The sequence below is a fragment of the Mauremys reevesii genome, unplaced genomic scaffold (assembly GCF_016161935.1).
Source record: "Mauremys reevesii isolate NIE-2019 unplaced genomic scaffold, ASM1616193v1 Contig65, whole genome shotgun sequence".
In the NCBI taxonomy this organism is placed as follows: Eukaryota; Metazoa; Chordata; order Testudines; family Geoemydidae; genus Mauremys; species Mauremys reevesii.
The window spans coordinates 150296-220990 of record NW_024100879.1 but is presented as its reverse complement, the minus strand read 5'-3'; the positions used below and the strand labels follow the sequence as shown (position 1 = coordinate 220990).

Below are 70695 nucleotides of genomic sequence, written 5' to 3'. Positions count from 1 at the left end.
AGCTTTAGGTTTTATTGAATTGCAATATGTATCAGAGTCTAAATGCAGAACAGCAGAGAGCAAATCTCTTTATGTCAAGGCCAGTTCTTTGTTCACAGTATTTCATAGAATCATAGAATCATAGAATTCAAGATCAGAAGGGACCATTATGATCATCTAGTCTGACCTCCTGCAAGATGCAGGCCACATAAGCCGATCCACCCACTCCTTAGCAAGTGAACCCTGCCCCATGCTTCGGAGGAAGGCGAAAAACCTCCAGGGCCATAGCCAATCTTCCCTGGAGGAAAATTCCTTCCCAACCCCAAATATGGCGGTCAGCTGAACCCCGAGCATGCGGGCAAGACTCTCCAGCCAAACCCTCTGGAAAAGGTTACATCATACCAGGCACATAATTGACCTATTGACTAAGCCCATTATCCTATCATACCATCCCCTCCATAAACTTATCTAGCTTAATCTTAAAGTCGTGGAGGTCCTTCGCCCCCACTGTTTCCCTCGGTAGACTGTTCCAGTATTGCACTCCCCTGATGGTTAGAAACCTTCGTCTAATTTCAAGCCTGAATTTCCTGACTGACAGTTTATATCCGTTTGTCCTCGTGTCCACATTAGCACTGAGCTGAAATAATTCTTCTCCTTCCCTGGTATTTATCCCTCTGATATATTTAAAGAGTGTAATCATATCTCCTCTCATCCTTCTTTTGGTTAAGGAAAACAAACCGAGCTCCTCAAGTCTCCTTTCATATGAAAGGCCTTCCATTCCTCGGATCATTCTAGTGGCCCTTCTTTGTACCTGTTCTAGTTTGAATTCATCCTTCTTAAACATGGGAGACCAAAACTGCACACAATACTCCAAATGAGGTCTCACCAGCGCCTTATATAACGGGACTAGCACCTCCTTATCCCTACTAGAAATACCTCGCCTAATGCAACCCAAGACCGCATTAGCTTTTTAACGCCACATCACATTGCCTACTCATAGTCATCTTGCGATCAACCAGGACTCCTAGGTCCTTCTCCTCCTCCGTTACTTCCAACTGGTGCGTCCCAGCTTATAACTAAAGTTCTTGTTAGACATCCCTAAATGCATAACCTTACACTTCTCACTATTGAATTTCATCCTGTTACTAATACTCCAGTTTACAAGGTCATCTAAATCTCCTGGAGAATATCCCGATCCTCTTCCGAATTGACAATACCCCAACTTGGTGTCATCCGCAAACTTTATCAGCCCACTCCTACTCTTGGTTCCCAGGTCAGCAATAAATAGATTGAATAAAATCGGACCCAAAACCGAGCCTTGAGGAACTCCACTGGTAACCCTCCAACCGGACAGTTCCCCTTCAATACTACCCTCTGCAGTCTCCTTTAACCAGCTCCTTATCCACCTCTGGATTTTCACTGATCCCCATCTTTTCCAATTTAACCAGTAATTCTTCATGCGGTACCGTATCAAACGCCTTACTGAAATCCAGATATATGAGATCCACCGCATTTCCCTTGTCTAAAAATCTGTTACTCTCTCAAAGAAGGAGATCAAGTTGGTTTGGCACGATCTACCTTCGTAAATCCATGCTGTAATCTATCCCAGTTGCCATCGGCCTCATGCTCCGGAACCACTCTCTCTTTTAAGATTTTTCCATGACTTTGCATACTACAGATGTTAGACTAACAGGCCTATAATTCCCGGGTCACTTTTTTCCCCTTCTTGAATATAGGAACTACATTAGCTAATCTCCAGTCAGTCGGTACAATCCCGAATTTAGGGATTTATTAAAGATTATCGCTAACGGGCTAGCAATATCCTCGCCAATTCCTTAATATTCTAGGATGAAGATTATCCGGGCCCCCGATTTACTTCCGTTAAGCTGTTCCAGTTTGGCTTCTACCTCAGCTACCGTAATGTCTACCCCATATCTTCATTCCCATCGGTCCTCTATCACTATTCCTTAGCCCTTCATTAGCCTCATTAAAGACCGAGGCAAAGTATTCGTTCAGATATTGTGCCATTCCAAGATTATCCCTAATCTCCACTCCATTTAAAGTTTTAAGCGGTCCCACTTCTTCTTTCTTGGTTTTCTTCCTATTTATATGGCTAAAAACCGTTTGCTATTGGTTTTAATCCCTTCGCTAGATCCATCTCCACTCGTCGCTTTGCCTTTCTCACAGCTTCCTGCACCCTCTGACCTCAATAAGGTAGGTTTCCTTGCTGATCCCTCCCATTTTCCACTCCTGGTACGCTTTCTGCTTTTTCTTAATGACCCCTCTAAGACGCTTGCTCATCCAGCTCGGTCTAAAACTGCTACCTACGAGCCGTTTCCCCTTCTCGGGATACATGCCTCTGACAACTCCTGCAACTTCAACTTGAAGTAACCCCAGGCGTCATCTGCCCTTAGATCCCTAAATATGTTAGCCCAGTCCACTTCCTAACTAGTCGCCTTAATTTAGTAAAATTAGCCCTTTTGAAATCATACACCCTAGTCTCAGATGCACTATTGATTATCCTCCCATTTATTTGGAAACGAATTAGCTCATGATCACTCGAGCCAAGGTTGTCCCCTACAACAATGTCCTCAACAAGGTCCTCGTTACTCACCAAAATCAAATCTAAAATGGCATCCCCCCTCGTCGGTTCAGCAACCACTTGATGAAGGAATTCATTAGCTATCACGTCTAGGAAAAGCTGAGCCCTATTATTATTACTAGCATTTGTTTCCCAATCTATATCCAGGAAGTTAAAGTCCCCCATGATCAAGCAGTTCCTATTAGTGTTTACCTCCTTAAAAACATTAAAGAGCTCCCTATCCATCTCTAAGCTAGATCCCGGCGGTCTATAGCACACCCCAATCACTATCCTGGATGAGGCTCTGGTAGTTTTCTTCCCCAATGTGACCATTGCCCAAACAGACTCTGTATTGTCCATTGCAGCGCTAGTTATCTCATTACATTTTACCTCATTATTGATATACAGTGCTACTCCCCCACCTTTACCTTTGCATCGGTCTTTCCTAAACAGCACATACCCTTCCATACCTGTACTCCAGTCATGGCTACTGTTCCACCATGTTTCTGTTATTCCTACGATATCCGGTTTCAATTCCCGGACCAGGAGCTCCAGTTCCTCCATTTTGTTACCTAAGCTTCTCGCATTGGTGAACAAACATCCTAATTTTTCCTGTTGGGCTCCTCTCACTCTTTTTACCCAACTCGGTAGGGACACAGTACTTCCAGTATGACTTGTAGATCTAGAATCTGTCCCCCCACTCTTCCTTACACGTAACTGCCCCCCTCTGGCTATATCTGTTATCTTGTTGTCCTCACTCCCAATGTGAAAATTTGGCGTGGAGCACTAGGACCTCTCCCGACCGTCTCCCCCCAGTGTCTAGTTTAAAGCTCTTTTAATCAGATGAGCCAGCCTCCCTCCTAGAAGTCTACTTCCTTCCCTACTTAGGTGGAGCCCATCCCTTGAGAACAGTTGTCTGTCCCCAAAAGCCTCCCAGTGCCCATACATCCCAAAGCCCTCCTTGTAACACCACTCCCTCAGCCAACTATTAACCATCACGATCCTCTCACCCCTTTGGCGCCCTTCCCTAGGGACAGGTAGAATCCCACTGAAGATCACCTGAGCCTCAATTTCCTTGAGCGTCTTACCCAACCTGGCATAGTCGCCTTGATCCTCTCTAGCGAGAATCTAGCCGTGTCATTCGTTCCCACATGAAGGATGATCAAAGGGTTCTTACCGCTCCTCTTAGGATCCTTTTCAACCTCAGGTCCACATCCCGTATTTTAGCACCCGGTAGACAGCACACCCTTCTGTTCTCCGGATCGGCCCTGGTCACAGGCCTGTCCAACCTTCGCAGTATGGAATCCCCAATCACGTAGATCTGCCTTCGCCTGGGGACAGCACGGTCCTCTAACCTATCCCCGTTCCCCTGGTCGCAAGCTCCTTCCATTCCTATCATCCCTTGTGGTTCCCCTTAAGCCATCCTGTATCTTCCTGGGCCCAAACTTGGTGCTACTTCCATCGACTCCTCCCTTTATCTATGGGACTGGCCGCCGCCTCTTTTTCTTTGGCCTCTCACTGTCAGTTACCACTTGCTGTACCCTTCCTCATTCTCCAAACCTTCAAACCTGTTCCTTAGCTCAATTTCCCCCTCACTGGCTCTCCTTTTCCTTGGCCTGCTTCTCATGGTCACATGCTTCCACCGCCCATCTTCCTCCTCTGGTGGTCCCCCTTCCTTGGCCTCAGCCCCTGCTCCCCCCTGTGCCCCTGGGCGTTCCCCCTCAGTTACTGCTTGCCATTGCTCCATCAGCCTCTCAAACCCCCTTCTATTCTCTATCAGGGTTTCCACCTGCAGCTCTAGGCCCTGGATCTTTTCCTCCAGCAGCTCTATTAGGCGACACTTCATGCATATATAGTACTGGTCAGGGTCCCCTGCTAGGACCAGGTACATACCGCAGCTGCTGCATGCTCTCATCCTCGGTGTGTCCTCTGCTGCTTGGCTCATGGCTGCTGGCTGCTGCTGTCTTGGCTCCGCTTGGTGTTCTTCCCTGGGGGGCGCGGGACCTCCCCTTCCACCTCCCCCTGCCAACTCCCACGCTAACTCCCCTGTTGGCAGCCCTGTTTGCTGCCTCCTGTGCCGCTGCTCTTGAGGTGTGATGCATTTGGAAGGTCAAATCAAGGTCAGAAACCAGCCAGGATACCCAATTTCACATGTGTTAGGCTGGCAATTGCAAAACAAATGCATGATTAGCTGTGTTAAACTGGCAATTTTTTTAAAGCTCTACCAATATTTGTTTCCTTGTCCTCCACTGTCAGCATCCATCTGTTCTCTTGTCCCTAGATTGGAAGCTTTTTAGGGCAGGGACTGTCTTTCTGTTCTGGCTTTGTACAGGGGCTAGCACAGTGGGGTCCTGCTGTGACGAAGTGGGACGGTTCTGAATACCGTGGGGGTGCCTCAGTTTCCCCTATGCATTTCTTAAGTCTCCAGCATGCATAAATGACTGACACTCTGTCTCCCGGCAACAAATAGCCTGGGCCCTTCCTCTCTGCAAGGGGATGCTAAAGGTTTGGGAGAACAAAGAGGTCAGGTGACCTTCTGGCCCCGGGAAAGGAACTCAGCAGAGAAGGAGGAACTGGAGGGTGTTTCAGTTTGGAGCTGGCTGGGGACGGGAAGTGAGGGCAGATGGGGTTGTCTGGCTCGCTGGGCCCCAGAATGGACCTAGCCGAGGGGTCCCGTTCTCTGTACCTACAAGCTCTGTTTTAGACCATGTTCCTGTCATCTAATAAACCTCTGTTTTACTGGCTGGCTGAGAGTCACGTCTGACTGTGAAGTGGGTGTGTGTGCAGGACCCTCTGGCTTCCTCAGGATCCCGCCTGGGTAGACTCGCTGTGGAAAGCGCATGGAGGGGCATATGCTGAATGCTCCAAGGAGAGACCCAGGAGGTGAAGCCATGTGAGCTTCTTGCCCTGAAGAGAGTCTACTCCAAGGGAGAGGAGGCTCCCCAAAGTCCTGCCTGGCTTTGTGGGGAGCAGTTCCAGAGCATCGCCCGGGGACTCCGTGATACCTGCTTCAAGTCTAACACTCCTGGGCACTAGTGCAATAGACCTAAATACTAATATGATTGATTGTATTGCTGTAGTGCTTAGGAGCTCTCGTCTTGGATCAGGAGCCCATAGTGCTAGGCACTGTACAAACACAGAAAAAATGATGGCCCCTGCCCCAGAGAGCTTCCAGTCTGGGAAGTTGGCAGTTCTAGGTCCTAAGCATTTTGGCAGGTGTTAATGGCCACTATGTGGACTAATTCACCTGGCTCCTGAGTATATGAGGCGCCTTATGGATAGGGTTCACCTGGCAGCTGTCTAGTATAAGCAAATACAAGTAGTAGGAAGGCTTATTATTTGTACTGTGGTAGCAAGGAGGAGTCTCAGTCATAGATTTTAAGGTCCAAGGGACCATTGTGACCATTTGGTCTGACCTCCTAGCACAGGTCAGAGAGAACCTCGCCCAGTGATTCCTGCATCACACCCATCACTTTTAGATCTTTTAGAAAGATACTTTCTTGATTTAAAGGCTTCAGGGGATGAAGAATCCACTATGACCCTAGGTGAGTTGTTCCAGTAGTTAATTACTCTCACTGTTAAGAAATTGCACCTTATTTCTAGTCTGAATCTCTCTAATTTCAGCTTCCAACCATTGGCTCTCATTCTGCCTTTGTCATAGAATCATAGAATCTCAGGGTTGGAAGGGGCCTCAGGAGGTCATCTAGTCCAACCCCCTGCTCAAAGCAGGACCAAACCCAACTAAATCATCCCAGCCAGGGCTTTGTCAAGCCTGACCTTAAAAACCTCTAAGGAAGGAGATTCCACCACCTCCCTAGGTAACCCATTCCAGTGCTTCACCACCCTACTAGTGAAAAAGTTTTTCCTAATGTCCAACCTAAACCTCCCCCTCTGCAACTTGAGACCATTACTCCTTGTTCTGTCATCTTCTACCACTGAAAACAGTCTAGATCCATCCTCTTTGGAACCCCCTTTCAGGTAGTTGAAAGCAGCTATCAAATCCTCCCTCATTCTTATCTTCTGCAGGATAAACAATCTCAGTTCCCTCAGCCTCTCCTCATAAGTCATGTGCTCCAGCCCCCTAATCATTTTTGTTGCCCTCTGCTGGACTCTCTCCAATTTATTCACATCCTTCTTGTAGTGTGGGGCCCAAAACTAGACACAGTACTCCAAATGAGGCCTCACCAGTGCTGAATAGAGGGGAATGATCACATCCCTCGATCTGCTGGAAATGCCCCCACTTATACAACCCAAAATGCCATTAGCCTTCTTGGCAACAAGGGCACACTGTTGACTCATATTCAGCTTTTCGTCCACCGTAACCCCTAGGTCCTTTTCTGCAGAAGTGCTGCCCAGCCATTCGGTCCCTAATCTGTAGCAGTGCATGGGATTCTTCCATCCTAAATGCAGGACTCTGCACTTGTCCTTGTTGAACCTCATCATATTTCTTTTGGCCCAATCCTCTAATTTGTCTAGGTCCCTCTGTATCCTATCCCTACCCTCCAGCGTATCAACCACTCCTCCCAGTTTAGTGTCAGCTCCATTGAAGAACATTCTGCAATTGGAAATCTCCTCCCTGTGTAGGTACTTGAGTTCAAGTCACCTTTTAACCTTCCCTTCAATGGTGGCCACTTCCTCTCAGCCAGGAGCCCATTGGTTCTCAACCAGGGAGACGCGAACCCCTAGGGGCACACAGAGGTCTTCCAGGAGATACATTAACTCATCTAGATATTTGCCCAGTTTTACAACAGGCTACATAAAAAGCACTAGAAAAGTTAGTACAAACTAAAATTTCCTACAGGCAATGACGTGTTTATACTGCTCTATAGACTGTACACTGAAATGTAAGTACAATAGTTATATTCCAATTGATTTATGTTGTAGAATGTCCTCCAAGAACTCATCCATAAAGCTACTTTCCTTCAAATCCTTCCTCCAGGCCCCCCCCCCCCGACAAGGAATTAGCCCTGGCCAAGTAGGGGCCCCAAGGGGAAGAGCTGAGACACATTTGACTCTCTATTTTATCCCTCTCACTCCACCCTTGGTCTTTTCCATAGACTGTAAACTCTTTGGGGCAGGGACCCTCGTCTCTATACGTGCAGGCAGTGCTCAGCTCAGCAAGGGGGCTAACAGAGGGCAAATCACACACCACGCAGCAACACTGAACCACTTTTCCAGGGCTTTTGTCCTTTGTCCTTTGCTGCCAGTCCAATGGGTCTGTGGCCACTTCATCCATTGTGATCCCCAGCTTGTTCCATGCTAAGAGGGAATCCTGCCCCAACTACCTGCGCTTCGTGTTGGGAGCCATCCAGCTGCCTGTACTGTACATGCAATTTGGTGCTCTCAACCCAAAGCCCCAGTGGACATATAAGAAAGGGGGCTGAACATGGCAGACCCACTAGCCAAAATCCAGCATTGGGGTGAAAAACTATGGCCAAAGCTTTCAAAGCATCTAACATCCAGTATCTAAAGCCAGACCTAGGCACCTTGAGAAGCAGCTTGATTATTTGGAGACACTGGACTCCTGCTGATTTCAGCAACTCTGAAAAATCAGCCCACTTATTTAGGTGCCTAAATAGGGATGTAGGTACCAAACTTGAAAGCACCCAAATGGGAACAGATTGGTCCAAATACCCATCCCTTGGTCAAATTCTAATGAAGGGCCAATGACCTTCAAAATGCTGGACCTCCCTGGCTTCAGTTGGGGCTGATGCAGATGCTCAGCAACCCCTTTGCAATTTGGGTGCTGTGATTACAGCTGTGGAAGATTCCCAAGACATGATCCTGGCTGAGCCAATGCTTCATAGGGGCTAGGCCTTGGCTTTTCTTTATCTTAAAGGTAACTAGAAAATAATTTAATTTAAAATTAATTAGGTCCATTAGGTCCATCAATGGCTATTAGGATGGGCAGGGATGGTGTCCCTAGCCTCTGTTTGCCAGAAGCTGGGAATGGGTGACAGGGGATGGATCACTTGGTGATTACCTGTTCTGTTCATTCCCTCTGGGGCACCTGGCATTGGCCACTGTCCGAAGACAGGATACTGGGCTAGGTGGACCTGTGGTCTGACCCAGTATGGCTGTTCTTATGTTAAAAATTAAGTGGGGAACTCAGTGAAAATGAGACACTGCATCTAACTCAAAGGTGCTAAACTTGATCATGCCAGTACAAGTGTGATCAGAATCAGGTCCAATATTTTAACCTCTACTGAAAGTCAAAGCTAACGTCACTCATTTCTGGGCTGTTGAACACTCATCAGGCTTGTTTGCCGAGTGCACAACGGAGCAGATTTGTCAGGCACCACCGCTTTGAGACAGCCGTTACTGAATGTAATGAAGCCTGACATTGGTGTGTTTGTTTAGGAGGCCTTATACCTCCTTCTATAGAAATTCCAATCTGTTTGGGATCTAAACAAATAACATTTATGGGTCAGCAAAGATCAGTATGAACAATTTCACTGTGATTATCGCAGCTTACAGACTGAAGATGGAACGTCGTATTTAGATGCGTCTGATGGAGACATGGGGAAGATGCTCCATGCACAGCCTGCATGGAAGTGGTTGTAATAAGCCAGCAGACAGTAGTTTGGGAACTTTACATTTTCCACGGCAACTTTAAACAAAGCTACAGCAGACACAAGCAGAGCCAGCAGAAAGCAACTAATTTGCATGAAATGAACCATACTGCAGGAACTATTGTCTTCAAAATGCTTTTGACTCTGAAAAGAGAGACTGTCTAAATTTCATCAAGGGGGCCCATGTCCATCATCTCTCTGAGATGCCATAGTAAATGCGCTCACCGTGCAAGCAAGCAGAGGTTTTCTTCTACTCACCCTGCAAACTAATGCCAGGATCAAAGAGTTAAGCTGGGCTTTTCTCCTCATGCATCATTGCCTGTAATAACTGTTCTGTGGGTCAATTTCAATGACACATGCGCTTAGTTGGCACAGTAGTAACTGATTAAGATTATGAGCAATCAGAACAATTAAATGGCCATCCTGGGTCAGACCAATGGTCCATCTAGCCCTGTATCCTGTCTTCTGACAGGGGCTAATACCAGCGCTTCAGAGGGACTGAACAGAACAGGTAATCATCAAGTGATCCATCCCCTGTCGCCCATTCCCAGCTTTTGGCAAACAGAGGCTAGGGACACTTCAGAGCATGGTTTTGCATCCCTGCTCATCCTAATATAATATAATTCATGAATGTATCCAGTTCTTTTTTAAACCCTGTTATAGTCTTGGCCTTCACAACATCCTCTGGCAAGAAGTTCCACAGGTTGACTGCATTGTGTGAAGAAATAATTCCTTTTGTTGCTTTAAACCTGCTGTCCATTAATTTCATTTGGTGACCCCTAGTTCTTGTGTTATGAAAAGGTGTAGCAGAGTGATTCCCGCTCCTACCCTGTGGGCTTGAAACAGCCCAGGAGAGGGCTGTGACTGGGGCAAGAAGCCTGGGCTGATTTGAGGAAAGTAGGCTCAGCTGGGGCCATGCCCCAATCAGGCCCAGCTGGCCCCTATAAAAGACTGTGAGCCAGCAGCCTAGGCAGTCTTCCTCTGCCTGTAGAGGGAGAAGGGCATGTCTGCAAGGTGTCAAGAAGGGAACCTAGAGTGGAGCAGGGCTGGGGAAAGGCCTGGGAGCTCCAGCCTAGGAAAACCTGAGGCTGAAGCCTGGTAAGGCCCATCAGGTATTGGGTTGCAGGGGCAGCCCATGGGTAGGCAGAGGCAGCAGGTCTGAACCCCTTTGCCTATGATGAGTGGCTTACACTGCAGTCTGCCCCAGTGAGCGGGGGCTAGATGGGGACTGGCAGTAGCCAAATACTGAGGTGAAGTGGGAATAGTGGGTGGGGTTCCCCTGGGAGGGGAGACTCTCAGGCTGTGAGGGGTTACTGCCAGGGGGCATCACCCCTGGTAAAAGGGGCACTGGGGTCCTGGGAGGGCCACAGGTAAGGTGGATCACTGGCCTGCAGAGGGCACTCCGGAGCTGGAATGAGCTAATTCCCAGAAGTCACCAGCAGGAGGTGCTGTGGTGGTGAGTCCAGGGGCTTACAGAAGGATTAAATAACACTTCCTTATTTACTTTCTTCACATCAGTCATGATTTTATAGATCTCTATCATATCCCCCCTGAGTCACCTCTTTTCCAAGCTGAAAAGTCCCAGTCTTATTACTTTCCTTATATGGAAGTCGTTCCATACCCCTAATCATTTTTGTTGCCCTTTTTTGTACCATTTCCAATGTATCTCTTGAGATGGGGCGAATCCAGCTGCATACAGTATTCAAGATATGGATGTACTATGGATTTATATAGAGGCAATATGATATTAATTCTGTTAATGTTGCATTTGATTAGTCACTATACAGTGCCTAGCACAACAGATCCTTGTCCATGACTAAGGCTCCTGGGCACTATGCTAAGACAAATAAATAGTAACAATGATGATGCAGAATAGACCCAAGCTCTCCCTCCTGTACCTGGGCTGGCTCTGCAGAGTTAAGAGGATCAAAATGCAACAACTTCTCCCCATTCTCATTTTTGTCACAGCTCTGATTCCAATACACACACACACAGCAGGCCAGCTAAGGCAAGGCCATTTTTAGACAGTCATGTTTCAGAGCAAAAGCACGTCATAGTACTGAAGTGACATCTTCCAGAGCCCCAGCATGTGCTGGGCAGCTTAGTCTAAGCAGGGCAGCCCATAGCTCGTGAGGATGCAGCCCTCCCTACTTGACCACGCTCCCAGCATACATAGGGTTGCCAAACATCAGGTTTTTTACCGGAACACCCGGTCAAAAAAGGACCCTGGCAGCTACAGTCAGCACCACCAACCAGGCTGTTAAAAGTCCAGTCGGCAGTGCTGCAGGTCTAAAGCAGGCTAGTCTCTACATGTCCTGGCCCTGTGCTATGCCCCAGAAGTGACCAGCAGGTCTCGCTTCTAGGCAGGGGCCATGGGGCTCTGTGCATTGCCCCACCCCAAGTACCAGCTCCACACTCCCATTGGTCGGGAACCATGGCCAATGGAGCTGGTGGGGCACTGCCTGCATGCAGTGAGTCCTCGGCACCAGCCTAAGAGCTGGACCTTCTGCTGGCTACTTCCCGGGGGCAGCCTTAGCCCTGCTGTGCCACTGACTGGGAGCCACCCGAGGTAAACCTGTGCCTCAACCCCAGCCCTGAGAACTGCCCACAAACCCAGAGCCCCATCCTGCACCCCAACCTCCTCATCCCTGGCCCCACACCAGAGCCTGCACTGCCAGCTGGAGCCCTCGTGCTCTCTGCACCCCAACCCTTTGCCTCAAGATGCAGCCCCCTCCCGCATACTGAATCCCTTGCCCCCAGCCTGGAGCCCCCTCACATGCCCTAAACTCATCATTTCTGGCCCCACCCTGGAGCCTGCACCCCCAGTTAAAGCCCTCACCCTCTCCTGCACCCCAACCCCCTGCCATAGCTCAGTGAAAGTGAGTGAGGGTGGGAAAGAGCGAGACACCAAGGGAGGGGGAATGTAGTGATTGGGGGGCAGGGTCTCAGGGAAAGGGCAGGGCTAGGGTGATTCGTTTCGTGAGATTAGAAAATTGGCAACCCTAAGCATATACAGCTCCCCAGCCCTCAAACTGCAGTCCCAGCGTGCACTGCTTCCCCCTCAGCTGCAGTCCCAGCATACACTGCTCCATCTTGAGCCATGTTCCCAGCATGCCCTGCCCCCATTCAGGGTGCAGTCCCATCATGCACTGCTCTCCCATGCAGGCTGCATTGACTTCCCCCCACCACCGTCCCAGCATGCACCATGCCCCTTAGCCACACTCCCACCATGCCCTGCGCCCTCCCAACACGCCCTGCACCATTCCAACCCCAACCCCAGGGGGCGCTGCCGCTAACTAAGCCCAGCGCAGGATGATCAGTCACCTCCCTCACAGCCCGCCCCTCCCTGCGCTGCCCGGCTAGCCCCGCCCCTTCAACTGGGAGGGGTGACTTGAGCAGCCTCGTTATGGTGCCCAAAATGGGGGTGCGGGGTTAGAGGTCTCACAGCGGCGGGGGGAGGGGTTTCACAGTGGCTGCTCCGGAGCCGAAGGAGCCGCCTTCGCACTGAGGCCACGCGCTGGTCCGCGCAAAGCCTGGTGGGTAACGGCTGGCGCGCGATTCCTCTCAGCACGGCCGGACCGGGAGCTTCCTCCCCCTTTCCTCAGGTGCCCCCGGCCGGGTCGTTGGGGGAGGGGCGGGGGCTCTTCTCGCCTCTCTCGCGCTAGGTGTGGATGGCTGGGGGGGGGCACCCTGCTTGCCGCGTAGGGGGGCCTGGGCTCGGGCTCTGCTGCGGGCCCCGGGGCTGACACCGGCTGCCGGGCCCCGCCTGCTCCCGGCTGTGCGGGGCGCTGCGAGCCTGCGCGGGGCCGGGGGGATCGTGTTGCCCGGCGCCCCGGCTCGCGGTGTGGCGGGAGCGGCCCGCGCCACTGGGGATGCCGGAGAGCCCGGGTCCTTGGCTGCCCGCGCCTCAGCCTCGCTCTGCGCCGCCCCCCAGGCTGTGGTCCGTGCCCCCCGCAGTGTCCTGTGGCTGATGGCTGCCCCCCCCCAGTGCCCCGGGGGCAGGTGGGGTAGGACACACCAGTGCCCTTGCGGGGGTGCCCTAGGCCAGACCAACCAGTTTGTCAAAGGCACCTCGGACATTTTGGTGCTGGTCAGATCTGCAGCTCACACTTTAGAGAGGGATACGCAGCTGACACACGCGACCCATGTGTGCCAGTTTTATTAGGCATCTCCTTTTTGGCTTTTTTTAAAAAGCAGCAACCATCTAACTCTCTGACCCCTTTTTTTTCCGCCTTCATACAGATCATGAGCCACAAGGTAGGTGTAAAAGTGTTGACCTGTCAGGCAGGTGGAGTGGCTCAGGATGGAGCACTAAAGTGTGTATGAGAAGAGATAACTGAGCTGCCAAAATACATGGCTTAATTTTTCTTGGGAACTGGTTCTTTTAACCCTTTTAAATGTATTGGGCAAAGAGGATGTTTCAGACAAAAATCTTTGGATTTTAGCATCTTGGAGGAAACCTTTCTCTGTGGAGCAGAAGAATATGAGGTTCCCGGTGCCCTACATTATATGTGGGCCACCAAGAATAAGCTTGTGTCCTGAGCATACATAGCATAGATATAAAGTCTACTGGTTGCTGTCATGCAGTTGATCTTTGACCCTTAGTAGCTGTGATGTATAAATTGAAATAACTTTCAAGTTATTTCCAGTGCCTGGAAGTTGAAGCTAGAAAAATTCAGAATGAAAATAAGGTTTATTTTTAACAGTAATTTTTCCAATGGTTAATTACCCTCACTAACTGTTGTGGTAGATTCTCCATCAAATTTTTGAAATCAAGATTGGATGCCTTTCTAAAGGATCTGCACTAGGTCAAATGGGAATTAAGTCAGGGCAGTCCTATGCCTTGTGTTATGCAGGTCAGCCTAAATCAGTAGTTTTCAACTTTTTTCATTTGTGGACTCTTAAAAAATTTCGAATGGAGGTGCAGGAGCCCTTTGGAAATCCTAGATATAGTCTGTGGACCCCCATGGGTCTGCGGATCACAGATTGAAACCTCCTAGATGATCATAATTGTCTCTTCTGGCCTTAGCAATCTGTGAATCTCCTCATTTTTGGTCTATAGGGTAGATATTTTAAGGAGGAGAGTGACACTCAGAGACTGGCTCAAAGGGTCCTCCAGCGAAACTTAAGTCAGCGTTCTTTCAGCATCAGTAAAATGGATTTAGAAGACAACTATGGTAAGTATTTCTTTGCTGGCTTGTAACATTCATGCAGGGGCCTGGACTAGATGACCTCTGGAGGTCCCTTCCAGTCCTATCATTCTGATTCTATTCATGGTTCCTGCAGATACAGTGAGAGACAGCTTAGATCTTTGAAAGTATTAAAGTATCTTAAACTTGGTTAAAGGCGGGAGTGGCTTCTAGGGAAGTAACTTTCCCCTCTAGGCATTAAGTTTGGTGGATATATGCATCTGTGTATTAGAGCAGCGGTTCACTGCACCTGATTTTGGGTCCCAGAATGAAAGAATTTGTGGTCTTCTTGCAGTTCAAAACCACACAAACTTTAGAGGCAATAAAGAATGATGTGGGTCAATATCACAGCAAGAAACCATACCTAGGTTTTGCAAGGTGGGTGTGAGACTGCTTGGGTAATATGTAGTTGCTGGGTGGGTGACTGGGTGTACTGAGACAAACTCTTCTAGGCAGCATATTGGGTGCAGACACGCAACACCATGCCCCAACCTTTGTGAGCCAGGAAGGCTGGAGTGGTGGCGTAACTCAGCTGTGTGTGGTTCATTTTATTTATTTAGCATATGCAATCTGGCTAAGCCACAGCGTTCTTATCAGTAATGTTCAAGGCATGAAGGCCTCCAGGAAGTTGTCATTTTACAGTCCTCCACTGTGTTTGTGGGTTCCCACACTGACCTAGTGGACTATGTCCGCCAGCTGCAGCATGTCAGTGGTCTGGAGAAATGGCCGATCCAATTAGCAGATTTGCTGTGTGGGGTACAAACTGGTTACAAAACTACAGTCATGTCTGGTGCAGACAGGGCCTAAATCAGTTTCCTGGGGAGCATCCCAGTAAAGTGACTTCTTATTAAGGCCCTATCCATGCCACAATTCATAATTTACTTTATTACCAGTGGCTGGCTCCAAAATGTGTTTGGCTGCAGACACAACATGGTTAATATCCTGTTAGTGCTAGGGCTGTCAAACGATTAAATAGGTTAATCACACGATTAAACAGTAAGAGAATACTATTTATTTAAATATTTGTGGATGTTTTCTACATTTTCAAATACATTGGTTTCAATTACAACACAGAATACGAAGTGTACAGTGCTCACTTATATTTTTTTTTATTACAAGTGTTTGTACTGTAAAAAAAAAGATAGTATTTTTCAATTCATGTAATATAAATAATATAGTGCAATCTCTTTATCATGAAAGTTGAACTTACAAATGTAGAATTATGTACCAAAGAAATTGCATCCTAAAACAAAACAATGTAAAACTTTAGAGCCTACACGTACAGTCAGTCTAACTTCTTGTTCAGCCAATTGCTAAGATAAACAAGTTTGTTTACATTTGCAGGAGATAATGCTGCCCACTTCTTGTTTACAGTGTCACCTGCAATGAGAACAGGTGTTCACATGGCACTATTGTAGCCAGCGTTGCAAGATACTTACGTGCTACACTGACGTACTTACATATGCGCTAAAGCAGGGATAGGCAACCTATGGTAGGTGTACCGAAGGTGGCACGTGAGCTGATTTTCAGTGGCAGTCACACTGCCTGGGTCTTGGCCACTGGTCTGGGAGGCTCTGCATTTTAATTTAATTTTAAATGAAGCTTCTTAAGCATTTTAAAAACATTATTTACTTTACATACAACAATAGTTTATTTATATATTATAGACTTATAGAAAGAGACCTTCTAAAAACATTAAAATGTATTACTGGCACGCAAAACCTTAAATTAGAGTGAATAAATGAAGATTCGGCACACCACTTCTGAAAGGTTGCTGACCCCTGCGCTAAAGATTCATATGTCCTTTCAACCACCATTCCAGAGGACATGTGTCCATGTTGACGACAAGTTCTGCTCAATGACGATCCAAGGCAGTGTGGCCCAATGCATGTTACTTTCATAATCTAAGTCAGATGCCACCAGCAGAAGGTTGAATTTCTTTTTTGGTGGTTTGGGTTCTGTAGTTTACACATTGGAGTATTGTTCTTTTAAGACTTCTGAAAACATGCTCCACACCTCATCCCTCTCAGATTTTCGAAGGTACTTCAGATTCTTAAATCTTGAGTCCAGTGCTGTAGCTATCTTTAGAAAACTCACATTTGTACATTCTTTGCGTTTTGTCAAATCTGCAGTTAAAAATTGTCCTTAAAATGAACAACGTGTTGGGTCATCATCCGAGACTGCTAGAACATGAAATATATGGCAAAATGTGGGTAAAACAGAAGGAAACCTACAATTCTCCCCCAAGTAATTCAGTCTCAAATTATTTAATGCGTTATTTTTTTTAAACAAGTGTCATCAGCATGGAAGCATGACCTCTGGAATGCGGCTGAAGCATGAAGGGGCATATGAATGTTTAGCATATCTGGCATGTAAATACCTTGCGATGCTGGCTACAAATGTGCCATACAAACTCCTTTTCTGAGGCGTTTCAGGTGACATTGTAAATGAGAAGCGGGCAGCAGTATCTCCCATAAATATAAACAAACGTTCTTTCTCTTAGCGATTGGCTGAACAAGAAGTAGGACTCAGTGGACATGTGGACTCAAGTTTTACATTGTTTTGTTTTTGAGTGTAGTTATGTAACACACATCTAAATTTGTAAGTTGCATTTTCACAATAAAGAGATTGTACTACACTACTTGTATGAGGTGAATTGAAAAATACTATTATTTTTACAGTGCAAATAGAGTGAGCACTGTATCTTTTGTATTCTGTGTCGTAATTGAAATCAATATATTTGAAAATGTAGAAAACATCCAATAATATTTTATACTTCAATTGGTATACTATTGTGTAACAGTGCAATGATTAAAACTGTGATTAATTTTTTTATTGTGATTTTATTTAATCGCATGAGTTAATTGTGATTAATATACAGCCCTAGTTAGTACCATGGTCGGGTAAGGGAGCTGCCCTCTTCAGAGGCCTAGCCTGGCATATGGTGCTGGTTTGATGCATTGGGGATGACTCCCCCTCCCCCCCCACACAGAGTAATTCATGGGTACACAGGCTTGGTGCTCTGGAACCACTGAATGAAGTTCAGGGCTTGTCTATACTACCTTTTAAGTTGATATAATTTATGTCAATCACGGATGTGAAAAAGCCACCCCCCGGAGCAACGCACCACCTGAGCTGTCCACACCAGCCCTAAGTCAGTGGGGGACACTCTCCTGCTGTCGTAGCTTCCGTCTCTTGCTGAGGCAGAGTAATTATGCTGATGGGAGAGTGCTCTCCGGTCAGCATAGTGCGTTTTCACCAGACTCACTAGAGCAGCGCAGTAGTGTAGACTAGCCCTCGGACAGGACCCTCTTGTAGTATGACCACCCTTCGGTGCGCACACTCACTAGGACAAACCGCCTGGGCTTCAGCTCCTCCTGGGTCTGACCTCTGAGCATTCAGCATCCCTGTTTCACACCATAAGCTGCCTGCAGCGAGTCCACCTGAATAGAACACCTGGGGAAACCTTGCATGCCCCCTTAAGGTGCCATGCACTCCCGACGGTGTAAAACAGAAGGGTTTATTAGTCATCTGAAACAACATAGAGCAGAATCTTGTTGGTACAGAAAGCAGGAAGTTAAAGCAAAGTCCATCTTGAGGAGACCCAGAGCCCTGGGTTCTCCCTACTGCGTCCCAAACCAGGAGACTGACCAGCTTTCAGCAGCTCACTCTCAGTCACACCCAGTTGCCCCTCCTCCATCCTGTATGATGTTACCCAGGCAAACTGGTCACCTGGCCTCCACCTCTTTGTTCTCTAATTCCTCCGACTGGCTCTTGTGGAGAATGGGCCTCAGGATACAGACTGTCCAACCATTGGCTGGGCCCAGGTAGCTAGATGGCACTTGTACCTTCCCTCTTGGGGTATCTGCAAAGCTCTCACACCCTTATCCCACCGCCTAGATACTTGTGCAACACATAGGGAAAACTGAGGCACACAGTATTCATACAAACATTGACAATTCCCACTTTGTCAGAAGTAGCCATTTGTCCTAATGACCTGTGTCAGTCTTTCTCAGTGGCCTGTCCCTCTGGTCTCTCTGACACTGTTTAGAAAGGCTGCAAGCTGGTCCCTGGTATCAAAAAAAATTGAAAAACACTGATTTATGTAATCAGTCTGGCCGGTCCCCTTACTTCCAGCTCTCTAGAGAACATCCCACAGTCTGTTGTCCCTTGTTCCTTTGTGTGCATGCCCTCTGTACACTGATACAAATGTGGGTAAGTAGCATGGAAGGTGTGAGGGGAGACACGTGTAATGGCAGGAAAGCTGCTGCACGAACACAAACTGAATCCTGAAGAAGAGATCTGTGTATGCTTGAAAGCTTGTGTCTCTCACTATTGGAAGTTGGTCCTCACCTACCTTGTCCCTTCTATGTAACTTTTAAGTGATTAAGGTGACTCGTGCCTCTCTGAGTCCCAGTGTGGACTAGGAGGGAACATTTTCAAAAAGTGCCTGTGACTTAGGCCCTCACTATATTCAGTGGGTGTTGGGCTCTTAAGCACCTGCCAACCTCTGCACTTTATAGGGCCAAGTGCTCTGTAGTGCAAATTGCAGCCTTAACTCCAGCCATGTTTGTTTTAGTTTGATTTGTTTCTTACTCCAGCAGAGATGGCCTTTGAGCATTGAAAGTAAATGCAAAAGGATTTACTTCAGAATGCCATGCTTCTGCTGACCCTTAGCATGTCACTGCTATACAGCTAGCTAATTTGGTAGCTTCAAGGGTTTTTATAGTAATGTATTTCCAGCTCACTGTTCTGCATAAGTGTACTCATGGATATATACTGGCCACTCTGCACTACTGACTACACTTTCCTCATTTTTAATTTAATATTCCACTCACAAAAAGTCCAAAGTGAATTTGGTTGGGTGTACACAATGAGTGCCACTGTAGCAATTTTAAATTTTTGTCTAGGCTATTAAAAATTAATGGCTTAACCCCATTAGAGGAAAGCTCCAGTACCTAGTATGTTTCCACGCTTGTTAATTGTGTTGATGATGTTCTTAGATCTTGTTTGGCAGAATGTTTTCTTGTCTTTTTATTCATTCTCCTCCAGTTGATGCTTTGGATCCAGAGAAGTTAATACAATGTCCATATGATCGCTATCATCAAATCCGAGCCTGTCGGTTTCCCTATCATCTTATAAAGTGCAGGAAGGTAGGACAGGATGTTAAGGTCTCTAATGCACTTGGGAAATCATATTTTTGTAAAGCTAATGCATGGTGAGCTCAGTATGCTTTGTTGCCTTTTGCTAGAAGGATGCATTCACTTGCTATTAGACTGGAAGAAGCCATCTTTATTTCATATTTATATCTGTCATCCATTTACCACTTAGTAAAAGCATCCAGTTCATATTTAGTAATGCACTTCAGATCAGTGCATTTGCCCCAAAGAAAGGTGATATAGGTTCTTCAGAATACCTAGGTTAGTGATGGGATTCTATTCTCTTCCAGCAGTTCACTTGTGGGACCTGGGTATTTGCTTCCCACTTCAGGGCATGGAGCAAATGCAGCCAGTGTTATATGGATGCCTTCTGGCTGGCCAAAGCAAAAATGATCTGATGTTGCAGCTAATTCTTTAGCAGCTGCACTGCTCTGATTGCAAAATAAACCATCTTTTTTTATATTGCTAATAACTCTATTCAATGTACATCGGTCTGAAACTTTTTGTCTCTTCTCAGTCTTCTATTCTGGGCTAGAATGCTATATATTTAACAGGAGAAGCTGCTCCTTTCTTTTGTCCTCTCAGTCAGTAGCTTATTTTAACCTCTCCAGTGCTAGTGTATATTAGTTGTATTGATATAAGCACACTTATACAGATATAACTGCATCCACATGTTAAGATGATGTACTGTATAACTGTATTGGTTAGGAATCACACCCCTAGCCAGCATAGCTATAGTAATATAAAAACTGTGCAGAGCAAGCCTGAGCAGTGTGTGTTCTTCCTCTTTGTTGTCTTGCTCTTTTCTAAGGGTAGAGGCTCTTCATTCAGTGGGGGATAGTAGCGCTCTTCTGTGTCCACACTCGTTTACCTCTACTGGCAGAACGCCCCCAATATAGATGTGGCCTCAGCTGGAACATTGAGTAACTTCCCTCCTGTTTCAGGAGAGTTAAATTTACTGCAAAGACTTAAGCTCTAGTGCAGGCAGGAACTTGTTCTCTAGTCTGTTGCTTACTTAATTTAAAAATAAAGTGGCTGAATTTTTTAGGGTTTCAAGGCACTTACTCCCGATGTAGGCTTATTAGGGCAATTTCATCTGTGCATCGAACCATGCCAGTGATGACACTGCAGGGGTTTCACTGTGTTTGATCTGGGGCTGATCTTCAATCAGATAAATTCAGGGTGGTGTTTAAATGTAAAAATGAACAACCATAGCCTCTATCATAAACGATGCATATGCTTCGCTGTTTCTACACTGCATTTGTGCTCAGGACCTGAGCTAAGTTTTGTCTTTCCTTGTTTAAATGTTTTCAACCTATTTCAGGATGCAGATTGCACAAACCCTTCACTAGTGACTAGAAAATACAAGGGCTAGGATGAATTCAGTGAGATAGCACGTACTTTTTCTGTTTCTCTAGAACCACCCTGATATTGCAGAGCAGCTAGCCACATGCCCCTTTAATGCCCGCCATCAGGTTCCCAGAGCTGAGATCAGACATCATATATCAAGCTGTGATGACAAAAGCTGCATTGAGCAAGACATTGGTGAGAAAAACTCCTTTACAGACAGGGGCGGCTCTAGAAAGTAGGCTGCCCCAAGCAGCGCGGTGCGCTGCGCCGCCCTTCCCCGGTCCCGCGGCGGGTCCCCTCTTCCCGCGGCTCAGGTTGAGCTCCCGCCGGCATGCCTGCGGCAGGTCCACCGGAGCCGGGGCAGCGGACCCGCCGCAGTCATGCATGACTGCGGCAGGTCCACCGGAGCCAAATGCCGCCCCCCCGGGAAAGGGCCGCCCCACGCGCCTGCTTGGCGCGCTGGGGTCTAGAGCCGCCCCTGTTTACAGAGCCAAAGTCACTTCTGGAACTCTTGGGCTAACAGCGTTGTAACTTAATTTTTGCTGTTAAAGATTGTTACTCTGTTATTCCATAAGCAATCCTTTACCTGTAGTGCTATGTGATACAGAAGCAACAGGAGCCCTGGGAGACTTGAGTTTCATTCATTCTGTGTCCATGCAAATTCTCCTAAGCATCTGAGAGGCAACTGGCTTGCATTACATGTGTTATCTGCCAGAGATTTTAGCGTTAAAATGGGAACTGTACATTGTGCCCTAAACTGTGTGTGCTGAAATGAGATCTAGCTGGTAATCTGGACCGCTTAGAGCGGAAAGATAGTGGCCATGAGAGAGGTGGGTCTCCAATGCAGATCTGACCTGATAGTGACCAAAAATCTTCATAGCCTGTCTAGTGGCATATGTGAAATAAATTGGTCTCAGTCCAGTTCTTAATGGACAAGTGTCTAGATCATAACAATCCTCACTTCTGTGACTGGGCCAGGAAGGCTGAGTAACTTTCCCAATTGAAGGTGGGTTCTTCCAGTTCAGAGTGGAGCAAGTTGGGGAGGGGACTATGGGGAAGCTTTCCTACCACTGCCCATGCTGTCGGCTCTGATGAGGAGTTCACTGTCCAGGTCTGTCACCCCAGCACCTAAATCACTTGGTTATGTGGGTCGTGTTCCAATGTCTCCCCCCACTGATGTCTATGTGGCTGTCACTACACTGGAAAACGTACCTGTTCTCTGGCAAAAGTAGAGTTGTACTGAAGCTAGCAATGATGTGCATGTTCATGTAGACAAGGCTTGGAGCATGACAGTAGTGGAAAAAATCCTGAGCAGATTTTTGTGACATGACAATAGAAACACACCTGAACCCTCTCCCAATGCGTATGTTGGAGCAGCTGCACCATTGCTGAAAAATGTGTGCAGAATTGTTTAGCTTTAGAAGAGGCTTAAAACAGGGATTGGCAAATGAGGGGCTGCAACCACCCTGCCAGATCATTTGATTTGGCCTGCCAAACATTCTGTGTTGTAGCAAACTCTCAGAGCTGGGCAATGTATAGCCTCTTAAGGTATGGCCCACCAAAGGGGTCTCATGGATTTTGTGTCCCTTTGCTACCTTCAAGGTGCCCATCCCTGGCCTAAAGAGTTTTTTGCTGCTAAGACTAGGGGAGTACTGATCAGCTTCCAGCGTATGCTGCTCCTCTCCAAAGCCTAGAGCTGTTCTGCAGCTAGGTCAAAAAATGATTAATGTCCCTAAAATAGGATTGTATTTTATCCAAAAAGATTTTCTCACTAAGAATTTTCTTTGCTTTAAGTGAGTCAGTCGAATAACTGCCACAGAGAGATGAACACTGTCAGCATGTGGCAGCCGTCCCCATGTGACGAAGACTGGGATAAAGGTGAGGAGGTTGATGACACAAGGTGGCTGTCAGCCCCTGCTATTCCCTTCTTCTTGCCCCCAAAGAAGTTACATGGACTAAGAGAGAGGTCCCATAGATCCCTCTGCACAGATCATGTGTTGGGACACCCAGTTATACTGTCCCTGAACAAATTAAGTTCTCCTGCTTCACAGGATCTACGACACGCCTGCTATTCTCTACAAAACATCTGTTGTTTTCCATATAGTCTGTTGCACCATCTGTGCTTTGATGAAAATGGAAATTGATGATGATCTTTACGCTTTATATTTCTCAATTAAATGCCTGCTTTGCTGTCACTTATGCCAAGTCTTAGCTCAAGTCTCATTCCATTTTGTAAACCTAGCAGCGTCTCTGCCATATTTCTCATTTTGTGTTGCTATGACGCTTGCAGAAGTTACTCAGTTCTGAGCCACAATGATGTCTGTTTCCTTTGGCAGAGCTACAGGAGCAATCAGATTCTGTGTTCGTTTGGGGCACGTTCAATAGTGGCATAAACAACAGGTAACAAAAGGTGTATTTCTTGTGACAGTGCTTTTCATAGAAGATGTGCTTTCAAACTACTTGTAACTCATGCTGCTGTGTTGATGGGCAGATGCAATTTACTTTGGGGTGATGGTGGGGGAGTTCCCACTGGATGAATCAACATTCTTATGCCTCTTGGTCAGTGTTTCCTGTCTCCTTTTAGTTGCAGATCCATAGGAGAGTATAAGAACATACTATTGCTACCAGATAATGGTTACTCCTCTAGTTCTACTGTAGTACTATTAGTGCTGATGGTCCTGGATTCAATCCCCACTGGTTATATATTTATTGGGGGGGTTATTAAACATTAAACTGTTATGCTGGGCATGATAGAAATGCAGACTGATGTCAGCTCTTAGGCAATTTAGGCTTAAACTTCTGACACTAATCTAATCTCTCATGACCTGCTACAAATAACTTTTAACAGCCAGGAGATTTTGCAGGCAGTTAGAGCCCTGAGTCAGAAATAATTTTATTTTTGAAGTGTAATCACAATGTAGGTTCGGAAAATAAAGCATAATGTGTCTGGTCATTATCTGTCTCACCCCTGAACAACCAAATCATTGTACTATGCCTTACCTGTCTAATCAAAGGTCATCAACGTACGGCCTCCTACAGCCTGTAACAGTGACACAGAATTGAAGGACTGAAAGGAACCTCGAGAGGTCATCTAGTCCAGGCCCCTGCACCCATGGCAGGACTAAGTATTATCTAGACAAGTGCTTTTCAAACCGTGGGTTGTGGCCCAGAAGTGGGTCATGGAACAGAAGGCACTGGGTTGCAGTGGCTCTGGTCAGCACTGCTGACTGGGCTATTAAAAGTCCTGTCGGTGGTGCTGCCCAGCTAAGCAGGCTAATCCCTACGTGTTCCGACACCGTGCTGCGCCCTCGAAGCGGCCAGCAGCAGGTCCGTCTCCTAGGTGGCGGGGTTTGGGGGGAGCCACGGGGCTGCATGTGCTGCCCCTGCCCCGAGCACCGGCTCTGCACTGGGAGCTGGTGGGGGGCAGTGCCTGTGGGCGACAGCCACGCGGAGTCACTTGCACGCCTCTGTCTAGGAGCTGGACCTGCTGCTGGCTGCTTCCGGGGCACAGCGTGGTCCGTGGTGCCAGGACAGGCAGGAAGCCTTCCTCTTCACCCCTGCTGTGCCACTGACCGCGAGCTGTCCGAGATAACCCCGTGCCCCAGCCTTCAGCCCCCCCAAACCCAGAGCTCCCTCTTGGACCCCAAACCCTGTATCCCTGGCCCCAGCCTAGAGCCTTGACCCCCCCCTTCTGCACCCCAACCCCTTGCCCCAGCCCAGAGCCCCCTCCCACACCCTGAATCCCTCATTCCTGGCCCCACCCCTCAGCCCTCACCCCCACACCCCAACTCTCTGCCCCAGCCCTGAGCCCCTCCCAGACCCCTCATCCCCAGCTCTTTTGGATCATCTAGGTCACCAGAAAAAAAGTTTGAAGATCACTGATCCAGACTATCCCTCACAGCTGTCTGTCTAACCTGCTCTTAAAAATCTCCAGTGATGGAGATTCCACAACCTTCCTAGGCAATTTATTCCAGTGCTTAACCACCCTGACAGGAAGTTTTTCCTAATGTCCAACCTAAACCATGCTGAAATTTAAGCCCATTGTTTCTTGTCCTATTCTCAGAGGTTAAAGAGAAGAATTTTCTCCTTTTTCCTTGTAACAACCTTTTATCTACTTGAAAACTGTTATCACGTCCCTTCTCAGTCTTCTCTTCTCCAGACTAAACAAGGCCATTTTTTTCCAATCTTCCCTCATAGGTCATGTTTTCTAGCCCTTGAATCATGTTTGTTGCTCTTCTCTGGACTTTTTTCAATTTTTCCACATCTTTCCTGAAATGTGGCCCCCAGAATTGGACACAATACCCCTGCTCTACTCCATGCTGATTAAATGTCAACTGAAGAATTACTTCTCGGATCTTGCTTACAACACTCCTGCTAATGCATCTCAAAATGATGTTGACTCATATTTAGCTTGTGATCCACTATGACCCCCAGATCTTGTTCTTCAGTGCTCCATCCTGGGCAGTCATTTCCCATTTTGTATGTGCGCAACTGATAGTGGAGTACAGGTCTGTCTCATCTTACGCTGGGGTTACGTTCCGCGGTCAGTGCGTAAAGTGAAAACGGCGTATAGTCAAAATTACATTGAGTTGAATGGCAGGTGGAATCGCCCGCACTACAGGAACAGTATTTAAATTATTTTTCTCTTTTTTTGCCAGCCGCGTAAAGCTGAATTCGTGCATGTTAAATGCACGTAAGATGTGACAGACCTGTACTCTGGATTTGTCCTTATTGAATTTCATCCTGTGATTGGTTCCCCCCGGGGTGCCACCTGGAACTGGGGTTTCACTGAGCCCTGTGACTCACCAGCCTGGGCTCCCTCTTAGCACTGTGCTGCTGTGACAGGCTATAGACTGCTCCCACCAGCATTCACACAGGCAGGGACACACCCAGCTGCAGTTGCATGCAGGCTTTGGACAGCCACTGCATGAACCAACAATAGAGAGACTACAGCCAAAATAACCCCCGGCCTGGGACCCCAGAGTTGTACCATCCTGCCCTGATCAAAACATCGACCAGTATGAATTTATTACCCAGTTTGCCATTCCCTCAATGTGGAGAGGACCATGCATACTTGTGTTAAGCAGGCTGAGATTTTTCCCAAGACACTTTGGTCACAGGCACACGGGTTTAGATAAAATCTATCTTCTGTAGTTAATAAACTTGTTTTTTGCTTTAAGTGATTATAAGTGATAGAACACAGACCAAAGCGGATTACCTAGTAAATAAACAGAACCGCAAACTAAGCCTAAAATTCTAGAAAGATTGGATATGAATTAGCAAATTCTCACCCTGGCTGACAATATAAGCAGGCTTGCAGATCCTTAAGGGACAAGCTGCATTTGTTATGCAGCTTGGGATCTTGTATCCCGTTCCAAGACTTTTTCTTTCAGAGCTTCTGTCTGTTGAGTTGTAGGGGAGTGAAGACAACCGATGATGTCACTCTCTGCCTTGTATAGCTTTTTCATATGGCAGGAACTCTGTTTCAAACTTGGTTTCCAGACCAGTTTGTGGAAAAATTCAGGTACCCAAAATGGAGTCCAGAGACATGTGAACTGGTCACATGCCCTTGCAGAGTCGTAGCAGCCATAACTTACAGACTGGCCTTCCACGAAGGCTAAGCTATTCCACAGCCAATTGTCTTTGTTGATGAGCCAGTAACCTTCTTTGGCTTTTTCATTGTTGTATCTGAAAGGCTGGCTGTGGGTGTTTTCTAGAGTAAGCCCATCTGAAATATAGATACCTAGTCAATATTCATAATTTCAGATACAAAAACGATACATGCCTACAAATAGGATACTTGTATTCAGCAAATCATAATTTTCCCAATGACTCCTTACATGACCCATCTTGTACAAAATGCTTCATAATTATGCCATGATCATATCCTAATAATATTACTATGATGAATATGGAGTGTAGTGTCGCACATCCTATTTACTTCAGACCATTTCTCCAGTTTGTCCAGATAACTTTGAATTTTAATCCTATCCTCCAAGGCGCTTTCAACCCCTTGCAGCTTGTTATCGTCTGCAAACTTTATAAATGTGCTCTATGCCATTATCTAAATCACTGATGAAGATATTGAACAGAACTGGACCCAGAACTGATGCCTGTGGGACCCCACTCAATATGCCCTTCCAGCTTGACTGTGAACCACATACTCTCTGTGAACGATTTTCCAACCAGTTATTCACCCACCTTATAGTAGCTCAATCTAGGTTGAATTTCCTTAGTTTGTTTACAAGGAGGTCATGCAAGTCAGAATCAAAAAAAGTCCTATTAAACTTAAGATGCACCACATCTACCACTCCCCTCCCCCATCCACAAGGCTTGTTACCCTGTCAAAGAAAGCTATTAGGTTGGTTTGACACGATTTGTTCATGGCAAATCCATGCTGACTGTTACTTATCGCCTTATTTTCTAGGATTCTGCAATTGGATTGCTTAATTGTTTTCTCCATTATCTTTCCAGGTACTGATGTTAAGCTGACTGGTCTGTAATTCCCCAGATTGTCCTTATTCCCTTTTTTCTAGATTGGCACTATATTTGCCCCTTTTCCAGTCCTCTGGAATCTCTCCTGTCTTCCATGACTTTTCAAAGATAATCGCTTATGGCTCAGATATCTCCTCAGTCAGCACCTTGTGTATTTTAGGATGTATTTCATCAGGCCCTCCCAACTTGAAGACATTCAACTTGTCTAAGTCATTTTTAACTTTTTCTTTCCCTGTTTTAGCCTCTGATCCTACCTCATTTTCACTGGCATTTACTGTTCGACATCTGCATGAAGTCTGCGTATATAGAGACAACTAGGGCATGTGTGCTGAGATGCCATTTACAGTTGAGGGCAGTGCAATATTTATAATCAAGCTTTAACTCTGATTTTTCTTGCTGTCTTTGGCTTATTTATTTCTAGTTTGGTTAACTGATTAATTGGGGATTTTAGTCAAAAAGTAAATGGCATCACCGTATTCTACACTTTTGTCTAGCCTTTAGAAGTAACTGTTCTGATTGCATGAAGGTTTGTTTAAATTAACATACTCTGTCTTCTTCAATGTTAGAAAAATACTCAAATATTTATAGTAAAAGATACTTGGCTAGAAGAAGTACACGTGTGTAGGATAATTCTTATTTGATCTCTTTCAGCCCTGGGTCCAGCGTAGTGATGGAACTAAAGAATAACCTAATGCCAGGCATGAGAGCACCCAGGTCCTTGCCATATAGCCTATCCTGGAAAAGCAGTAAGTGCAAAGGCAGGTGGTCTCCCCATTCTGTAAGCTGGGGCCTACATGTTAGCTCAAAGTGGAACGTGATAACTTTTCTCTGTATTTGTATTCCGTGTGTCAGCATTCTCCTACATGAACTGAAATGCTTTTATTCCCACCATCAGCAAGTGGAGATGGAGAGCTCTGTAACACAGTTCTCCCTAGAAGCAGGTGCATTTCTGTGGTGGGTGGAGTATCCTCTGTGTCCAGGTTTTATTTTACTGTAGGCGGCATTGTGGCAAAGGTTGTCTGGCTCCATGTATTGCCCCCATTACTATGGCCTCTGACATCTAAATATCAGATTATTATTCACTGCTATTGGTTGAACAAAAGTTGAGGCTTACAAACGGGTCTGAGTTTGGCACAGTGGAGCGCAACACAGTTGTAGTTCTTCAGGTGTAGCTGCTACGGGAGTCAGTGGAAGCTGTACATGTGTGTAGCAGCTGTAGCGTTTGGTTTGGTTTTGCAAAACCTGATTGAAATCTCATAGCTAGGGTGTGTCTATCCAAGGAAACCTCCAAGGGATTACTTCCAAGGGAATGTAACCTAAACTGAAAAGGTCTTTGTTATTTGAAGTAAGTGTTCACATAGGAAGCCACCCACATAGTGGTGTAGTAATGTGTACTCCTGAGGGAATTCTGCACTAAAAAATTAAACATTCTGCCCACAATATTTTAAAAATCTGCATATTTTATTTATCAAAACACAATATAATCACACCAGTTTCAGTTATTTTGGTAATTTAATTCAAAATACCTGTCAGCCAGCAAAAAAGATTCCCCCAGAAGTAGAGAGTCAAAGAAACTCCTACAACAGCCCAGTTCCTGTTTCTCTGTTACGCTTTTGTTGGGCACCTGTCTGAGTGTGTCACACGTGTCAGCTGGACACATCTTGTCTGACATCCACACCCCCAGCATCCAGCTGTGGGACACCCCCCAGCCCAGACACCTGCACCCCCTACCACCCAGAGCATAGCTAGGGGGAGAACAGGGGGAGCGGCTGCTCCCCCCCACAGCACCTTTTCCAAAAGTGGCACCTTTCCAGACAGCACTGGACTCTGGAGCCAGGTTTTGCGTGCGGCCGCCAGCTGGCTCTCAGCTCTGCACTGCCTTCCCGCATCCCCAGCCCGGCTTGCTCCCAGGCTGCCGGTGACAGCGGCTGGTTGCCTGGCTCCCCGGGGATGAGGAGGAGGAGGCTCCTGCCTGCCCACCCGCAGCTGCCTGGCTCGCTAAGCTGAGCCCCGCTTGGCACATGCCGCCCAGGCAGGGGTGGGCTCTGCCGGGAGGGGAAGGGGCAGCAGCACGGTGGGAGGGGGCTGAGAAGCAGCAGTCCCGTTGGCCCCCGGCAGCCCCATGCAGAGCGAGGCGGCCACGCGGTGGGTAAGGTAGCTCTGAAGCCCAGCTGGTGCCGACGGAGGAGGTGGAGAAGGAAAGAAAAAGGCGGGCGGGGGTGTTTCTCGTGGTCTCTCTTCAGTGGCGTCTTTTCTCTGCAAGCAGCGGCAGCCCGGGGAATGACTCTGCTGCAGTCGAGACGCCGCTCTGCTCCGGGGGGTGCGCGGGGACGCCAGCCGCTGATGTCTCTGTGCGCTGAAGTTGGTCCAGTGGAGCAGGGAGGCGAGGATGACGCCGGGCTCTCCCTTGCGGAGGGGGCTGAGGGAGTGGCAGGACCAGGAGGCAAAGGAGAGACTTTGAGTTATTGCCCCCCTTCCCGTGCTTAACCCCCTCCCCTCTTTCTTCTTTCTCTCTCTGTGAATTATCACTAATTCAAAATAGTAGTGTGCAAGTGGACTGGATAATGGTAATAGCGTAATCTCTTGTTGTAACATTCTAAACCCTACTACCTGATTTTTATATTAAACACTTACTATACATCATACAATAAATCCGACAGTAACAAAACCTAGGAAAACTTTATTCTTTCTGTGTCTTATTTAAAGTTTTCCAGTAATCTCCTCTTGCTTCAGAATGCCTCATGCATCACCCATACTGTTTGCAATAGGATTCAGCCTGTGGCTTGGCTGCTGACTCTTCACTGCTTCCTGAAGAGCTGGGAGCTCAATAATAATCTCAGACAGATACTATATCCAGAAGCACAACTCTGTATATGGGGAGAGAGGGGGGAATTATTGACCTTGTGCATATGTAATGGTGTTTGGTGTTTGTAAGACAAGGTATAATAATCACACTTCCAAATTGCAATGAACTGTGGAGAAGTTCCTGTTTGGTGTGAGAGATGTTACCTATACCTAGATGCACTCCCCTTCCCCACCCCCAGCCCTATGCATGCTGGCTTGGGACTATCACTGCTGTAGTGTCAACTTTTAGAGAGCTTCACATGCACCTCTTCTAGTATTACAGTAAGTTAAAACAAGCTACAGTACATTGGGACACTAATACTCTATTACAGTGTTTGCATTAGCATATTAAAAGCAATAACACTTAACAGACCAGTGTATCCAGGACATAACTAGCACACTTCCCCCACTGATACCTAGTAGTTGCACTGTTATCTCCCATAGCTACTTACATTGAAGCTTTTTTTGTTAAAACTAAATTGGGAAGAAAGACGATTGATTCAGAACTTGTTTAATGGTTACTTTATTGCTATAGGCTTGGAGGAGGAAGGTTTCTATGATGTAGGAAAGATCAGGTGTTTTATCCAAAACCAGAATATGAATGGTGCTGTTCTTGGTGGCTGGCTGACCTTGAATTATTGTCAAAAGTTAGAGGGTGTACGCCTCTCCTTCCTCACATTTTGGTTGAGGATTCCATTGATAAGGGCATTGGCCTCAAATACCTGGTTGTAGGACTCTTCCATGGTATAGTTTTCATCTTGGGTGGTCCCGTCCTAATTATATTGAAGCATGTACTTTAGTCTTTGTAATTCTCTGTTATAACTCGGTAGCTTTTTATGAAGGCAGGAGTAAAATAAAAGTAGCTGCAATAGTTCCACAGTTAACTCAAACTGAATTTACATAATTTAAATCAGACTCCTAATCTTAATTTTTCCTTAATAAATAAATCCATAAGAAAACTCTGTTGGGGAAACTGCTACAGTTTACTTGAGAGTGCACTTCTCCTATATAGGTCATAAGGATCCTATCTGGCTGAATACTGGCTGCTCTTTCTTTTTGATCTGCCGAGTGACTGATGCTTTTCAGATATCAGTTATGGGTACAGGAAGGTTTCATTGCATTTTATCTCTTGGCCCCTGCTACTGTTCTCCCTTCTTGTTGCATTGATAGTGAGTGAGTGTGTCTCGCCTTTTTTTTTTTTTTTAAATCATATTTGCTAGGGACAGTCATGTCCTCTTCTCTCCTGATGTCATTGTAGATGCAGGCAGTGCAAAATGTACTCAAGTCATATAGTATCTCAAATGCAAAGCTGCATTTCACTGATCTGAGGTTTGAAGAACAATGTGGAACTAGCTATTTTATGGGATGTCTAGATTTCATTCCTGTAATAACAGAACTGGTGATAGGAAAGCAGGAAGGTTTTTTTTTTGTTTTGTGTGTGTGTGTGTGTGTGTACACACAGCTTAAATTGGTTAAAAACCCTAACTTTCAGTACTCAGTGTTTCAAAAATGTTAGACTGCCAACCTGTGTCGTAGAGATGTCTTTTGTTTACCCCCACCCCCCGAATAAAGCTACTTTAGGGGAAATTACTGCTTTGTCCAACCCCGAAGAGCTATGAGATCTTTGCTCACCAATTCTCATTCTTGTATTTGTCATGCCTTTTTGGTGACTTTAGTATTATAATCTATTATAAATAAAGTGCATTTCATTGATTTTTAAAATGAAATTAGTAACTTGAAAAAATATCACAGGTTTAAAAAAAATACCGGCCAATTATAAACTACTGTATTGTCATTTACTTTCTAGAATCTAAAGTATATCTAAGTATAATCTGTGCAAACACTTCTGTTGCCTGGATCATTCTTGTGTTTTTATTTTAAGTACAAAATATGCATACCAAATTTAAAAGTATGTAATTAGTAATTTGATATGTCGGGTGGTGTCTTTTTTTTTTAATGTGTTCGCTCCCCCTGATGATAGAACCTGGCTCTGCCACTGAGAGGGAGAAGCAGCCTGATGCTGGGTCCCAGGCTTGTACAGAGTTTCCTGCATGCCACTTCCTTCCTTCAGGACATGCTGGGAACTGCACCTGCATGGAGCAGTCCAGCGCCCCCTCTCCCTGGCAGTGTCATGTATTTGCAAGTTGGAGAGCCAGGCTCTGGTTGCTCCCGCATCTGCTACTGACAGTGCTGCAGAGCTGCTGGCTAATTCTGCTGGGAGGGGGTGTGTGTGTGAGGGGGAGGAAATAAATTTCTGCATTGTGTTGTGGCTCAAAATTCCTCCTGGAGTAAATGTTGGAAAATTTCCCCTATATACAAGCCTGGGTCTGTGCACAGCAGTGTCTATGGACGAGTCTATTGTCATTGTTGGGGAATGTGGGCTCAAGACTTGGCATTTTTCTCAGTCCTCTGAGTCCATCCCTGATGTGCTGAAATGGCTGTTACCCCTCCCAGAGTCTGATCCTGGGCTTCAGCTCCATGCCCTACTGTGAATGCCCCAGCTCAGCCCTTTGCTGCATGGCTGTCCTGCTTTCCTGTCAGCTACACATCATGCCAGTGGAGGGGATGGGGGTCTCTGAAACTGATGTCAGGTTGTGGGAACTGGAAAAGGTTCAGAAAAGAGAAGCAAAAATGATCAAGGGTCTGGAATGGCTTCCATACAAGGAGAGACTAAAAAGATGACTAAGGGGGTTATGATAGAGGCCTATAAAATCATGACTGTTGTAGAAAAAGTGAATAGAGAAGCATTATTTCCCGTTTCACGCAATACAAAAACCAGGGGGTCACCTGATAAAACTAATAGGCAGCAGGTTTCATACAAACGGAAGGAGGTACTTTTTCACACAGTGCACAACTAACCTGTGGAACTCATTGACTTGGGGTGTTGTGGTGACCAAAAGTGTAACTGGGTTTAAGCAAGAATTGGATACGTTCATGGAGGATAGATCCATCAATAGCTATTAGCCAAGATGTTACTCCCTTGCTTTAGGTGACTCTAAACCTGTGACTGCTAGAAGCTGGGCGTGGAAGAGAGGGGTGGATCACTCCATAATTGCTCTGTTCTGTTTATTCCCCTTGAAGGTCTGGTAGGGGCCACCAATGGAGACAGGATACTGGGCGAGATGGAACGTGATCTGACCTAATATGGCAGCTCTTATGTTCTTATGAACTCTGCCACATATGACTCTTCACAAGGTTTTGTTCTTTTAAAAACTGATTCAGTTGCCCAGTGTCCTAATAGCCCGATCCCCAAAGCATGGAGTTCAGGGTAACTATTATTAAACCGCCTCATTGTATTCCATGCCATTTGGATCTTATGGAGGGAGTTTCATGTACTCGCCCCGTACTTACTTGAAAATCTTTTACCCCTTAGACAGCAACAAGCACTAACTGGAAGGAAGTGTGACCCATTGAGCGTTTGTTTTGGTCCCCTTGTCAAACTGTAGCTGTGACGTCCTGGCCATAAAGCTGTCCTGTTCTGGGGATGCCTGAGGCTTCAAAGGAATTCTCTTGCAATATCTTGCTCTCTTTCAAGTGGCCATTAGTTTAAACATATGGGGGGATTATGGTCTTTTACTTCTGAGTATCTGACAGTTTCTGTGATGTGGGCATCTGTTCCCAGTGTGAGCCCCACCAGCTACAGAGACTGTCTCCTTGATCTTGGCCAAGTTACTTAAGCTCTCCGTGCCTCAGTTTCACCATCTATAGAATGGAAGGACAGTAATACTCACCCTGCAAGCTAAGTATTACTAACTATCTGAGAAGATCAACATGTAACTTATGAAGCATCAGATGAAAGGTGATGGAGAAGCTCAAAATAGCATTATTAGGGTTTACGCTTTGAGTAGGAATTTGCCAGTTTTAAAAAAAGCAGGCCTGCACTTTGCAGGAGATCCCCATTGAAGTACACCCGTTACTTGATACCAGCTGTAAATTGCCAGGCAAAAGCATGAATGAACTGAGGATGCAGTATCGTGGGCACAGTTATTTGCAGTGCAAAATACACTCCACATAAATGGGGGCTTGGTGTGAAGCTTATTTCTGTAGTTTTCGCACCCTTTATTTTTATCACTGTATTTTGAGCTAGCAGGTCAGGATTCATGTAACTGTAACTCTGAAGTGTTGAGTGATGAATACGTTTCAAAAGCATAATGTCTAACAGTCTGGTTGTAATACTCTGATTTAAGAAAAATCTGAAAATCATAATACACTATGCTATGGGGGAGGGGAGCTGAGAGAGATGTGATTAATTCCTAAGAAATGTGGTTTCCCCAGCTGTTAGGCCTGCAAATTCATGGTGATATTATTTATATTGTTACAACCAGGATCTCATGGTGCTAAGGGCTGTACAAACAGAACAAAAAGACAGTCCCTTCCCCAAAGAGCTTAGAATCCAAGTAAGAATCTGAAAGTCACGCTGGCTTGTGCATTGCCAAGAATTAGAAATTCTGCACCTGGAACTCAGTTTGACTAATCTGGCTGTACACAAGCCAGCTCTCACTCTCAGCTGTGCTGGCTTTGCAGTGCTAACAGAAGTAGTTTGGTCAGTAAAGTAAGCAGAAAGATAACAAACAAATGCACCTAAGTAGCAGGTCAGAGTAAAGGGAACTGTCTAATATCCTCGATTTTTCAAGCCAGTACTATACTTTAAAAATGCCCCATTAAGTGGATGTACTTAGAGCAGCAGTGAAGTTTGCGTTTTGCCTTCAAAACACTCCTCTTTTGGACTCCTTTTTAACCAAACCTGTTGGGTATAACCAGATGCTTAATCACCTCCCACATTTAAAAAGCCAGCCAGCCAGCCCAGGATATTGTACCAATTTCACAATAAAACCTGTTTGGTGCATGTGTCTAGGGAGTAGAGAATGCATTGTTGGCAGTCCTCTGCTTTTTTTTTTTTTTTAATGCAGAGGTGCATGGATGGGAAATTGGTACTTGGGCCACCATTCCTGCACTAGTTAGGTGCAGTTCTGAAAATGGGGTTCCCACAACTTGGTACCAGATTTTCAAGATTACCGAGGAGTTTTTGTTTTGTTTCCCATGTTTTGAAAATGCTGTTCCTAAAAGCTGTCCCTGGCTGTAATTTTGTTTGTATTTCAATAAAACCTGTTTTGGGTTGCTCAGACTGCCTTGTCCTCTTACACCACTTTAGCAGGCCATTTTATTTCCTTTTCCTTTGTATTCCCACACAAAAATGAAGAGAGAGAGAACCTCTTTATAGCATCTCTCTCTCTCTCTCTAATCCTGTAAGCAGCCCCGTCTGCTCTGAAGAATTCCATCATCTCAGAATGGTAGATTACATTACCTCCAGCACCGAGTGGTGAATTCTAGATTGTAGTGAGATTGGTGTGACTGAGCTGTGTGTGCCTTTAACAAGGCTGTGCATTGGAGAATAAAATCTGATTTAAGGAGGTAATTGATCCAGACTAGCAACAGGAAAATGAGCCCCCAGTAGTGGCAACCTAGAACAACACAAATAGGTTTTAGGCTATAGGTAACATTTCCAATGCTTAAATTACTTAAGAGCCTTTGGCCTTGTCGTGTGGGAAAAGATTTTTTGGTTTAAGTGAAAGTCTGAATTTTAACCATTTGAGCTGCATGGGTCTGAGGCTCATGGACATTGAGTTCAGTATCCAAAAGGCCTTTGTTGGTTTGGTTTATATCAATTGAGAAGGGATTTAAGCTAAACCACCCCCACTAAGCCACTCTTCTACTGGAAGAAGAGTGCCCCTGCAGGCGGGTTACACCGCTGGCATCACTAGTCCTAAACAGCTGCATTGACCTGAGTTCCAGTCATGCCCATCGCTCATTTCTCAGTTTCCAAAGCATACAGTATTAGGAAATACAAAATTAAGATTTAAACGTAAATTCCATTGTCTGGTAAAATAGCAAGACTCCTAATTTATTGTCACAAAACCACCCCCGCCTTCACCCAAACCAAATTACCAGTTCTAATTAACCTAATTTTGAGTCTGAAGTGCAATAGCTACACTATCTTCATCAGTGTGTATAACTTATGGTAAAGCATAACATTGACACTGACCTTACGTGTAAACAAAATACCAATCACAATGACTAACCTATCTCCAGCCTTGGAAGTCTGTAAAACATGGTATCAGTCAGCTTCATGGCATTCCCCTGATAGTCAAGACCTAAATCCCATTTTCAAAGGTGAATGAGAAACTTGAGTTTAATGTAAACAGATTGTGGTGGTCCAAAATACTGTTCCTTGAACACTTCTCTTTTGGAAGCTATTGCTAAAATCTTTCACGAATGAAAGAAAAATTCTGCATAATTTTGAAGCCTGTGATGCAAAATTTAAAACAGAAGGACATCATCAGCTAGGGGAAACTGTCAGAGCTCTACACTGGAGCGATGGCAGTCTGTACCGGCAACCAGCTCTGGCCCAGAGCTAACGAAGAAGGTGACTTAAATCTGGTTGTGCAAAGGCTTATCTAAACGTGCTTTTCTGTAGGCACGTGTGGTCCCATTGAATGGGACTCTGCACATAGCGTTAAATACATGTTTGCAGGACCCAGGGTTATGAGTCAGCCGTGCATGTCACACGAGTTTGGCTTTCAGAAGCAGAGAACTTTTACGTTGGGATGGGTTTGTTCTGTTGGTGGTTAGTGCTGTGCACTTCAAACTTGAGCTGAAGCGAGAGCTCACAGTTTGAATGGGCTCTGGAATGATTCTGGTTTGGGAAGGTTCTTTAAGAAAGCATTCAGTTCCCTGGTGCTGCAGTGCATTAGCTCTGCTGCCTTTGCTTTGATCATGTTTTTTAGCTGTCAGTCTAAAATAGTCTCAAAATTGTGTTTTGGGTACTGCAAAGGGAAACAAGCACTTCAAGCACCTGCTAGAATTAATCCAGGTAAAAATGTCTGATTTGGGGAGAGGGGAAAATAAACGTTTAAATAACCCCTCCCAGGTCCCTGCAGTCCTGGGGTTCTCACAATGCAAGTGACTCCTTGTTTATCTTTATTGCCTGTGACTAAATTTTTGAAAGCACAGACGGTTCCAAGGCCTGCAGCTGTGCTTGTCAGACAGGAGTGTGAAATCCCCTTTCTTTATGTGCGGAGCACTTAGAGCAGCCTGGAAGCTGAGCATCCTTCCCACCAGGCTGGAGAAGCATCTCAAATGCTGTTGACCCCTTTATGGCACCTTAAGAAGCGGCATATTTCTGTCAATACCTTCAGCAAATTGTGTGTTGTCTATTTCATGTTGGCCATGAAATACAGACCGCCTGATGGAAACCTTATTTCAGAATGTCAACGCTGGGCGCTTTGCAGGGCAGGCAGCGTTCACAGCCCTCACATTCGCTCCTCACACGCGGCAGGCTCCCCGCGGGGCCGAGAGTTGCTTTTCTTTCTTTCCGAGGCGCTTTGTGTCTGGAAGGCTGCAATTGAGGCTTTGGCTGTGCAATCTCCTTCTGGGCTTTGCTTCCAGACTTGTTTAAATTGGGTTCTTTGCAGACTTGCTTTTCTCAGCCTCTGTGTTTGTGTTTCAGCCTGAGAGGATAAAAGCATTTAGCCACTCCGGTTCCATGGTGGAGTGAATAATCCCCACACAGCCCTGCAGGTGCAGGGAGGCTGGCAGGTATACTTCTTTAATTGCAAAAATAAAGCATCAACCCAACTTAATTTGGCATTTATCCATAATCAGTGAGCGCTAGGGCAGGCCTGTTCCTGAGATAAGCTGCAGCTGATGGCCGGAGGCCAAGCCAGAGGCCTTGTCCTGTTACTGCAGATACAAGGAGCCAGCAGGGTGTGTGTGGGTGGGGGGACAGAGTTGAGCCCTGGGGTGGATGTTGGCCCATGAGCTGAGCCGAGGTTGGATTCTAAGGTGGGGTGGCTGGCTGGGGTCACTAGTTTGGGGCATGGAGGGATGAGCTTTAAAGTGCCTGGTTTGTTTCTGGGTCCCTGGGGGACTCCCCATTGGCTTTGGCTTGGGAGGGCGACAAGGTGGCAATTACCTCTCAAGATGCTGCCCTGGTAGGCCTGGCCCTGTGGCATCATGGGAGGGGACGGGAGTGACCTCTGCAGGGAGGGTTTGAGCCCACCCCTTACACCAGCGAGCCCTCCCCAGCCATGGCAGAGCGCAGCCCACCCTGTGGGCACAAGGGGGAGCTGGGATCTGTGTGCCCCTGCGCAGCAGCCTCCCTCAGGGCAAAGCACCCCCGGCTCCTGAGGAAATGGCCTGGCTCCTCGGCCTCAGGCCCTGCGCAGCCTGTCCCACCCCACCCCTTTAACACCAGCCCTGCGCTAGCGCTTTAACGTGGCTTGTGTGGTCGCTCTAAAAAACCCACCTCCCCGAGGGGCGTCGCTCCCAGCGCTGATGCACTGTCTACACTGGCATGTTCCAGTGCTGAAACTTGCAGTGCTCGGGGGGGTGTAGACAAGCCCGCACCCTCTTCTGCCAAGCAGCAGGGCCCTGCGCCGGCTGAGCCTTTCTGGAGATCAGGAGGATGGCGGCGTAGTTCATGTAGCGGCTGCTTCTTCCCTTGATCCGGGAGCACCAGCTGGCAGGCCTTGTGCCTGTAACCCACAACAGGGGTGGGGGACGGACGGACAGAAGAGCTGTCCCTTCTGCTCCTGGTGTCTGGCCCAATGGAGATGTCAGGAAAATGGGGGAGGAGGTGGGGGCAGGGAAGGATAGGATAGGGCACAGAGGGGGCAGGTGGGGGCAGGGAAGGACGGGACAGGGCACGGAGGGGAGAGGCGAAGCTGGGGACCGAGGCAGGGAAGGATGGGATGGGGTGCAGAGGGGGGAGGCAGGGACGAGGGTAGGGAAGGACAGGATGGGGCGCAGGGGGAGGAGGCAGTGATGGGCAGAGAAGGACGGGATGGGACACAGAGGGGGAAGGCAGGGATGGGGGCAGGGAAAGATGGAATGGGGCGCAGAAGAGAGGTGGGGATGGGGGCAGGGAAGGATGGGATGGGGCTGGGGGGGAAGGTGGGGGCTGGGGCAGGGCAGGGAAGGATGGAATGGGGCCAGAGGGGTGAATGGGGGCAGTGAAGGACAGGATGGGACAGGGCCAGAAGAGCGAGGGGGGAATGGGGAAGGATAGGACAGGATGGGGCTAGAGGAGGAAGGCGGGGAGGGTAGCAGGGCAGGACAGGATGGGGCACAGGGAGGAGATGGGGGTGGGGAAGGCTGGGACGGGGCCAGAGGGGTAGGTGGGAAGGGGGGCAGGGCGGAGGGCCGGGACACAGAGCGAGGAGGCAGGAACGGGGGCAGTGAAGGATGGGATGGGATGGGATGGGGCCAGAGGAGGCGAGGAGGGAACAGGGGTGGTGAAGGATGGGGTGGGACCAGAGGGGTGAATGGGGGCAGGGTAGAACGGGATGTGACCAGAGGAGGAAACAGGGCAGGGAAGGACCGGATGGCAGGGCCGCCCAAAGGGGAGGGCAAGTGGGGCAATTTGCCCCAGGCCCCGCAGGGGCCCCCATGAGTTTTTTGGGGCCCTTGGAGAGGGTCCTTCACTCGCTCCGGGGGCCCGGAGCTTCCTCCGCATCGGGTCTTTGGTGGGGGGGTCCTTCCGCCCTGGGGCCGAAGGACCCCCACCGCCGAATTACTGCCGAAGCGGGGCCCCCTGCTACTTAAGACCCCAGGCACCCTGAATCCTCTGGGCGGCGCTGCGTGATGGGAACAGATGGCGGCAAGGGGCTAACGGGGGTGGTGAAGGATGGGCAGGAAGCGGGGGGGAAATGGGGCAGGGAAGGACTGGGCCAGAGGGAGCATGAATTTCTATGCAGCCCTGCACACTGCTTATGGGGGAGGGATTCCGGCTCCTGAGGGAGCTCAGGATGGCACCAGAACACACAGGAGGAGACAGGCCACACCAAGTGGCCCCTCTGCCATGGGGCACAGGGTGGCTTCCTGCAGGGCCAGCTCTGGGCCTGTTCGACTCGTCGGCCCCTGTGCAGACACAAGAGCCTCAGCTGACCAGCTCCAAGGACGTGCGCCTCAGTTTCCTTCTGAGCGATGTGAGGGCTCATGATCCCAACACCCTCCCAGGGCCCTGCGGGCAGGGAGCCTGCAGTGAAAGCAGCGAAGGGAGCCCAGAAGGGCTGGGGTCTGCCTGCTGCTCTGCTGCAGCTAGTGCAGGGCTCTTAGCTGAGGGGTCATGACCTCCCTGCCCTTCCCATATTGCTCAAGGGGAGGGGCCTGGCTGGCCGGGAGGAGGAAGGGTTCAAGGCTCTGTCCTGTCTCCGAGGGCTGCTGCTCTGATGGCACAAGAACCTGTGGTTCGTTGCCTGTTTGGAGATGAACCATGGAAACAGAAGGCAAGTGGGGTCAATCAATGTGATGAACCAGGGCAAACAGACGCGGGAGGCTGAGTCAGTGCAAGCAAAGCACGGCCGGCTGGGGCGACTCAAGAACTGGGCTGAAGTCGGACTTAACAAACAAGCGATGGGGCCAGAAAGTAATGGGCCAAAATCGGTGGTGTGAGTATTAGGGTTAAGTGGTGGACAAAATACTGAGCAGAGGAACTGTGCCCCCCGTGGCCTCCCTTGTGGGGTTCTTAAAAAGAGAAGGCAAAAAAAAAAAATCCCAGTCCAGCTCTCACCTGGATCCCAGCATCCCAGCTCATCTTGTCCAGCTCGCGTCGTCTCATCCTGCTCACCCCCAGGGCAGAGGGAGCCGACCAGACCAGAGGACTTCCTTCCCGGCCAGCAGACCTTGCTCTTGTTCAAGGAACTTTGTTTTTCAGTTGTGAGACTCCTGAAAACCATCCTGGCACCCAGTCCCCAGCCCAGCAGTGGGGACAGCCGATGGGCAGCGCTGCAGGGACGTGTAAGAACCTTGCATCCCCTTTGGGTTACTGTCTGCCCCACTATTTCTTCCCGCCGGTCCTCTCTCTCGCTCCCTCGGCTTTTCCGCAACTCCTGAACTGAGCTGCACTGCGCGCATCACCACAGCGAGACGAGACCACCCAGTCCTGTCTGAGGAGAACAGACCCAGCCAGATGGTGTCCCTGACAGGATGTGAGCCTGAGACCAGACCAGGTGTTGTGGCCGACCTGCCAGCCTAAAGCAGCCTGCCGTCCTGTGGTCCAAGAACAGCAACAAACGCTGTATTTCCCCCACATGTCTGTCCTTTCTCTCCCCCACCGTGGGTCTGTCTGGCTTAAAACCGGGAACAACGAATACCCAGCACACGGCAGGGCTAAAGGTGAAATGCCCCCTTTCCTTTTCCTCAAAGAAAGGATGGTCATCAAAATAAGAGACTCAAAAACATTTTGCCTCCAAAAAAGGCTGCAATAAGTTTTAATTCCGGTTGTTTTGCTGAATCTGTTTCAATATAAACACTTGTTTTGATTTTGTTCTTGTGTTTAATCAAAAAACTTTCAGCTTGAGAATAAATACTTAAGCCAGGGCCTCTGTAAAACAACCCAGGCTGCGGGGGCAGCAGATGGCGCTGGAGAGCTGGGAGAGGGAATCCCTGTGTCAAGTCTCCCTTGCCGCCTTCGCTGCTGGGAGGGTGGATGGTCTAGTGCAGGTCCGCACAACATGCGGCCGCGTGGGCTCACTGTGCGGCCCGCGGGGGTGAGCAGGCAAGCGGCGGGGCAGGGGGGCTGAGGAGGCGGGGGGGCAGTGGCGGGGGGGGGTAGGTCACCAGCCTGTGCCCCCCCCAGCCCCGACACCCCCAGATCTGCGAGCGCAGCAGGTGGCTCATCCCGAGGGGCCCCTGTTCCCCCCTCCCCCTCCCTAAACGGGGGTTTTGGCCCCGCACAGGGTCTCGCAGCGGCTCCCACCCCCGATTTTTCTTCTCCAGCCTCTCTCCTGCCGCTACCTACAGCAGCTTTACCTCCCCCCCGGCCGGAAATGTCTGCCCCCGCTCAGACCCTGGCAGCCCCGCTGCGATTTGCCCCTTGAGCCTCTTAAACCACCCCAAAGAGGAGGCAGCAAATCGCCAGTAGAAGTGAGGGCAGCGAGAGGGCAGCGGCGACAGCGCAGGTTACTGGGCATGCTCAGTTCGGGTGCGCATGCTCAGTGCAGCCCAAGTAGCGACCCTGGAGCGGTGAGTGTTTCTGGCGTTACAGCCCCTGCCTCCATTGTGAGCCGGGAGCCCGGGCTGAGCCGCTGCTGCTCCCCAGCGGGGTGGGTGCGGGGAGAGCCCTTCCCTAGCGCCGCTCTGCGCCCAGCCGGGGGGACTCTCTGCGGGGGCAGCCCCGGGCTCTGCCGCCACCAGCCCCTGAGCCGGAGCCTGCAGGTGGGGCGAGACCCGGGGGAAGGGCCGGGGCCGGGCGGGAAAGTGACTCTGCACCACCGGCCCCTCCTCGCCCCAGCTCTGCTCCCGGGGGGGGCGGGGGGCTGCGAGTCCCAGAGCTGCTGCCCTCCCTGACCCCCCCCCCGGCTCTGCCCCCCCGAGCGCCTGCAGGAGCCGAGCCAGCTCCGGGGAGCGAACGCCCCGGGCCGGGCCAGGGACCGAGTCTCCCAGCCGAGGGGAGGGGGAGGAGCAGAGGGAGACGGGGGGTGGGGGGAGACTGGCAGGGGCAGCAGGAGCAATAGGTGGGGAAGGAGGCTCCTTGCTCTGCCCAGCCCCATTCCCTGCAGCACCCCGGGGCACATTGACTTTCCTGGGACAAGGTGAGGGGCAGGGAGAGGAAAAGCAGCTCGCGCTGCTGGGGGGATGCGCTGCCCTGGGGACAGTGTCAGGGGGATCCTGCAAAGCAACTTCTTGGATTCTGCTTTTTCATCACAGCTGGAGCGCACAGTGACACAGACAGTGCCCCTGCACAATTTCAGTCTAGAGGGACCATTTCAGTTGCCCATAAAATTCTCAAATTTCGTACACGGACCTCGGGTCCAATACCGTTTGGCAGTTACTGGATGTAGTGTAGCTGTAGCCGTGCCAGTCCTAGGATGTTAGAGAGACGAGGTGGGTGAGGCAGTATCTTTCATTGGACCAAACAACAATACCAAAATATACAGAAGTTGGTCCAGTAAAAGCAGGGCCGGCTTTAGAGCGATTCCCCTATTCCCAGGAATCAGGCTCTTTGCCTACGAGGGCCCCACAGCATCCAGAAGAGGGGCCCCGCACCCTCCGCTGAAGTGCCACCAGAAACAGCAGTACCCGATTGAGCTGCCTCGAATTGCCGACGCAATCTTCGGCAGCAGCTCATTCGCTGCCGCTGTCTTCAGCGGCAGCTCTTTTGAATCGGGCCCTGCACGTCCTAAAGCCAGCCCTGAGTAAAAGATATTACCTCAGCTACCTAGTCTATCTAAAAGCTTTAGGGTAGGCAGTCTCTGTCCTGGATGAATTTATTAATGAATGTTCGATGGGAATCCATGTCTCCCATTTTCAAGAAGGGGCCGGGCAACTGAGAAAATTACAATTTTACCATTTAAAAAAATGTCAATTTTATGCCAATTCTGCTGTCGTAGGAATTTGGACTAGAAATTTTACATTTGACAGAGAAGGAGCACACAGTGACCCTGACAGACCAGGTCTACACTAGAAAATTAGTTTGGTTTAAAAATCCACACCACTGAGCCCAGGTCTACACGGGGGGGGCGGGGGTTGACCTAAGATACGCAACTTCAGCTACGCGAATAGTGTTGCTGAAGTCAGCATATCTTAGGACGACTTACCTGGCCATGAGGACGGTGGTGAGTCGACCGCTGCCGCTCCCCCGTCGACTCCGCTTCCGCTTCTCATGCGCTGGAGTTGACGGGGAGCGCAATCGGGGATCAATTTTATTGCGTCTACGCTTGATGCAATAAATCGACACCCCCACTCCGATAGATCAATCATCACCCGCCAATCCAGCGAGTAGTGAAGACCTGCCCTCAGTGACATGGCTAAAATGACCTAAGTCCCCATGTAGACAGCATGAAGTAAAAGGAAGAATTTTTCAGTTGACCTAGCTACCACCAGTTGGGCAGGTGGGTTACCTATGCCGATGAGAGAATCCCTCCTGTTGACACAGGTAGTGTCTGCACTGAAGTGCTACATCAGTGCTAATGCAGCTGTGCCACTACAGATATTTAAGGTAGACCAAGCCCTCTGTGTTGGCTGCATAATTTCAGTGTAAAGGACCTTTTCAGTTGCTTTTAACATGCTCACAGTTATTAGATGGACCTCAGGTCTGATCCAGTCTGGCAAATCCTATGTTCATCTTTAGGGTTGAAAGTCTCCATCCAGGGGTGAGTACTTTAGAAAGTTGGAGGAAAACCATGTAGTTTATTTCTGAGAAAGAGCCAGTGGGGAAAGTACAACTTAGATAATGTTTTCACCCCTCAGCCACGAGGCCGAGAAGCGATATAAAAATATACATTTCTGAGCAATTCTAATGCCTTGGGCGACAAGTTTGACAGAGAGAGAATTCCTAGTTCAAACAGTCTCCTCTCTGCAGTCTGGTTTATATCTGTGTCCAAGTATACATATCCACACAGGCTGACTTTTTTCAATTCAGTAAAATTGGTTTAATGACTTGAGATCCAATCTTGCAAGTTTTTTACACACATGTATGTCTTTGAGCATTTGAGTGGTCCTGTTGTCTTCATTTAATGTCTATTATTGTGAGGGTTTAAAACTGTCTCCATGGATTTAGTCCTGGTGGGAGGGGTCGGGTCTATGCTGTAATTAAGTCACCATGGACAAGAATTTTACGCACTGGAGCTTAAAGTTGATTTTCTCAGTCCATATTCAGACAGCTAAATACGAGGCCTGATGATCAGCCATGCTGGCCACTCAACCCCAAATTTGGAGGCTCAGCATTTTTGAAATTCAGGCCACTTAGTGAGAGACCTCACTATGGATATAGGAGCATAGCTTTAGGTTTCTCTTTTTGAAAATCTTGGCTCAAGCATCACCTCAGAATGGCAGAGTCTAGAACATTTGTCTTCAGGGGAAGGGACAAGAACGAACTGGGATGTGAAATTGTCTAGAGCCCCTGAAACTGCCCCAATTACCCTTCTCACCCTGCCAGACTTCAGAATAATGCCTATGTTTCACTCCAGATCATCCCATCCCCTTGAGAGACGGGGAAGGGAAATGGCTGCAGCGGAGCTGGTGACCTTCAAGGAGGTGGCTGTGTATTTCACTGAGGAGGAATGGGCTCTGCTGGACCCAGGTCAGAGATCCCTCTACAGGGACGTCATGTGGGAGAATTAGGAGACTGTGACCTCACTGGGTAAGGAATCCTGTCCCCTTGGGTACTAGACACGGGTGGTCTCTGAAGCATCTGGGTCTGATTCTGTGCAGGGTTCTTCATTGGTCCCCCAGATTTCAGAGGGATCAATCCCTGAAACCCCACAATACATGTGTGAGAGTCTCTCTCTCCTCTGCACTCCTTACATGGAATAGGAGTTTCACAGGTATAATGATGGTGCTGTTCTCCTCATAATCAAGGCAGTCAATTGGGACAAGCTCGCTTTCTCCCACTGTTCCGAGGGCAGGGTCCACCTCTGGGGCATCTGCCATTTCAGGGTTTATCTGCACATGCCTGGTATAAAAGAAAAGGTAGCCCAATGGTTATGGCTTTGGCCTGACATTCAGGAGACCTGGTTTCTATGTCTTTAAGTATCAGGGGGTAGCTGTTGTTAGTTTGTAGCCACAAAAACAACAAAGAGTTCAGTGGCAACATTGGGGTAGCTTCACAAAGGAACAAAGGTATGGTGGTGCTGAGCATTGCTGTGCTTAGAAAATCTCTGTGAGTTACAAAGCATGAGTTAGGGGCCCAAGCAAACTTTATCACTTTGATTTTATGTTTTCTCCCATGTCACTGATAAAAATGTTAAATAGCATAGGAACAAGAACTGATTCCTGCAGGGCCCCACTGGAAACAGAGCCACTCAATGATGATTCCCCATTTACAGTTACATTTTGAGATCCATCAGTTAGCCAGTTTTTAATCCATTTAATATGTGCCATGTTAATTTTCTATCATTCCTGGGTCAAAATGTTGTCTGGCACCAAGACAAACACCTTACAGAAGTCTAAGTTTATTATGGCAACACTATTACCTTTATCAACCAAACTTGTAATCTTACAAAAAAAGATATCAAGTTATTTTGACAGGATCTATTTTCCGAAAACCCCTATTCAGGGGTGAGCTGCAGATGGTTCGCAACGGTTCGCGCGAACCGTTTGCTAAAATTAGACGCCGGACAGAGAACCGGATGCTAAAGAGCCAGGCAGGCAGGGGTGAGCTGGAGCCGGTTCGCACTGGTTCCCGGGATCCCGGTTGTTAAATTTAGCAGCCATTTTAGAACCGGTTGTTCCAGGACAACCAGTTCTATAAGGGCTGCTAAATTTAACAAAAGCTCCGGCTGAAGCTCACCTCCCGCTCCTCTCCTGCTCCGCCCCCTTCTCCTCCCCCTCCCCTGCTTCCCGCGAATCAGATGTTCGCGGGAAGCCTGAACAGGAGGGAGGGAGGCAGGCAGGCAGGTAAGCAAGCGGGGCGGGCGGGGCTCGGCTCCTGCCCTGGGGTCCGCGGGGGGCGCGGGCGGGGCTCGGCTCCTGCCCCGGGGTCCGCGGCTGGGTGGGGGGCGCGGGCGGGGCTCGGCTCCTGCCCCAGGGTCCGCGGCTGGGTGGGGCGCGGGCGGGGCTCGGCTGGGTGGGGCGCGGGCGGGCTCGGCTCCTGCCCGGGGTCCGCGGTCCGGGTCCGGCCGGGGCGGCGCAGCAGGGCTCCTGTCCTCGGCGCGGCTGCTGCCCCAGTGTCCGGGTCCCAGCCCCAGCCCAGCTGGGACCCCATCTCCAGGCAGCAAGGTAAGGGGAGCAGGGAGGGCGTGATGGATAGAGGGCAGGGGAGTTGGGGGGGGTGGATTAGTGTTGGAGCAGTCAGAGGGCAGGGAACAGGGGAATTGAATGGGGGTAAGGGTCGGGGGGGAGTCAGAAAGGAGCAGGGGTTGGATGGGGCGGTGGGGGGCAATTAGGGGTAGGGATTCCAGGGACAGTCAAGGGACAGAGAGAAGGGGTGGTTGGATGGGGTAGGGGTCCCCGGGGTGCCATCAGGAATGAGAGAAGGGGTTGGATGGGGTGGCAAGTGGCAGTCAGGGGACAGGGAAGGGGGGTGGATAGGGCATGGGGGGGGCTGTCAAGGAACATGGGGGGGGTTGGATGGGACAGGAGTGGGGGGGGGAGGAGGGAACCAGTTGTTAAAAATTTGGAGGGAGGAGGGAACCGGTTGTTAAAAATTTGGCAGCTCATCACTGCCCCTATTGATTTGCATTAATCATAGAATCATAGAACTTAAGATCAGAAGGGACCATTATGATCATCTAGTCTGACCTCCCGCAAGATGCAGGCCACAAAAGCTGACCCACCCACTCCTGAAATAATTCTCTCCCTTGACTCAGCTGTTGAAGTCCCCAAATCCTGATTTAAAGACTTCAAGTAGCAGATAATCCTCCAGCAAGCGACCCCTGCCCCATGCTGCGGAGGAAGGCGAAAAACCTCCAGGGCCACTGCCAATCTACCCTGGAGGAAAACTCCTTCCACCCCAAATATGGCGATCAGCTGAACCCGAGCATGCGGGCAAGACTCTCCAGCCAGACACTCAGGAAAAGACTTTCAATATCCCAACATTGACCCTCGGTACTAATTACCAGTGGTCGACGTTATTGACCTATTGACTAAATCACGTTCTCCTATCAAACCATTCCTCCATAAACTTATCAAGCTTAATCTTAAAGCCACAGAGGTCCTTCGCCCCCACTGTTTCCCTCGGTAGGCTGTTCCAGAATTTCACTCCCCTGATGGTTAGATTAATTACATTAATAAAGAATTAAAGGAGGATAATCAAGTTTCATATCAGCTTCTCCATTATCTTGCTCAGGACTGATGTCAGGCTGACAGACCTATACTTCCCAGGTTATCCTGTTTACTGTTCTAAACACTGACACAAAAGTAGCTTTCTTCCAGTCTTCTGGAAATTCCCCAGGGCTCCAAGACTTATTGAAAATTAACATTAACCGTTCAGTGAGCTCCATAGCCAACTCTTATAAAATCCTTGGATGCTGACTTAAAAATGTTTAACTTTAGTCGCTTCTGTTTATGTTCTCCAGAAATACTAATGGAATGGAAAAAGTGTTGTTGTCACCAAATGATGAGACTATATAATCTGTTTTTCCCGCAAAACAGAACAGAAATATTTATTGAACACTTCTGCATTTACTGCATTATTATTGATAATTCTTCCATTTCCATCTAATAATGGACCAATACCATTCTCAGGGTTCTTTTTGTTCCTAATATATTTCAAAAACTCCTTCTTAATGTCCTTAATTCTGCTGGCTGGAGACTTCTGTTTGTGTTCCTTGTCTTCCCTTATCAGTTTCCTTCAATTGCTATCTTCTGATTTATATTCATTATTATCAGATTCCTCTTTCTTCCATTTGTTATGTATTATTATTATTATTATTATTAATTTTTTTAATAACTAGACACAGATTGAAATTCAGAAAATTTAGCATGCTAGGTGGCTCCTCAACTAAACTAGGCCATGGGAGATACTCAGCCAAGGAGGTGCTAAGCCCTGCCCCCGCTCCAAGATAGGTGCTGAAGTCTGGGCTGCAGGAAGGCACCTCTTTCTGCTTGGAATTCTCAACTGCCAAGTGTCTTTTCAGCTTAGTTGCTGTGCTGTTTTAGGAAGAAGCTGTGGGGAAGAGCTGCTTTTTCATAATGTTTAGTTCAGTGGGGAAGGTACTAAGCTAGGTTAGGAAGGACCCTGCTTCAAGTGCCCTCTTCTGCTAAGGGGGAGCAGGGAAAATTTGAACTGGCTTCTGTTACTTTTCAGGTGAGTGCTTTACCTCTGTGCTACGGGACATTCCGATGGGAATCTCCCTCAGTCTGTCCCGCTAAGCTCTTCCAATATGGATAACTAATGTAACAATGATGGGTCCAGAGACAGCAAGAGTGAACACCCACATGAGAGGGACTCTGTAGCCTCGTGGTTAGCACACTTTCCTGGGAGACCCAGACTCCAGAGTCTCTGCTTCAATGGCTTTTTATAAGTTGTTTATCCACAGTGGAACAGCTTCAACAGGAGATCCTGAGGAACAGCACATCAGAAACACTCATAGTCTAGTGCAGGCCTGCACAACATGCGGCCGGGGGGCCACATGCAGCCCGCATGGGCTCACTGTGTGGCCCGTGGGGGGTGAGTCGGTGGGCTCATTGTGCGGTCTGCGGGGGGTGAGTAGGCAAGCGGCGGGTGAAGGAGGGGGGCTGAAGAGGCGGGTGGGCAGTGGCAGGGGATGAGGAGGCAAGCCGGGGAGGGTGGGGGGCTGAGGAGGTGAGTGGGTGGGCGGGCAGTGGCGGGGACTGAGTAGGCGAGCCAGAGGGGTGGGGGGCTGAGGAGGCGAGCGAGGGTCAGTGGCTGACCTGTTCTACTGATCTGGTCTGGCTCCCATCCCCTCTCCAAGGGGTGCAGCTGCCTGGAGGTGCTGCCTTCCTCAGTCCCACCTCGTTCATTCCACAGGGCCATTGATTACAAAGCTGTGGGGGAGGGGGAAGATCTTAGTCTACTTCTAGCAAAAAGAAATTTTTCTTTTACCTTAATTATACTACCTTAGGGGCCCGCTATAACATATTACCAAGGTTCAATACCGCTGTTTCAGTGGGGCAGCGCTGGGGAAGAAGGGTTTGTTTCCGTGGGGCGGGTGGTGCTGGGGGAGGGGGAATATTTCATAGGGGCTGGGCAGTGCTGGGGGTGGGTTCGGTAGGGCCGAATGGGTTCGGCCCTCAGCTGTTTTCTCTGGAGTAATATGGCCCTCACCGCTTTACGAGTTGTGCAGGCCTGGTCTATGTAATTTCAGTGCCATAGGGAGATTCTTGTCAGGGGACGCTAGCTTCATTTAAAATTAGCCACTGGGGGAGGGATCACATGAGAAGAGCAAGAGCCTTCCCAAGCCTAGCAAGGGAGACTCCCTCCCTTGCATTCCCTGAGGCTTCAGAGGGGTTAATTCAGTGGTTCTCAAACTTTTAGACTGGTGACCCCTTTCACACAGCAAGCCTCTGAGTGTGACCCTCCCCCCTATACATCAAAAACACTTTTTTGTATATTTAACACTATTATAAATGCTGGAGGCAAAGCAGGGTTTGAGGTGGAGGCTGACAGCTCACGACCCCCAGTAATAACCTCATGACTCCCTGAGGGGTCCCAACCTCCAGTTTGAGAACCCCTGGGGTAATTTAATTTTAGCACCCTGTGTCTATTCACATGCATGTGCTATTTTGAGCATTTCAGTTTTCACAACATAGGCTCATCCCAGATTCTGGAACAAGCTCAAATGCTCAGTTCGTGGAGTATGTACATAAGCTTTACTAAAGACAAACCCACAGTAACCGTCTACAGTTTGTGAGGGTCCCCATGGAGCCAGTCTCTAGGAAACAGATAACTGCATGGAGGTTAAGTCCATTAATGGCTATTAGCCAGGCTGGGTAAGGAATGGTGTCCCTAGCCTCTGTTTGTCAGAGGGTGGAGATGGATGGCAGGAGAGAGATGATTTGATCATTACCTTTAGGTTCACTCCCTCTGGGGCACTTGGCATTGGCCATTGTCGGTAGACAGGATACTGGGCAGGATGGCCTTTGGTTTGACCCAGTATGGCTGTTCTTATGTTCTAAGCTAAATGAACCCAAAGTTATGGAGACAGATATGAGTCAAGGAAGCCAGCAGAGTATCAGAAACCTGGAAAAATCTCTGCCTGGATGGGCTCAGGTGTTTGGTCACAAGCTGAGGTGGTTCAAAAGTTTTGGATTTTTTTTTAAGCAGAATTTTTTTATTGTTTCTTTAAACAATCAAACACAGCAAGCAGCAAATATTTGGCCACACACTTCTGAAACCCCAAACCATGTTCAGGTTTTGGCAGACTAATTTCAGCTTTTCAATAAAAAAAACCCACAACAAATGTTGAAGGAAAACAGACATTGTCCGTGATTTTTTTCTGCTTTTTAAAACCCCTAGTTTTCGATCCAGAAAAAGTTTTGATGGAAAATATTTGTCCAACCCTTTTAGTGAGCTTTATGCCTTTTAGCACTAGCTGATGCTGAGAACCAGTGATACCTTGTAAAGAAGTTTTCTCAAAACTGGGTTTGTGCTGAGATGCGGAAGGTTTATTTTTCCCAGGGCCGCCCGTGGGTGCGGAGCAAGTGGGGCAATTTGTGCCGGGCCCCGCAGGGACCCCCACGAGAATATAGTATTGTACAGTATTGCACTGTTTTTTATGGAAGGGGCCCCCGAAATTGCTTTGCCCCAGGCCCCTGAATCCTCTGGGCGGCCCTGGGTGGGAGAGGGCTGTGCTGAAGGTCCTGATTAAAACCCTACTGATGATGCAAGTGGGGGATCCAAGGGGCTCATGACCCCCTGCCCTTCCCTGATTGCAAAGTGAGAGGAGGGAGTTCTGGGTAGATAAAAGGGGGCTTGAGGAGGTGCTGATTCTGCATCCTCACCTGGTTGCTAAGGGGCCTGATCCTGTATTGCTTAGGACCCCCAGCACTCTTAACCTCCCCCTCCCCGCCCTTTGCAGATGGAAGCTCCCTTTGTACCAAAGTGCAAAGACCCTGGCGACACGAGTAACTTTGACAACTATGAGGAGGAGGAGATCCGGGTCTCAACCACTGAGGAGTACGCCATGGAGTTTTCTGAGTTCTAGGACCAGCGGCCCCCCCAAGAAGGGTGCATGCGGAGCGGGGGGGGGGAGTTGGATTTTGGTTTCATAGATAAATTAAATCTATATAGCCCTGTGGCTAGGTCTCCCCCCCCAAAAACCCCCGTTCCACAAAGAAGCTTGAGAGTCCCATCTAGAGGGTGTGGTTATCATCCACCCCCCCCAGGGAAACACGTCTGTGCCCTCCAACAAAACTTGTTTCACTGGAAAACAAAAGAACCCCCCACCCCCACTTCCTACTTAACAGTGTGCTTTGTTGTTAACATGTTTGAAACAATTACCAATAAAGTTTAAAAAAAAATCAGACTGGCATGTGGCTGTTCAGCTCTAGGGGACAGTTGTCGTTGCTGTGATGAGCCGGGAGCTGTTCCTCTCCCTGGAGGCCCAAGGAGTTCAGGGATGTGGCCTGGGGGTGGGGGATGTCGGCGACTGCCATAAACGGTGCCTGAACTCGCCTGGAGTTGAAAGCCCAAGGGGACGAGTGTCGGCGCTGAAATGGGGCGGTGGCGTGTAGTCGATGGATAAACGGGCATCCCAAGCAGCAGCGGAGAGGTTATTTTATTGCTGGGTCGGAGTGGGGGGGGCGACAGCTGCTGGAATGCCATGGCCAGGTCTGGTGCTTCATAGGCCATAAGCAACACTGTAAACATCAGCTGGAGATCTTAGGCGCTCAGATGCGGGGGCAGAAATGGCACTAAGTGACTCTCATTTCTAGGATCATCGGAGCCTTTCATTAAGGATTGAGCAGGGTGTGAGGGGGAAGCTTCTTTCCTAGTGAAGTGTGTTCTGGGCACATATGGGGGACGTGGGGAGGCCTTGGGGCCCTCGAGGGGAGCTGGTCTGCAGTCCTTGCAGGGTTTGATGCACGTTGGAAGAGGCTGGGGCGTGGGGAGGTCTGCGCTGTCTGCATTGTCCCTGTTCTGGGGTTAAATGGGGACCTTCCGCAGCTCTCGATGGGGTGCCTGTATGTAATGGAAAACCCGCCGGGCTCGCTGCTCAGTTGTGCACTGGTGAGAGTGCTCTGGCTCAGACCCGCTGAGGGGTGTCTCTGTGACAGCGTTCATTTGGCCGAGCTCGAGTGCGAGCGGCCCCGCTGCAGTTGAACACGCGAGCTTCTGCATCCCTGCTCGTGTGCGTTGCTAGGACTCCTACCTCCCGTGGCTCTTAGAGCTGCAGTAAAGTGAGCCGCTGGATGGATTTTTCCCAGTGACTTGCGGGAGAGCTTGTTCATCCTCTCTGGCCACCTGGAGGAGAGGAGAAGGGCAGGGCAGGCCGCCAGAGGATTCTGGGGCCTGGGGTCTTCGGCGGGGGTCCCTGGGGCGGGCGGCGGGGTCCTTCCGCCTTGGGGCACTGGCGGTGGGTCCCGGAAGGACACCCCTGCACCACCGAAAGACCCGGCTGCACTCACCGCCGGCTGTGTGTCCTATGCCCTACACTGCCCCAGCCCAGGGGCGGCTCTAGACCCAGCGCCAAGCAGGCGTGGGCGGCCCTTTCGGGGCATGTGGCTCGGTGGACCTGCCGCAGGCATGCCTGCGGAGGTCCACCGGAGCCCGGACGAGCCACAGGCATGACTGCGGGGTCCCCTTCCCGCGGCCGTGAGCTCCCACCGGCATGCCTGCGGCAGGTCAACTGGAGCCGCGGGACCACGGCACCCGCCGCAGTCATGGCTGCGGCAGGTCCGCTCCTCCCGGGCTCCGGTGGACCTGCCGCAGGCATGCCGGTGGGAGCTCAATCGGAGCCGCGGGAAGAAGGGACCCGCTGCGAGACCGGGGAAGGGCGGCGCAGCGCACCGCGCTGCTTGGGGCAGCCTGATTTCTAGAGCCGCCCCTGCCCCAGCCAGGGGGATTCTCCAATGATTCTGGTTGAAATGGGAATAACAATAATATCTGTGGTGCACTTTGCCCCTGGGATACAGGAACACGCCATGGTGTGTGGTGTGTAGGACCACATCCCCTGTAGACGTGATACTGACCACTTAGCTCAATCCCCAGAGCGGTGCCCCCTAGTGGTGGATCAGTCCAATCAGCCTTATGTTCTGCCTTTGCTCTCCCGTGGGGCTGGGGGAAGCCAAGCCTTGGGGCCCAGCCCCCCCTCACTCACAGTAGAGTCCTTGTTTTAAATCTCCTCCTCCCCCCCCGCCATCTCTTCCCTGATCTAACTTTAGAAACGGAAGCAGATAGAGCGGAGATGATCAGATTAAACAGGAATCTCCCCCACTCCCTGGCGTGGGGACCATGACAATGCTACCCATGGGGTTGGGTGGGGGAACTGGGCAGCCCTAAGTCTGTGCAAAGGGTCCCGTGCAAAGCTGTCATAAACAGATAGTTAAGGGTTAAGGTCTCTTTTACCTGTAAAGGGTTAACAAGCTCAGTAACCTGACGAACACCTGACCAGAGGACCAATCAAGGGACAAGATAATTTCAAATCTCTGTGGAGGGAAGTCTTTGTCTGTGTTCTTTGTTGGTTCTTTTGTTCTCTCTTTGAATCTAAGAGAGGCCAGACATATCTCCAAGTTCTCCTGAAGTATTTCCTACTATCCAGTATAGTGAGTATTAGAAAGGCGGATTAGTCTTATAATTAATTTCTGCATTTGCAATTGTGTGTTTGCTGGAAAAATATCTTTATTGCTGTTTGCTGTTACTTTGATTATTCTGAGAAAGGAGGGGGGAAAAGTCTCTCCAGGTTTATAAGCTAGACCCTGTATATTTTCCATCCTGGTGTTACAGAGATAGTGTACTTTCTTTCTTTCTTTTAATAAAATCCTTTTCTTTTTTAGAACCTGATTGATTTCTTCCCTTGTTTGGATTTTCAGGGGAAGGGGAGGGGGGAAAAGTGAATCCCTCTTTGTTTTGATTCAAGGAGTTTGGATCAAGGTATCTCTCCCAACGACTAGGGGAGGGGGAAGAAGGTGGGGGAATGGTTTATTTCCCTTTGTGTTAAGATCCAAGGAGTTTGGATCTGTGTTCCCAGGGAAAGTTTGGGGGAACAGGGAGTGTGCTAGACACTGGAACTTCTAGCTGGTGGCAGCTTTACCAGATCTAAACTAGGATTTAAGTTTAGAGGAGTCCATGCAGGTCCCCATCTTGTGAACGCTAAAGTTCAAAGTGGGGAATAAACCTATGACAAAAGCGCACTCAGAGGGTACTGAGCGCTGCAGCCCCCTCCATGCGCTTCCATCTCTGCTGTGTCCTCTTAACAAGCACCCCACCCACCCTGGAAACAGGCACAGAGAGGGGAAATGATTTGCCCAGTGTCACACAGCAAGACAGTGGCAGAGCCAGGGATACAACTCAGGAGTCCTGACTCCCAGCCTCCACTCCCCAACCACTAGACACAACTCCCCTCCCAGAGCCGGGGATGGAACCCAGGAGTCCTGACTCCTCCCCACCCTCTATCCAATACACACTACCAGAACCTGAGCCACCATCTAGGGGAAGGGGACGTGTCTCTGTGGTGACCTGTCCTATGTCTATCCCTTGCCCCACCCGCATTGGGGCCTCAGGGCTCCCCGTTTCGCTTTTCTGAGCACAGAGTCATCCCCCACTACCCTGAAAAAAACAGAATGGGGGGAGGGCTAGCTCAGTGGTTTGAGCACTGGCCTGCTAAACCCAGGGTTGTGAGTTCAATCCTTGAGGGGGCCATTTAGGGATTTGGGGATTGGTCCTGCTTTGAGCAGGGGGTTGGATTAGATGATCTCCTGAGGTCCCTTCCAACCCTAATAATCTATGATTCTATCTATGATTTCCACCTCCTCCCTCCCTGACATTTCCCTAGGCAGCTGGCAGTGAGTGTGACTAAGGCTGGGCTGCCTACACAGAGCTGCGCTACTGACTCACCAGACCTGGTGGCTCTCATTAATGTCACCCAAGAACCTCGGAGCCTCAGGGATAGAGCTGGATTGAAGTTTCCCTGGGGTGTAAATCCAGAGGAACTCCACTAAGCCCAGCTCCTGCTCTCCCCTGAGCCAGCTGTAACTGACATTGGGCTGAAGCCTGTCATCGCTCGTCCCTCTCCCATGTCACCCCTGCATTCAGCTCCCTCTGCTCAACGCCCCAATCGAAGCTGGGGAGGGACCAGATTAACCGTTGGGTCCCATGTGCCCCTCCCAGTGCCCTCTTTGAAGTCTCCTGGCCTGGCGCCCTGCCCCCATTCTGATGCCCTGCCCAGAGCTCCTGCTCCGGCAGGCCTGGGCGAGCACCTCACGGGTGTCAGCTGGAAAGGGGAGATGGAGGAGGAAAGGAACAATGCAGGGGATGGTAGCATCTGGGTATCTCAATCCCCACAGGGGAGCCCCCCAAAGATGCCCCCTCTGGCTCCCCACCAGCTTCGCCCCTGCTCAGCTGCACCCCGAAGGGTTAACAGCTCGACAACAGGACCCACCCGCACAGGGAACCCAGTGCCCCCAGATCACCCTTGAGCAGAGCGTGGGCAACCCAGGCACAAGAGCTTAATGATAATAACTGACCCTTGTCTGAACAGCACGGAGTCAGAGATACCTGCCAGGGACTCAAGGTAACAGGTTGGAGGCTATTGAGGGTGTTGAATGAGATCAGGGCCCCCTTGTGCCAGGTTCTGCACTGACCTGGACTGAGATCAGTGGGGACCAACCAGGAACGATGGCCAATGGGAGCTGTGGGGGCGGTGCCTGCAGGCAGAGGCAGCGCGCAGAGCCGCCTGGCCATGCCTCTGCCTAGGTGCCAAGGGACATGTCACCACTTCCAGGGAGCCCCCTTAGGTAAGCCCGGAGCCTGCATCCCTCACCCCCTCCCACGCCCCAATCCCCTGCCCCAGCCTGTGAAAATGAGCAAATGAGTGAGGGTGGAGGAGAGCAAGGGACAAAGGGAGGGGGGAATGGAGTGGGCGGGGAGGTGAGGCCTCAGAGAAGGGGCAGGGCAGGGGGTGGGGCAAAGGTATTCGGTTTTCTGCAATTTGTAAGTTGTCAACCCTAGGTGCTGCCCAGACGCTGACCAAGATCGGGGCCCGCTATGGTGCCAGTCGTGGATCACGAGAGAATCTTCCTCACTGCATCTGCCTCTTCCTTACAGAGGTGCTGTGGTGGGGGGAGCCCAGGGCTGGGCTAGCAGGGGGCTGCGGGTCGGGATGGAGGGGCACTGGCAGAGCTGGGGAGAGGGGGAGCCCAGGGCTGGGTTAGCAGGAGGCTGCGGGTCGGGATTGAGGGGCACCGGCAGAGCTGGGGAGAGGGGGAGCCCAGGGCTGGGCTAGCAGGAGGCTGCGGGTCAGGATTGAGGGGCACCGGCAGAGCTGGGGAGAGGGGGAGCCCAGGGCTGGGCTAGCAGGAGGCTGCGGGTCGGGATTGAGGGGCACCGGCAGAGCTGGGGAGAGGGGGAGCCCAGGGCTGGGGCTGCGGGTCGGGCTGAGGGGATCTGCACAGCTGGGGGGCCCCCTGGCAATATTCTTCCCGCTGCCCCTGTCAGACCCTAAAGCTGGATGGTAGAATCTGAGAAGCCAAGACCCCCATGGGACCACAGCCCCACCCCCAAAAGAGCCAGGCGTGTCCCTCCGCTCCCCCTCGCAGCCTGGAGCGCCCCCCTCTCCCTATCGCTGCGAGCACTGGGGGACACGTCTCCCCTCTGGGGGGCGCTGCAGGGTGGGGGCCCAGGCTGTTCCGCAGCCCCTAGTGGTGGCACTGGGCAATGCAGGCTGCAGACCCAGTGGGAACCCAGGGTCTATCTGTGTCCTGGGTGCAGCTGGAGATCGGGTGCCCCCTGGAGATCCCAGACTCCCTGCTCCCCCCGCCCGCTGTGGAGCCCCCGTCCTACCTTGTGTGGCTGAGGTGACGAGGATGGCGGTGACGCAGAGACTCCAGAGGGCGTGGGCGAGGCGGGCCATGGTGCCGGCCGGGCGATTGGCACGCTCGCTCCCTGGCACGGCTCTCAGTGGCCCGAGCCCGGGGCCTCTCCCGGCATCACACAGGAGGGACGATCCGGCAGTCAGCAAGCCTGGGGAGGGAGGGGAGAAGCCATGAAACAAGCTGGGGGCTGCGGGTTCACCCCACCCCATGCGCGGCAAGAGCCCCTCCTCTATCTCCCAGCCCAGTAGCACCACCATTGGAGAGGGAATTCCCTCTGACCCAGGGCCAATACGCCCCCCCCCCCCCAGACCGTCTATTCTCCAGGGCAGGGATTGACAACACCCAGCCCCACTGGCTTCCCCAGCCCACGGCCAGCTAGGACCAACCCTGGCACGGGAAGGGTTAATAATGGGCTGACCCAGCTCTGTGAGATCCGTGGGAGAGTGGGGTGGATGGGGGGAAGGTCAGAGACAGGCAGCTCTTGGGGGCATGGAGGCTGCGGGGGGGGACTGAGGACAGGGTGGCTCCAGCAGCCCCCCCCCACAGAGCCCCCCGCTGAGCCCCCTGCCCCTCCCCGCAGCACAGCACCCCGCTGAGCCCCCGCCCTGCTCCCCGCAGCACAGCGCCCCTGCTGAGCCCCCGCCCTGCTCCCCGCAGCACAGCGCCCCCCGCTGAGACCCCCCCCCTGCTCCCTGCGGCACAGCACCCCCCGCTGAGCCCCCCGTACTGCTCCCTATGGCACAGCGCTTCCCGCTGAGCCCCCCCCGCCCCGCGCCCTGCGGCACAGCGCCCCGCTGAGCCCCCTGCCCTGCTCCCTGCGGCACAGCGCCCCGCTGAGCCCCCTCCCCTGCTCCCTGCAGCACAGCGCCCCTGCTGAGCCCCCCCGCCCCGCTCCCCGCAGCACAGCGCCCCTGCTGAGCCCCCCCGCCCTGCTCCCCGCAGCACAGCGCCCCCCGCTGAGCCCCCCTCCCCGCTCCCTGCGGCACAGCGCCCCCTAGTGCCACACTGGGGCATTGGGGTCAGCACTGACTGTGAGGGGACAGCGCCCCCTGCTGAGCCCTTGGCCTCAGCCCTTAGTGACAGACTGCAGCTCTCCCCACCATCTGCGGTCCCAGCTCACCCCTGCTTAGCCAGAAGTGGGAACTAGTGGTGACAGCTGAAGGGCTGGGAGTCCGGACTCCGGGGTTCTTTTCCCGGCTCTGGGATGGGGGTTGGGCGTAGCAGTGAGAACAAGCCAGGCTGAGTGACGCTGGGTTTGTCGAGGGATCCTGGACACTGGGATGCTCCCGTGGACTGGAGCCCTGGCCAGCAGGACCCCGGCTGTGCCATCCGCACATCTCTCCCTCCCGCCCGGCTGCAGGAGCTGGGCCCGGAGCGCAGGCAGCACATGTGAACGGACCTTTCCAAGGCTCCTAGTTATGGCTTCCTGGTCTCTCCGGGAGGCGGCTCGGTCTCCTGGGTGAAGACACCGCGATTTAAGAAACTGCCTAATTACATCTCAAACTGCCAAATTATGGCAGATCAGCCGGGAGGGGAGGGGTCTGGTGTGTGGCTCGCCCACACGCCTGGGCTCTAGCCTCAGCTTGGGGAGAGGAGTAGGGGTTATTGGTTAGAGCAGGCAGCTGGGAGCCAGGACTCCTGGGTTCTATTTCTGGCTCTTGGAAGGGAGCGGGGTCTAGTGGTCACAGCAGGGGGGGGGATCTGGCCTCCTGGATTCCCTTGCTACATCCTGGTGTGACTCACGAGCAAGTGCTTTGCCCCTCTGTGCCTCGGTTTCCCCAAGCATAGAATGGAACTAATGAGGGTGGGCCCGACGCTTAGACGACCTGGAAGGTTTTGGTGATGCGAACACTTTGGGACCCTTGCTAGATGCAAGTCGGGTCCTGATCGTTGTCAGGGAGAACCAGAACTGGACCCTCCTGCTACTGCAGGGGTCGCTGTGGGGCAAAATGACCTAGCTAGGGCCTGGCAAATCACTCAGGTGAGGACAGCAGGGAAAAACTGGCTTCAGAGGAGGAAAAAAGAATCCTGAATTCATTGTTATCTAATAAAACAAATCTCATGATTTTAAGTCCATCTTGCAGTTTTGGGGGCCTGGTTCACGTCCGAGGTTGGCAATGCTGCCATCTCTCGCTACATTTGTACAGCCCCTGGCACAATGGGTGCCGAGCTCAGTTGGTGCCATTTTTTATTATTCTCAGGGAGGCAGCATGGCCTAGTGCAGAGAGCACTGGACTGGGACTCTGGAGCCCTGGGCTCTATTCTCGGCTCTGCCACTGGCTTGCTGGATAACCTGGGGAAAGTCCCTTCCCTGCTCTGTGCCTCAGTTTCCCCAGCTGTAAAGCGGGATAATGCTACTGACCTTCCTTTGTAAAGTGCTTGGAGCCCAACTGATGAAAAAAGCTGGTTAAGAGTCATTATTCATTTGTAATGTAGTAGCACCCAGGAGCCCCCGTGACGGATCAGGACCCCATTGTGCCAGGCGCTGCACAGACACAGAGCACAAAACTGGCCCCAGCCCCAAGAGCCGACAGTCTACGTCCAGTCTCTGGACTAGAAATGACTCTGGCTCTGTGCTGAGAATCAAACCCATGGCGTCTCTTGCAGATGACAGGTGCGACGGTGCCCCCTGATCCCAGCCTGATTCCACATGGGAGTCATGTATGCAGGGAGCAGGGCAGCTAATCTTGGCCAAACAAGCACAGCTGACTGCCACCCCCACCACTGGAGCCTCACGGGGGTGGGGGAGGGAATCCCCACGGACGTTATGCAGTCTGGGGGCTCTGGCACTCAGCTGCGTGGCTCTGAGGCTGGGTGGCACACCCACTCCATCTCTAGGGGGTAGCCAAGGAGAACCAGTGTCGCTTAGCAACATTTAGGTGTCCCGGTTACATCGGGGAGAGGTTATTGGGGGACATGCACTGGATATGACCTCCCCCAGGGGAGGGGCCATTGTGGATCATGGCTCCACCCACCATCCTTCCTCTGAGGGCGAGAGAGTCTCCTCCACCACAGCCCTCGCCATGTGGCCAGCGGGCACAGCACAGCCTGCCAGGCAGACTCGCGCCTGCAGCTCCACCAGGGTTTGCAATTAAAAACCGCAATTAATGGGCCGATGTAATGCTGCGAAGCAGGGGGCGGGGAGATGCTGCGTGAATGGGGCACACGATACAGCAAAGCCGCAGGGTACAGACTGTGCTATCAGCCACTGGCCAGCCCTGGGTGAGTGGCCGGCCCTCCGGCCTTGGTAGCCTGCAGGAGCTCTCGCTCTGGTCCTTTCACCATGCCGAGCTCTTTAGTGGGAGGGCTCCAGATCGCGCTCCCTGTTTTCCCGGGGAGGGCGGGGGGACCAGCTCACCCTGTGTGTGAGTGAGTGGCAGTGCGGGGAAGAGAACCCAGGAGTCCTGACTCCCAGCATCCCCACTACCTGGTTCTACCCAGCAGACCTCACTCCCCTCTCAGAGCCAGGAAGAAAACCCAGGAATCCTGGCTTTCAACCCCTCCCCCCCAGCTCTACCCACCAGACCTCACTCCGCTCCTGGAGCTGGGAAGAGAACCCAGGAGTCCTGGCTCTCAGCTCCTGCTGCCAGCTCTACCCAACGGACCTCACTCCCCTCTCAGCCCTGGGAGGAGAACCCAGGAGTCCTGGCTCCCAGCAAGCCCCCCTTCCCTTTGACAGTGGGATCTTTACTGACAAAGGCCTTTACTCTAGAACCAGTGACACATCTCCATGGTAACAGCTCATCTTCGTAGCTCCTTGACACTCAGATTCATGTTAGGTGGGGGGGAGCGGGAGGATGGAGGGGGAGGTAAAGGGGGGAGGGGTCCAAAGACAGGGGGTGCGGGATGGTTTTGAAATCAGCAATCAAGCCTCTGGCTGCTCATCAGGCACAATCAAACCCGCCTGCATCCACCCTGCCCCCATATCTGGGGGTGCCCAGAGGGAAATGACCCATTTCCTTGGCCGAGCCCTTGTCAGCAGCATCCCGGCCCCACAAACGTACTCTCCCAGGCTGTGCAAATGGCAGCGTCACCTCGCTGAGCTGCCGGCAGGCCCATCTAGCCCGGCGTCCTGGCATGGGACTATCGACAGCCCCGGGCCATTGGTTACCGTGTACTGAAGGAGTCTTAGAACTGAACTGGGAAATCAGGGTCATCCCTGCTCCTTTATCTGGGGCACAGGAAGCCTGAAATGTTGGTTTTTCTGCTTGAAATTCAAGTCTCGTCCACTCTGGGCGTCTCTATGGAAAACTAGGGATCAGACCGGATTCTGAGAGCAGTGATTCCATGCACACCTCAGCTCATTCATGCCGGGCAGTGAGAGGGTTCAAAAAAACATCTGAGCTGTTTAAAATCCCAGGGTCTGACGCTCCCATTGCTTTTCCCCTTTACACCAGGGCCCGGTGAGCGTGAAACACGACAGTTTCACACTCCCCTTACACTGGTGCAAGTGAGCTCCCAATGTCCTGGATAAACCAGGAGCAGAGTTTGCATTTAGTATTGGTGATGTTTATTGAACTCAAACACCCAAGGAGCAGTTGGGAGAAAATAAGTCCCTGATAAAGAAGCAACACCTCACCCCCCTTGCCCTTCCAGTTAAAGCTGTTTTCTCTGATTTCGATTTCTGTTGTTAAAACGTGTTCACTAACATCTGTTAGTTAAGGGCGTGTCTAGACAGGGCTAGAAGGCTTGTTTTAACCCATGTTAGTTAACATCTTTTAGACCGGGAAAGTTGTATTTTTACCGACATTAGCTAGTCAGGATGAAGCCTAGGATAGCAAAGCAGAGAGCAGGAGCTAAAATACAACCTGGTCTGTCCACACTGGACTTCTAAAACATGGGAGCTAACCCGTTTTTAAAATACACCTAGTCTAGACCAGCTCTGACGTGCCAGCTCAGGGGTGGACAAACTTTTTGGCCTGAGGGCCACATCTGGGTATGGAAGTCTGTGTTTATGTCTCATCTCTGCCTGGCTGCTCGCAGCTCCGGCCTGTCCCTGGATCCCCAGTCGGGGCCGTCACCTGCAGCAGACGACCCCCGCTCTTATCGCTGTGACATGCTGGGGGCTGCTGGGTGGGGTTAGTGCTTGGGCGGGAGAGTGAGGAAAAGGGGGCGGGGGGCTCTGGAAGGGGCTGCTTTTCCTCCGAACAGGTCTAGGGGCGCTGTGCTTTTCCCACGAAACCTGACCTAGGGCAAGTCCTTTCTTGGCTCTGTGCCTCAGTTTCCCTGAAAGCTGCTGGGGCCGGGACTGTGTTTCTGTGCAGTACCTGCCACGCCGGAGCCTCTGTGTGCAGCCAGAAACCCACTCACGACCGACGACGCAGATGGTGCAGCTGTCTCTGGGTACGGCAGGGTCCCGGAAGCGTCACCTCGCAATAACAATTCAGGGCTGGCGGAGCATTTGCCAGCACATCTCAGAGGAGAAAGGGACACGGTGGCTGGAGTATGAATCTGTGACGTGGGAGAACCAGGTTCAATTTCCTGCCCAGCCGCAGCCTCCTGGGGCAAGTCAATGAGTCGGTCTGTGACTCGGTTTCCCCAAACGGGACTATTAGCACTGCCTGGCCTCCCAGGGGTGTTGGAAGGGTAAATACACCACAAAATGTGAGGTGCCCAGACCTGGGGTGATGGGGGTAATGTTAACCACACGTACATAGCAGCACTCACACTCCATTACTGCCCGGTTAGTGCCCGGCATGAATATTGTAGGCATGACTGTTGGCCACTTACACCAACTGAATTTTTTTTTCCCCACAATGCTGTTCACCGGCATCTCCCACAATACCTTGGAACTGGCCAGCTCAGCATTTGACCTAAGCAGAGAGGAAAACTTGCAAAGGCAAAATCCGTGAATATCCTGCCCCCGGCGCAACCATCACGGACCGGTATCCGGCATGCAGCAGCCAAAGCACAGCGGAGACAGGCCCAGCCCAGAACAGGCTCAGGAGCTGGTACAACCTGGCGGGCCGGATCTTAGATGAGGTGTAAGGTGCTTGCTAATGTGTCCTGTAAATACACGTGGGTTTAGAGGGCGTATCCTCCACGCACGGGGAATATGCTGCGAGAGAGGAACTGAAGAACAATGCAGTGAATGGTGGGTATTTCGGGGGTGTCCTCAAAATCCGAGGCCCCAGGCTGCAGCCCCCAGCGCCGATCTGGCGTTGGGGAGGTCTTTTCATACTGTGCTGTTTTGTCTTTAGCCACTATGCATTTGGCTTCGTCTGGATATTTAGTCTCCAATATTTTTCATCGTGAACCACGAGCGTGTCACACGCTTGGCTATGCCGAATATCACCAGTTCAGGGCTCGCTCACACCCAGCTTGTGCTACTCCAGATCCAACGCCTGAAACAGGCCAAACCGGGTGTGAATTTCTACCAGGGAGGGGGAATTTCCCATTGGAACAAGTGGCCCAGGGATGGAGTCTCTGGCCTTGGCTGTTCTTGCCTGGGAACCTAGGAACTGGGCTAGTTATTGGGTCCAATCAAAGGGGAAACTGGGTGAAATTCTCTGGCCTGTGATATCCAGGAGGCCAGACTAGATCATCTCATTCTAATGGTTCCTTCTGGCTGCTGGGAATCTCTGTATGTCCCAACTCTGCTGTTGGACTATCACATGGTTTCCCCCCTCCAGCATGATCACTGGTCTTAGCGGAGAGGAACTTTCTAACCTCAGGGTAAAGCTGGTGTCTGCAGGAGACAGAACTTTCTCAGGGGCTGGTTGGGACAGCGGAACTACCTGCCACATGAACTACGGACCAGCCCAACCCCACGAGCTGGGTGCGTTCCTCCAACCAGCCTTCTCCTGTAAGTGCAGCACAGGCATATAAAACAGACCCTCCTCCCACAGCAAACCAGTGCACGGCACACCCGGCTCTAGCCCTGGAGAGAGAGACCGAACCACATAGGACAGATGAGAGTCACGTTGCTTCGTGCTCTGGGAGCAGAGCTGCTGGGCCATCCCTTCCCCACCCATTCTCCTTCGCTACCCAACCTTCTCGGCAGTGACATCAGCCTCCCATCACCCACTAGGGGCATCCCCCAGCAAGACCCTTGGCGGGTTTGTAGTGCCCTGATCGAGGCTGGGCTGTGCAGGTTCTGTCTACACTAGCAGGCCCCCGGGTGGCTGGTTTCCTAAAAGCCCTGCTCCGGTTCCAACAGGAATGAATCCAGGGAAGCCCCAGGGTCTGGGGTATGCAGGAGGTCGGCCTAGATGATCACAATGGTCCCTTCTGGCCTGGGAACCTATGAATCAATTTCCTGTGGAGATTAATAGAAACATTTCCAGCCCGGAACGGCCCATCTAGCCCAGCGTCCCACATCCGACAGGAGCCAGCTGCTGCAGAGGAAGGTGTAAGAACCCTGCAGTGGCAGCTGGGAGATAATCTGCGCCCATATCAGGTTTTAGCCTGGGCACTAATAGGCAGAGATCGGCTTAAGCATCAAATCAGGAGGTTTTATCTCCCTGCCAATACGCTGCTGGCTGGACTGATTAACTCTGGATAGTCTCCTTCTCCAAAAAATGTCCAACCTCTCTTTGAAGCTCGCTAGGCTCTCGGCCTCGCCGACATCCTGTGGCAGAGAGTTCCAGAGGCTAACGCCACCTGGTGTGAAAAGGGGATTTTCTTTGGTCAGTTCTGAATCTGCCCCTTTCAGTGAACAGAATCTCCTAATCCCTTTTCCCCGCCCCCCACTTGGCATTATTACAGATCCTTTTAGCCCATCCCCTCGCACCCTGCTCTGAGCACGGAGACCTTTCCCTGCAGCATCAGGACAGGCTGGGGCAGCTTTGAAGGGCTCAGGAGCAGCCCCTGAGGTTGTGATGGGCTCCCCGGACTTTTGGCTGCTGGTCAGTTTCAATTCTGCCCATGCAGCACCGGCCCCACTCGCCATGGTCCAGCCAATCCCCTTTGGGCCCCGTGGGAATGTTCTTTCTCAGGATTTGCCAACTACTCCACAAGGCTGTGATCTTCCTGCCAAACAGTGCCATGTGGGGGGGAGGGCGGGGAAATCTATGTTTGTAACTGGCCTTGAAGCAGTAGCCAAGCAAAGGGCAATTCGCACAATGAGTCTCACTCGAGCTCCTAGAGGCTGCAATTGAGATCAGGGCCTCTTGTGCCGGGCGCTGCACAGATACAGTCCCTGCCCCCGAAAGCTCACTCTTTAAATGCAGGGGAAACTGAGGCACAGAGACAGGAAGGGACTTGCTAAAGGTCACCCAGCAAGGGCAGGAAGAGAACCCGGGAGTCCGGAGTCCCAAGGGAGAGCCCTACCCACTAGGCTACGCTGCCAGCTCAGAGCCCCCAGCCAGTGATTGGCAGGGCTGTAGTTTTCCATGTGTTGTAGGGAGAGAGGGCTGCTGGGAAATGTAGTTCCCTTTAATCTTTCCATGCAGCTAGAGGCAGCGGCCTCCAGGCAGTGCAGGAGGGGGCAGGTACCCCCAATATCCCACAGCACCGTGTCACATGCAGACCTCCCCAGCGCCATCAGCAGTGGGGCACAAACCTGTCTCAGGCTGTGCCGTGGCAGCGCTTTGAAGCGCTAAGTGTAGGCAAAGCACCAGCGCTGGGAGAAAGCTCTCCCAGCGCTGTCCGTACTCCACCTCCCTGTGGGGAATAACGGACAGCGCTGGGAGCCGCGCTCCCAGCGCTGGGGCTTTGACCACACTGGCGCTTTGCAGCGCCGCAATTTGCAGTGCTGGAGAGGGTGTGTTTTCACACCCTGCTGCAGCGCTGCAAATTTGTAAGTGTAGCCAAGCCCTCAGCTACAGGCCTGGGATCTCCCAGCAGCCTCCCTGCACCTGCCCCCAGCCTCAGCAGCCACCAGACTGGAGCAAAAGGCCTTTGCAAAGATCACTAAGGCCCTCAGGGCCACAGAGAGCTCTGGCTTGGCCCCTCTGGAGTGGGGCCCCGTGGGGGGCGTTCCCCTGTTATAAGCACCCCTGTGGGGCAGCTGGGACCCTGCCCTCAGCTCAGGGTCCCAGTCTTGGTCCCAGCCTTCCACCCACCAGGCACCATCCAAAGGCCACTGCAGATGGGCACCGGAACCCAGCCCTCCAGCGCAGCTCGGCGGGGAGCCAGGTCCGGTGCAAAGACTAAAGTGGGGAAGATGTCGGTGGGTGGCACAGAAAGGGTTAATGTCTGCAGCCCCAGACAGCTTCAGACTGACTGAGAGCCCAGGGCTGGGTTAGCAGGGGCCGCAGGTCAGGCTTGAGGGGCACCGGCAGAGCTGTGGCAGGGGCAGGGCTGGGCTAGCAGGGGCCGCAGGTCAGGATTGAGGGGCACCGGCAGAGCCGTGGCAGGGGCAGGGCTGGGGCTACGAGTGACAATTGGAAATTCTGCAGTTTTGCTCCATCTCCCACCTCTGTCCCTGCCCCAGCTGGGGGCTCTTTATAACCCCCCAATTTGTGGCTGAGGCCAGAGTTTGACAAGAGCCAGAGGAAGGGGGGGGCGGTTAATGGCACATCCACATTTTGGATTTGGGTTCTGGGCTCACCCCCTCCCGCTCTGCCGGTGCCCTTCAATCCCGACCCGCAGCCCTCTTCCCCCCCCCCCACGCCGATCCCAGAGAGATGGCGTGGGACGCCCCGCGGCCGGGGCCTGGGCTGGAGGGAGCTGCTCGGTGTCAGGGCGGGAAGGAGCTGAGGGGGGATTGTTTGGGCATCGCAGCGCGGCCGGGAGGATTAGCCGAATTCGCTGGGAACAGGCCGTTCTCCGTGTCCTCATTAGCAGCGAGCAGCGTAAATCACAAATCTGAGCACGAGCGACATGTCCCTGCCTCCCCCGGCGAAATGGGATCCGGCTAATCCCGAGAATGGGGGGGGGCTCTGAGTGAGAAACCTCCGCCCTGAGCTCTGCCGGTGCCCCCCAATCCCGACCCGCAGCCCCCCGTTAGCCCAGCCTCAGCTCCTCCATCACAGCTCTGCCGGTGCCCCCCAATCCCGACCCGCAGCCCCCCGTTAGCCCAGCCTCGGCTCCTCCATCACAGCTCTGCTGGTGCCCCCCAATCCCGACCCGCAGCCCCCCGTTAGCCCAGCCTCAGCTCCTCCATCACAGCTCTGCCAGTGCCCCCGTCCCGACCCGCAGCCCCCCGTTAGCCCAGCCTCAGCTCCTCCACCCTCAGCTCTGCCGGTGCCCCCCAATCCTGACCCGCAGCCCACCACTGTGTCCTCCTGCCTTGTCCCTGCCCTGCTCTGTGTGACTGTCCTGAGGGTGCTGAGTGCCCAGCATGGGTCCAGCTGGGTAGGGGCCGGGGGTGGGAAGGGCCTGGCTGGAGAACCCCCTCACGGACCGTCCCTGGCAGAGAGGGATGATTAACAGTCACTGCCACAGGCAGCTGCTGGCATTGGTGCACATGGGCGCAAGTCAGGGCAGCACCGCGGTGCAGAAATCGTTTGGGGCTGAGGGTGGGGGGCCCTGACCAGAGCCTACAGTGAGGGGTGTGTGAATAGGGATAGATAGATAGATAGAGGGGGTGACTGGGGATGAATAGACACAGGGACAGAGGCGGTGAATGGGGATGGACAGACAGACGGACAGAGGGGGTGAATGAGATGGATAGAGAGATGGATAGAGGGGTGACTGGGAATGGATAGGCTGACATAGGGGGTGAATGGGATGGATAGATGGACAGGGTGGTGAATGGGGTGGATGGACACAGGGGGTGCCTGGGAATGGACAGAGGGACAGAGGGGGTGACTGGAGCTGGATAGACAGATGGACATAGGGGGTGAATGGGATGGATAGAGAGACAGACAGAGGGGGTGTACGGGGATGGATAGATGGATGGACATAGTGGGTGATGGGGGTGGACAGATGACAGAGGGGGTGATGGGGTTGGACAGAGAAGATGGACACAGGGTGATAGGGATGGACGGATGGACAGAGGGGGCGATGGGGGTGGACAGACGGATGGACGGAGGGGGCGATGGGGGTGGACAGACAGATGGACGGAGGGGGCGATGGGGGTGGACAGACGGACGGACAGAGGGGTTCATGGGGCTGGACTGTCAGTTGTGGCTCATTCTCAGCTCTGGCTGGGGCCGTTCTCTGCGGCTGGAATGTCCATCACCCCGGCCGGATTTAACCGAGACTCCAGCTTCGTCCCCCTCTCCCCCCACCCTCGATCTCTAATGACCATGAGCAACCAGAATCTCTCGTCCAGAGCTGCACGTGGAGACAGCAGCACAGCGCCCCCTAGCACTGGGGCATGGGGGTCCCTGATCGTGCAGGGAGAGCGCCCCCTGCTGAGCCTCCACTCTGTTCCCTGCAGCACAGCGCCCCCTAGCGCCGCCCTGGGTCAGCACTGACTGCCGGGGAGAGCGCCCCCTGCTGAGTCTCACCCTGCTCCCTGCAGCAACCCATGAATCGGGAACACCAGAACAGAGGCTACCCAGGCACCCGTAACTGCTGCCAGGGGCGGCTCTAGGCACCAGCAAAGCAAGCACCTGCTTGGGGCAGCTCATTTGCAGGGGCGGCAGGGAAGCTGAGAACCAACAGGGGGCTCTGGGAGCTGTAGTTCCTTGGTTAGCTCCCTGCCTATAAAGCCAGCCCTGGAGCAGGGAAAGAACTATATTTCCCAGCATTCCCTTGGCCACTACCAACTGGAAAGGAAGGAGGGGGACCTCATGCAGCAGCGTGCTGTGAGTGGAGAGAGACCATATTTTAACATTCAAAAAACAGGACACTCCAAGGGGAGGGTAGCCCCATCCTGCCACCGTCCACTCCCTCCTACTGCCCCCTCCCAGAAACCCCAACCCATCCAACCCCCCTGCTCCCTGTCCCCTGATCACCCCCTCCTGGGACCTCTGCCCCTAACTGCCCCCCAGGACCCCACCCCCTATCTAAGCACCTCTGCTCCTTGTCCCCTGACTGCCCCCTCCTGGGACCCCTGCCCCAACTAAGCCTCCTTTTGACTTGTCCCCAACTGCCCCCTCCTGAGACCCCCCAAACTTCCCCCCAGGACCCCACCCCACCCCCTACCTATCCCCTGACAAACCCCTGGGACTCCCATGCCTATCCAACCGCTGCCTGTCCCCTGACTGCCCACCCAACCCCTGACCCATCTAACCCCCCTTCTCCCTGTCCCTTGACTGCCCCCCCCGTAACCTCCTATCCCTTCTCCAACCCTCCAGCCCCCTTACTGTGCCACTCAGACCAGCGTGTCTGGCTCCGCGCAGCGCCAGACACGCTGCTGCATACATGCTGCCGTGCTCCCCCCCACACACACACACCCAGCACCTGCTTTTCAGATTTGAACACCTCAAAATTCAGGAGTGCTCAAGCTCAGTTTGGGCAGCTGCTACTTCATTCCCAAATCAATTATACTGATCCACTGTAACTTGCTGTAGAAAAAGTAGGATAAAATTGAGCAAGAAATGCTTCCCAGTGATTATTAGGACTGGAATTGCCATTTTCAACAGCCATTGCCTTTTGTTTGTTTGTTTGTTTGTTTAAAAGGAAGACAGTGATATTGCATTGGCAAATTCCCCATAGAAAGAAAGAGTGGAACAAAAGAATAATAAAGGCACCTCAACTTTTCCTCAATTATGTAGGACAGTCTTATAATATGCATCCAGATATCCTCCAACGACACAAGCTGAAAATTGTTCCACTTTACTGCAGCTCTGTAACCATATGGGAACCAGTCCTGTCAGTGTTTTGTGCACATCCAAAATTCCTGCTGAATGACCCGCCCTGGGAGCGAGTTACCAGGGCTGCGGCAGAAGGAGGGTGCAGGTGTGTGTGTGGGGGGGGAGAGCCCAGGGCTGGGGCGGCAGGAGGTGTGTGTGTGTGGGGGGGCACTGGTGGGGGGGAAGGGGGAAGCCCAGGCCTGGACCGGCAGTGGGGTGGGGGGAAAGGGTGGGGAGAGCCCAGGGCTGGGGCAGCAGGAGGGTGTGGAGAGGAGCCCAGGGCTGGGACGGGGGGGCAGCCAAATTTTTTTTTGCTTGGGGCGACAAAAACGCTAGAGCCGGCCCTGACTGCTGCCTTGTGCATCTGCATTAAGAGACACTCTTTAGTGACACAGTCACATCAGCTCTACCCACAGGACCCTGTCCCAGTCAGGGCACTGGCTGGCCTTGCCCCGGGCCTGG

General features: G+C 51.1%; 1 protein-coding gene across 6 annotated transcripts; it reads left to right on the top strand.

Annotated features, from left to right (window-relative positions):
- Nucleotides 1-12536: 12536 nt before the first annotated feature.
- LOC120394559 (gametocyte-specific factor 1-like) lies at nt 12537-51904 on the top strand. 6 transcript variants are annotated; one of them, XM_039518778.1, is made up of 8 exons: nt 12537-12668; nt 14195-14309; nt 19374-19474; nt 20899-21025; nt 22625-22708; nt 23167-23230; nt 27977-28071; nt 29589-30018. In XM_039518778.1, the coding sequence occupies exons 2-8, from the start codon at nt 14288-14290 to the stop codon at nt 29810-29812; spliced, it is 717 nt and encodes a 238-aa protein (XP_039374712.1). In that variant the 5' UTR covers nt 12537-12668; nt 14195-14287; the 3' UTR covers nt 29813-30018. The 6 variants fall into 6 exon arrangements, with proteins under 6 accessions (XP_039374712.1, XP_039374713.1, XP_039374714.1 ...); XM_039518779.1 differs by having other exon boundaries at nt 12610-12737; nt 29589-30019; XM_039518780.1 differs by lacking the exon at nt 12537-12668 and adding an exon at nt 12707-12797.
- Nucleotides 51905-70695: the final 18791 nt, after the last annotated feature.

Coding starts and splice junctions, on each gene's coding strand:
- LOC120394559 (XM_039518775.1), top strand. Junction 21,026..22,624: donor CTGCATTGAGCAAGACATTG/GTGAGAAAAACT, acceptor CTTTGCTTTAAG/TGAGTCAGTCGAATAACTGC. Junction 23,231..27,976: donor AATAGTGGCATAAACAACAG/GTAACAAAAGGT, acceptor GATCTCTTTCAG/CCCTGGGTCCAGCGTAGTGA.